This window comes from Podarcis liolepis, assembly GCF_965112155.1.
Source record: "Podarcis liolepis genome assembly, chromosome: 2".
Lineage (NCBI taxonomy): Eukaryota > Metazoa > Chordata > Lepidosauria > Squamata > Lacertidae > Podarcis > Podarcis liolepis.
The window spans coordinates 20,171,453-20,243,541 of NC_139555.1; the positions used below are offsets into that span (position 1 = coordinate 20,171,453).

Below are 72,089 nucleotides of genomic sequence, written 5' to 3' on the forward strand. Positions count from 1 at the left end.
ACTGGGATGGGGAAGAGTCATGAGGACATCAACAGAGAAGCCACACAAAACCACCCTTTGCTCTGTTGTGGATAAGCCCCCCAAATTCCTCTCATTTCTCAGCTGCAAACGCCTGGAGTAGCCAAGTCACAAGCTAGTCCTGCCTCAATATCTGCAAAATGGGGGTGGCTTTGATTCACAGAGGGACAGTGATGAACTGGGGAAGGGCTTTGCATTGCTTTGCATATGAGACAGAGCTTGATAAATCCTTCAAGGCACTAGTCCTTTCTCATAATATGTCAACAGATACCCAGATCTGTTATACAAATCTTTTGGCAAATGCGTGCAGACTTTCACCTCCTAAATCTGGGTACATTTCTCATTAAAGTCTTATTGACTTAAACCCCCTTTCATTGCCCAAGCACTTAACAATGTCACGCTTGCAAATTACCAAATATATAAAATGCGCAGGGCTTATTTTGGAGACTGAAGCTAATAACGACAGGGAAAAGATGTCACAGGCTCCAAATCCCCAACGGAGAAAATTTGAGTGTGAATAACATGAGCATGTTGAGTTAATCTCCAGGATGTGGGATTACCATGGGATAAAGGGCATTTCCCCACCAACAGCTGTTCACGTCTGTGCAACGTTATTTGTATATGTAAATTGTTGTTCAAGCCATAATAATTTCAACAGCACACAGAACCGCGCCAACCATGGCCAATGTGTCAATTGTAAGAGCATCTGGCTGAGCGTGTCTGTTCTTCGAAGCAATTGCTGTGAATAGTCACAGCTCAGGATGAGAGACCTATATCTTCACAGTGGGGCAGAATGAAATACACCAAGGACTCCCCTCCCACACACACACACTTGTGTTAGTTAGTTTGTTCGTTCCAGAATCCTAACAATAATCTGCTCAGAAAAAAGTCCTGCTGGGCATTACTCCCAGGTAAATGGAGTTAGGTTGCAATCCTAAACCCACATATCCTGGAAGCTTACCCACATAATTCAATAAGACTCACCTCTGAGTAGACATGTTTGTTATACCTGGAGGAGCGTCTCCACTCCCATCGTCCATCCCCGACACTGAGGTCCGCCTCCGAGGGCCTTCTGACGGTTCCCTCACTGTGAGAAGCAAGGTTACAGGGAACCAGGCAGAGGGCCTTCTTGGTGGTGGTGCCCGCCCTGTGGAACGCCCTCCCATCGGATGTCAAGGAAATGAGCAACTATCTGACTTTTAGAAGACATCTGAAAGCAGCCCTGTTTAGGGAAAATTTTAATGTTTGACTTTTTATCGTGTTTTTAATATTCTGTCGGGAGCCGCCCAGAGTAGCTGGGGACACCCAGCCAGATGGGCAGGGTATACCGTATTTTTCGCTCTATAAGATGCACCTTTTCCCTCCTAAAAAGTAATGGGAAATGTGTGTGCGTCTTATGGAGCGAATGCAGGCTGCGCAGCTATCGCTGAAGCCAGAACAGCAAGAGGGATCGTTGCGCAGTGATCCCTCTTGCTGTTCTGGCTTCTGGGATAGCCACACGAAGCCTCTTTAGGGCAGGTGCAGCATTCCTCCCGCTGCCCTGAAGAGGCTTTGTGTTGCTTTCACTGAAGCCAGAACAGCGCAGCGATCCCTCTTGCTGTTCTGGCTTCTGGGATTCTGAATATTTTTATTCTTAGGATGAGGATTTGCTGAGCTAAACAATTGAAATTGGAAAGCAGAAAGGGAAGGTATGAGGAGGTCAGTGAAGTAAGTTTTATGAAAATAAGGATTTGAAATTATACTTGTTTTTTTCTTGTTTGTTTGTATTGTTGTGTTTGTTTATATAATTTGTGAAACTTTAATAAATATTTTATATAAAAAAAACCAGAATATTTTTATTCTTGTTTTCCTCCTCCCCAAACTAGGTGCATTTTATGTTCTGGTGCATCTTATAGAGCAAAAAATATGGTTAATAATAATAATAATAACAATAATAATTGTTGTTGTTTGTTGATTTGTTTGTTGCCTATCCTTTGTTCTAAGGTCTCAGGTCTGTCCCAACTAAAAATCAGGAAGAACTTTCTGACAGTAAGAGCTGTTTGACAGTGATACGGTCTCCCTCGGGAGGTTGTGGACTCTCCTTCTCCGGATTGGGACAGTTTGGTGTGGCCCAAACTCTACATCCTGACCCGGGTTCAAGATGGGTGGTACTTGGGCAGCAGACCTCCCCGTGGTGCTCCAGATTCCACACACTCAGGTGGCCATGCTCCAGACGGAAGTTCGAGTCCTGCGGACGTCTGCCACAGCAGCTGCTGCTGGCGAGTTCTGGCTGAAAAAAAAGCCCTAAATATACTATTTAGCTCAGAGAGGCTTCCAGCTTGACTTGCACACCTCTCTTTGCCCCATGATGTGGATATCAGGGATGGGCTTGCCCTATCTTGCAAACTCGAAGGATGCAGATAAGAGACAGGGCTCCTTTCCCTTGCTGCAAACTCATTTCAGCCGCAGACTCGTGCAAGCCAACCCACTTTTGACACTGAATTGACATCTGGATGGGAAAGGAGTTCCTGTTGAAGATCTAACCAGAGCCTCCCGTCGTCAGATTCCTGGGCTTAGGTGTGTTCCCCGTCCACACCTGTCAAGCTGCTATTTTCAGTAGCTGGCTAATCCATTGTTCCCTGCCCCTGGGTGTCAAGCAAGTTGCTCATGCATTAGCCTTTGGACTGTCAATTTGGCACGAATGACATCTTTTTGGTTTTATTTTTAGAGACGTGACAGTGAGGATGTGTCACAACTTGCTGTGGTTGTGATCGCATCTGAAGTGAATGTGCAATTAATCCTGTCTATCATCACCTCCTCCATGCTCCCCTTTCTCCAGCGATTGTGCATATGCACATGTACCATACCAACAAGCAGAATAAGGTAAAGGTAAAGGGACCCCTGACAATTAAGTCCAGTTGTGAATGACTCTGGGGTTGAGGCGCTCATCTCACTTTACTGGCCAAGGGAGCCAGTGTACAGCTTCCGGGTCATGTGGCCAGCATGACTAAGCCGCTTCTGGTGAAACCAGAGCAGCGCATGGAAACACCGTTTACCTTCCTGCCAGAGCAGTACCTATTTATCTACTTGCACTTTGACGTGCTTTCGAAGGTTGGCTAGGTTGGCAGGAGCAGGGACCGAGCAACGGGAGCTCATCCCGGGGATTTGAACCACCCACCTTCTGATCGGCAAGTCCTAGGCTCTGTGGTTTAACCCACAGCGCCACCCGCGTCCCTCTATCACATCCTTATAAGCAGCTTAATCCTGAGGCTACGCCACCACTTGCAAACAATTGTAGCTCTACAGAAGAGCAGTAGGACTCCTGGGCACCCCACTGTCAAGTCCATAGGGATGCAGAGAAAAACATCCTAATGAGTTTTGCCTTCTGTTGTGTGTGTTTAAAAGATCTTCTCTTTTTCATCCTCATGCCAATGCCTATCAAGTCTTAACCTTGGCTGGGCTAAGGGCAATAAGATGAAAGTATTTGCACAATGTGGGCATTATCCAGCCTACAAGGTGCAAACATTTCTCTGCTGAAAATAGGGGTGTCCTATTCTATTATTATTATTTATTATTATTCCCTGCCCATCTGACTGGGTTGCCCCAGCCACTCTGGGTAGCTTCCAACATATATAAAAACATAATAAAACATTGAACAATTTCCCTATACAGCAGGCATAGGCAAACTCCAGGTGTTTTGAGACTACAATTCCCATCATCTCTGACCACTGGTCCTGTCACTTAGGGATGATGGGAGTTGTAGTCCCAAAACATCTGGAGAGCTGAGTTTGCCTATGCCTGCTATACAGAGCTGCCTTCAGATGTCTTCTAAAGGTTGTATAGTTACTTTTCTCCTTGGCTTGGGGGTCGTACAACTCCATGCCCTCCAACATTTATCTGATGGAAATAGGGACGTCCTAAGAAAAAGTGGGACATTCTGGGATCAAATCAGAACCAGGACAGCATCATTAAATCCAGGACTGTCCCTGGAAAATAGGGACACTTGGAGGGTCTGTCCCATTCATTTCCACGGAGGAGTAAATTACATGTTTTGATCTCTCCCACTGGAATAAATGGCAGTTTAAAGTACATTGGCTGCAGAGTAGGTTCTCCAGATTCCACTGAACTCTGACCTGGGCTTGGAGCTTCCAATCTCTCAAAACAAACTTTTATTGTAAGCACAACCCAATAATGTGGATTGAGCAAGACGCATTTCCTCGCCACTGTTTTCCTCCAGCAGATACCACTTAAGTCTGCCCTGCTGACACCGACACCACTGCCCTGTATTAAAATAGATGTTAGCTAACTCAGATCTAAAGACTCCGGGCAGTTAAATATGTTTGAAAGAAATCACCCTGTACAACTATGAAATATGAATTGATCAAAGGAGTTTGAAGAATTGTTGCATCACCTTAGGCACAAAGATTTTCAATTAAATGCCAGCTCACATGCTAAGATGGCAGCACAGTAGTCAAGTTTAGAAAAGAAAAGAAAAACAAATTAAGTTCATACAAATGTGAAGAAGTAGCTTCTAAACACTCCAAAAACTAACACCAATGGGACTTCAGCAGACATATATTAAGTACAAAGTCACCTTATTATGCTCACTAAAAGATATATAATCCAGAAAATACTTTTGAGCACGTAGCCCATAATGTTTTATTTAAAGGAAGGGTTTATACATGGTAAAGACGTAGCTATGAAAACTTTCAAAGAGGCAGCCATGTTTCTCTGACCATTGTACCCTAAACAGCAATAGGTCATGTGCCACCTTAAATAATTATCAAATTTATTGTGGCACAAAGTGTCAGGGCTTATTGGCCACTGGGGAAGAAATGGAGGCAGTGAGAGATTTTACTTTCTTGGGCTCCATGACCACTGCAGATGGCGACAGCAGCCACGAAATTAAAAGACGCCTGCTTCTTGGGAGAAAAGCAATGACAAACCTAGACAGCATCTTAAAAAGCAGAGACATCACCTTGCCAACAAAGGTCCGTATAGTTAAAGCTATGGTTTTCCTAGGAGTGATGTATGGAAGTGAGAGCTGGACCATAAAGAAGGCTGATCGCCGAAGAATTGATGCTTTTGAATTATGGTGCTGGAGGAGACTCTTGAGAGTCCCATGGACTGCAAGAAGATCAAACCTATCCATTCTGAAGGAAATCAGCCCTGAGTGCTCACTGGAAGGGCAGATCCTGAAGCTGAGACTCCAATACTTTGGCCACCTCATGAGAATAGAAGACTCCCTGGAAAAGACCCTGATGTTGGGAAAGATGGAGGGCACAAGGGGAAGGGGACGACAGAGGATGAGATGGTTAGATGGTGTTCTCGAAGCTACCAGCATGAGTTTGACCAAACTGCGGGAGGCAGTGGAAGACAGAAGTGCCTGGCGTGCTGTTGTCCATGGGGTCACGAAGAGTCAGACACGACTAAACGACTAAACAACAACAACAACATATCATGAAGTGTTGTCCCTTCAATCATCAGATCTCTCTCTCTCTCTCTCTCTCTCTCTCTCTCTCTCTCTCTCTCACACACACACACACACACACACACACACACACAATGAGGAAGAGCAAACCATTGTCTCAATTCAGGTCCATCTGAATAGAATCAAACCATGTTAATTTGTACCTGCTGGACAGCTCAGTTGGTTAGAGCATGGTGCTGATAATACCAAGGCCGCAAGTTTGAGCCAGTTGCATATTCTTACATTGCAGGGGGTTGGACTAGATGATCGTCAGGGTCCCTTCCAACTCTGTGATTCTATCATTCTAATATTCTTATGTAAATTGGTGGCTCATCTATGTATAGCTGCTGAAATCTATCTGAAACACTTTGAGTTGGAGAGGAGGGGCCATGACAAATAAAAGTGGATAGATGTGTCCACTGGTCATTTTAAACCCTATTTCCATTTCAAGGCTAGGCAATCACATCTGCTTGTATTAGCATTTTAATAGATGAAAGCATTCCCAGACTGGTTCCACTGAGCACTGACTTCAACTCAGTTTCTAGTTTCTAATCAGATTGGAGCTGTTCCCGGTTTAAGGTGGCCAACAGTGAAAATGGAAGGAATCAATGGAAAGCAACTGCAAGAATTAAAGCAACTGGCACCAAGGTAAAAAAGTGTGTGTGTGTGTGTGTGTGTGTGTGTAAAGGACCCCTGGATGGTTTAGTCCAGTCAAAGGCGACTATGGGGTTGCGGCGCTCATCTCACTTTTCAGGCCGAGGAAGCCTGTGCTTGTCCACAGACAACTTTCCCAGTCATGTGGCCAGCATGACTAAACTGCTTCTGGCACAACAGAACACCGTGACAAGTGCCAGAGCACACGAAAATGCCATTTACCTTCCCGCCGCAGTGGTACCTAATTATCTACTTGCACTGGTGTGCTTTTGAACTGCTAGGTTGGCAGGAGCTGGGACAGAGCAATGGGAACTCAACCCATCATGGGGATTCGAACCGCCGACCTGCAGATCAGCAAGCCCAAGAGGCTCAGTGGTTTAGACCACAGCGTCACTGGTTCCTACAAACTGGAACACACCTCTTGACCCTGGTCGTTAACACCTGAGATGTGCATTTTCAGGGGCCACCCTATTCTACGATTGCAATCTGCTTTATTAATTTTTTTAATATTGAATTATGAATCGTAACACTCTGTGGGACCTTGCTGCTGAAAGGCAAGTAATAAATGCAAGAAATGGGGAGCCACTACAGAGAAGGCCCATTCCCGTGTTGCCACCCTCCGGACCACACGCCGAGGAGACACACAAGGAAGGACTTCAGATGATGAAGGCAGAGTCAGGGGTGGTTTATATGGAGAGAGGGGGTCATTGAAAATAAATGAATTCTGGGTTGGCTTGATTGACGATCAAAATCCCAGATGAATAAGACTCTGCCACGTGAGTCCGCCTTCTTTTTGAAGATACGATGATATCTTTATAGTCATTCTCCCATACAGAACAATGACATTGAAAAATCTACATAAGACATTCAACCCCCCCTAAAAACTCTGAAACCCCATTTTAAAATACAATATACTCCTATGGAGACTCCTTATACAGTGGTACCTTGGGTTAAGTACTTAATTCGTTCCAGAGGTCCGTTCTTAACCTGAAACCGTTCTTAACCTGAAGCACCACTTTAGCTAATGGGGCCTCCTGCTGCTGCCGCGCTGCCGGAGCCTCATTTCTGTTCTTATCCTGAAGCAAAGTTCTTAACCTGAAGCACTATTTCTGGGTTAGCGGAGTCTGTAACCTGAAGCGTATGTAACCTGAAGCGTATGTAACCCAGGGTACCACTGTACTGCGTTTAAAACCAAAATTGCATTTGGGTAGAAACTGTTTCTCAGGCGGCTAGTCCTAGTGTTTATAACCCTGTATCTTCTTCCAGAAGGCAGAAGCTGAAAGAGATCATTTCCGGGGTGCGCACTATCCTGCACTATCTCTGCAGCTTTCTTATGGCACCTGGAAGCATAGATTTGATCCAAGGTGGGAAGAGTGCACCCAATTATTCTCTCCGCAGTCTTTACAACCCTGGACAGCATTGTTGTTTTTTCCCTGGCCATGCAGCACCCAAACCACACACAGAGACCATAAGTTAATACACTCTCCACAGTACAATGGTAAAATGCCATCAACAGGTCCTTTGAGAGATTGTTTTTCCGGAGGATTCTCAGAAAATATAATCTCTGCTGTGCTCTCTTCATCAGGTCTTTGCTGTTTTCTCCCCAGGTTAGAATGCAGTAATATATGCAGGCTCTGGGCAGGCATTCACACAACCTTTGTGCACGCCACAAACAAAAGGGGGGAGGAAGTGTCATATTGCACTCCGGTTCCCGTGGTTGTCTGTGCTTTAAAAACATGGTGCATGAATCAGTCAATCGCACGATATAGATCGACTTTGCTGCTGCTCAGAGGGCGGGGCACGCGATTCCGAGGAGAACCCTAGATCTCCGCAGATATAACCACTAGGAGGCAACCTCTCCCCTTTCTTGCGACCGAAGCGCGGGTGGGGAGGGTGTGTGGAGAGAGAATCACCCTGCTCTTGAATGCTCAGATGGCAGCATTCAAAGGGGGGCGGGCGAGAGGCGAGAGCGAGCGAACGAGCGGGGAATACTGGAAACACGAAGGTGGTGTCAAGATTCCGCCCGAGGGAGCGCGGCATTCCGACGCGACGGTCCTGCCGGATTCCTGGCGAGGACCCAGCCGTGCGTCTGGCGGAGCGCAGGGCGTGAGCGCAAAGAGGCGCTCCCTTCTTTTGGATGGCGGGCGGGCGGGCGGCTCCCCTTTGCAAATGTGCCCGGCGGAATTGCACCATCGGAGCGGGCTCCCTGCAGGGGGTGGGGACCCGAGGGCGCTTCCTTAAACAGGCACCAGAAGGAGCGGGCGGAGGCAGGCCAGGCACGCCGCGATCCTCCTTCCTCCTGGGCGGCTGCCGTCGCTGCTGCTGCTGCTGGATTTGCTGCTGTCGCTGCTGCCGTCGCCCAGCCCTGCCCAGCCCAGCTGCAGCTCGGGCTTCTCTGCATGTGTCATCGAACACGTGGGGCTCTTTTTGCGCCGCGGAAACTTTCGAGGGATACTTGCTTCCAACTTGGACTCGCGCACGGCGACATCGGAATGGGGAGGCGCGGGAGAGAGAGAGAGAGAGCTCTTAGATCTACTGCACCGATCCAGACGCCTCTTTCCTGGACGTGATCGCCTCGCTGCCTTCCCTTTCTGCTGGCGCTTGGAATTGCGCTCCTGCGTCGTGAAACCACGTCTGGACGCGCCAACCCGCTTCTTCCTCCCTTGCCCTCTTCTTCACGTGTGGGAAATGTGGCATGCGTGTCTTTGGAAGGAATGGGCTCTGGGTGTTGGGGTTTTGCTGCTGTTGTGTGTTTTTTTTAGCCCAAGTGGCGAACCTCGCCCTCCCTGCACCTCCCTCCCTTAGTTCCTTCCTGGGTCCGCTTCATAGTTTCGAGAAGATCTGGAAGGCCAGGAGATCCACTTGGTTTGCTTCCACCACCCCCGGACCTAAGGTAAGCGGCGAGGGCTGGGGTGGAGGGACAAGAGAGCAACTCCGCCAGCGTGTTTTGCGTGCGCGTGTCAACTTTTCAGCTGCGTGCGCTTCGAGACTAGGCGGTCGCTGTCACCGCCCCGTCGGTCCGTTTCTTCGCAGCAGACGGCGATTAGGGAGACCGGGTCCCTTGCGAAGGGTTGGGCGATCAAGCGCGCGCACGTTCCGACGACCGGGGCGTGAGGAGCCGCGATCGAGGACCGGTGTCTCGTCGGAATGCTCAGGGCGTGCTCGGCGAACCCGCCGCGGACGCGCGTCCTCCTTTCAGAATTAAAAGGACACCAACACACGCCCCTCTCGGACTCTGTCGCAAGAGTGCTCTGCTTTGGAGAGCTGCCCGTGCCAATTCAATTTCGCCCCGAACGCGTTTCCTAAACAGGGAGCTAGCTAGTTAAAAATTAACACGCGTTTGAAACAAACCGAAACGAAAACAGAGTTGACCCCCATAACATCAGTGAGTGGCGCGCGGCTGGAGTTTGACTCTAGTTCTCCAGAAATATCTGGAGTTGGGTCTATTTGTTTTTCTGGCTTGACTATCTTTCAATCATTAAAAAAAAAAAAAAAGAACAAAAATGTCCCAAGCCCTCCTGAAGGTGCGTCACGTGTGAACGATCGACGGCGGGTGAAATGGGGAGTTTGGGGCTGGGTCTTTGCGGGCGAGATGAGAAGTTTCTGCCTTCAACTGGCCTACAAAGTCCCATTCCTCGGCTCCCAAGTCTGCGCCCTCTTGTGCTGCCAACCTGAGGTCCTCTACCCTCAGCGGCTGTTTTAAACGTGGGGAGGTTCCCAATATTACAGGCCGGGGTGAGAATCTAATGCCTCTTTGCAAACGCAGATCCCCAAACAAGATCTCCCCTTGCTTCCCCTCCAAAGCTGGCAATGGCTTGGCGGGTGTTTCTTCTCCAACCACGCTAACACAGTTTGGGGCAGGGCATATTGATCAAGGACACGATCCAGTCACCGTGGAGCACTTTTAAGAGCACTTTGGTTTGAGTGAGAAAACTAAGCTGTCTGATGCCCAGTGGGTTTCCACTGTGCTTCGTTTTGACTCTAGTTTTAGCAAATGGCCGCAGTTGTAGTGACCGGTTCCAAACCGACACTGAAATCAGAGAAAGTATAAGAACAGATGCCAACATTTCAGAGGTTACACTTAAAACGTTTTTAAAAATATATTAAATTAAAGTTGGTCAGAGACCAGATTTGTTTTTTGCCCTGTAATTTGCTATTTAAAATATTAAGTACAGTACCAACAGAGTGTCGCTGTCAATTGAAAGTTCGACGTTGTTTTCCGCTGAAACTGATTTCGCAGGCCCACGAGGAAAGATATTTATGTCTCCTCAATCTGCAAGTCATGCTAATCAAATCTGGTTGAAGGCCTTCATCTCTTTACCTATGCTTTTCTACTCTCTCTTTTAAAGAAACTCTTCTCCATATATATATATATATATATATATATATATATATATATATGAAAATAGAGATTAATTACTGCACATGTTGCCTCCATATAGTTCTTTTGGCTAAAAGCACAGATCAGCTGATGATCTGCACTTTTACGCCCAGAAAAATTAGGCCATCGTAACTTTATATACTGCCTGCGACAATGAATATCTTTTTGCTTACATACATATAACGTAAGTATTTTTAAAACGAAAAACCTAAAAAAGTTAAATTGCTTACTTTAAAGATTGTCTTCTCTTTTTTTAAGGTTGTCTTTTATCATTTCTATTAAGAACATAAAGACGACTTTTTAAAAATATGCAGCCTGTATTCATATTGATGGTGGCTGTTTCATTTAGGTATGTTTGTGTATCTGGTGCAATTTGGAAAATCTTTTCGCTGAAATGAAGTTACAGGCAACACTTCATTTCTAGGGAGGAAAGGGAAAAGCTGAGTCCATGTGTGTTACGCAGAAGTAAGCCTCTCTGAGTTCAGTAGGGAATAAGTAATTGTGCGTACGACAGTAGCATTTAAAAGTCTCTCCGAATTTTAACCCTGAAGCAAAAGCTCTAAATCATCACAATTAATTATTCTTACCATAACTAATGTGGTCATTATGGTATACTTCTCCAAAGTCCCATGACATGTAACTTATGTTACAGCTTGCTCTTTTGTACATAAACAGGTAGACAGATTGATAAATAAATAAATTTCCTCAGCCTGGGAGTATTCCTTCACCCCACCCCCCTCTTCAGTTAAATATTTCAATTTCCTGCAGATTTATTCTAAAACAATCTTGATGATTTTTCATTTTCTCCTATATCTTTATGAGCAATGGGAAAAAATCCTGGCCCAATTCCCCCAGATCTGAACTCGCATGTTCAGATTACGCAACCGATGAAATTTGTAGCCAGCCTTTGCTAATTAGATTTAATCTGGTGCGTTATGAATTCATCCACACCCCAATTCATGAATAAAACAAAATTAATGTTTCCCCAGATTTTTCAAAACTAGTCCTCCTGTTTGGCCTTTGCTTACCGGGTGTGTGCAGCTGTTAATCTATTGTAGTCCCACATATCTTTGGGTAAATATATATTTTTTCAAGTCCTACGCAGTTCAAGAGAGCCATTTATTGTTGTTGTTGTTATTATTTGCTAGGAAACGGTTTATAAATGTAAATAATAAATAATATGAACAAGTTAGTTTGCAAAGGCTTTTAAAAACCCATTGGGAGCTTGGGATATGATATTAAGAGTGTCCCATCTTCTGCTCCCCACCATAAGGCAGAGTTCGAGCCAAAGAGCCATAAACCTCAGAACGTCCTCTTTAATTAAGAGACCACCAATGTGACCTTAAGTGGACACGTTTGGAAGACTAGGCCATTGAAATCACAGCAATTTATTTCCAAGCGACACTTCGCCTTTAGGATCAAGGTGCCAGTTTTTGATCCACAGGCTGGAATTTAACGTTCTTGTAACAAAATCATGCCAAACGATTCAAAAGCTCTAGGTTCAGGTAGGCAGCCATTGTTGGTCTGACACAGTCGAAATATATAAAAAAATTGTTCAGTAGCACCTTAGAGACCAACTACGTTTGTTCTTGGTACAGTGGTACCTCAGGTTACATACGCTTCAGGTTACGTACGCTTCAGGTTACACACTCCGCTAACCCAGAAATAGTGCTTCAGGTTAAGAACTTTGCTTCAGGATGAGAACAGAAATCGGACTCCGGTGGCGCAGCAGCAGCAGGAGGCCCCATCAGCTAAAGTGGTGCTTCAGGTTAAGAACTTAATTCGTTCTGGAGGTCCGTTCTTAACCTGAAACTGTTCTTAACCTGAAGCACCACTTCAGAACAGTTTCAGGTTAAGAACGGACCTCCGGAACGAATTAAGTACTTAACCTGAGGTACCACTGTATAAGCTTTCTTGTGCAGACACACTTCTTCAGATAACAGATTCAAAAGCTGACTTGGATACAATTTCTACGCTGTTTCTTTGGGCTTCCAAAGAGCTCCATTTTTTTGCAACTGTTTGTTTCAAGTAACTTCTTCTAAGATACAAACCTTTTACAGTATAACTTGCCATTACAGTGGCACCTCTGGTTACATACGCTTCAGGTTACAGACTCCGCTAACCCAGAAATAGTACCTCGGGTTAAGAACTTTGCTTCAGGATGAGAACAGAAATCGTGCTCCGGCAGCACGGCAGCAGCAGGAGGCCCCACTAGCTAAAGTGGTGCTTCAGGTTAAGAACAGTTTCAGGTTAAGAATGGACCTCTGGAACGAATTAAGTACTTAACCCAAGGTACCACTGTATATCATTACCTTTTTCAGATAAAGAATGCCAAATTGCTTGTAAAAAATTCCCGTATACCTGGGAGCTGGATGTGGCAGATACATGCTTGGAAGAAAAACCCCACTTTAGTCAATGGGACTTGATTCTGAGTAAACTGCCACAGAACGGCAGGCGTGAAGCCCAATTCTATGCATTTTTATTCGGAAACTCCCACCGAGTTCTGTAGGGCAAGATGCTGTCAGCTGCATTTAGGCTGCAATTCTAACCCTCTTGCCTTGAAGTAAACGCCCTAAAAATTCAACAGGACTCGAGTAGACATGGTTAAGATTGTGCTATTCCTTTGGAATGAGCCCCACTGAATTTATTCAGAAGTTAATAGGCTGGAATGACATTGAAAACATTGCTAGCTAATATATGTTTTCGTCCAGACCCAGCGATATAGGTTTGTTCTTGTTCAGTTGCCTGTCTTGGACATCACTGGACTGAAAGGCAGCGGGGAAATTTACTTAAATAAAAAAAAAATATATAAGTTGGATTTTTTTAAAAAAATCAACTTATATACCAAAGCTAAAGCCACTCTGTTCCAGAGTGGTCTGGAAATCTGTATCTTATGATGTCCCAGACTTAAATTATTTCACGCAAGTCATCTTACAGACTCCAACCCAAACTTATTTTCAAAGCCGTTATCGGCATACTTTAGCGACATGATAAATCTGGTTGAAATAACGTGTGTTCGCTCAGAGGGTCAATGCGCAGAGTTGCATACCGCAAACTTATTGCAAAAGGGTCGCCTAATATGGCCTATGCAAGGATACATTCCAATGTGTATGAAATGTCGACTATTTCCATTCACAGGCCCCCAGCCTCTCCCCGTTGTAAGGACTAGGCATCCTGGAAAATGACAGGGACTTTTGCTGCTGTCCGAAATAGCCAGACAGCCTTGTAGCAAAATCGTAATAATAATTTCAACTTTTAAAAATCTGTTTCTCTTGCTTTCTTTCCCCTGGTTTAAGTTTTGTTGCTTAACGCATAAGTGTTGCAGATGTGCAGAAAGGCGGGGGGGGGGGGTGTCAGAGAGAAAACAATACGAACTTTGGACACTCTTGCCAAAACACTTCCAGAAGTGTGGTTTATAAATTCTCTTTAAATCTATAAGATTTAACATTTACTACATTAGGAATGCTGTTTGGTTCATGCTGTGGTCACAGAAAGGGGAAATGTGCCATGGATTGGGCTATTGATTATTATTGTTATTATTATTATTATTACTCAACAAAATAAGGACGTGATGCAGCACACAGTTACCTGTGTTTAAGTTTGTTAAAATCGCCTGCACCAAACAGTAGGATCACCAAGGCAAGGTACTGTAAACCACCCTGTGAGGTACATATATTTAATACACAACACAGTTGTACTTTGGTTGCCAAACGCCTTGGAACTTCTACGTTTCGGCTCCCAAATGATCGAAACCTGGAAGTGAGTGTTCCAGCTTTCGAACGATTTTTGGAAGCCAAACGTCCAGCACAGCTTCCGATTGGCTGCAGGACACTCTTGTGTCCAATCAGAAGCTGCGTCTTGGTTTTCAAACGGTTCCGGAAGTCGAACGGACTCCCGGAATGCATTCTGTTCAAGAACCAAGGTACAAATGTAGAATAACCAATAACTGGGTAGTGGTCCGGGGCTCCGCTCCACAGAATGAGCAGGAGACATCCTCCTCCCCTCCCACCACATATGAAACAAGTCATTTAGGAACATTACCATCTGAGGAGGGGGAATCCTGACACCCAGAGTCATGACGGACACCAGACCAGAATTCTGTTTTGTGCAGGTTAAGAATGGACCTCCGCAACAAATTAAGTACGTAACCAGAGGTACTACTGTATTATCTTCAGTGGCATGCATATATATATATATATATATATATATATATATATATATATATATGCTTTCGTAGATTTCGTAGATTTCGTAGATATATATATATATATATATATATATATATATATATATATAATATATGCATAGAACTTGCATTTCCAGAAGAGTCAGGAGAAGTTTTGCCCCACCTATTTATTCGATTTCTGAAAGAGAAATAATGGCATTTCATTCCAGTCCTATTTTTCTCGGAAGCCAGTCCCATTGGTTTTGATGGAATGAACGAAGCATGCTTAGGTTTGCAGCCTTATTTTCATTTCCAGTTTATGAGTCAGTTATAATTTGTATGTGAAAAGTGCCTTTCCTTGAAGTCACCGCAGGAGTCCAGCAATGGAGGGGAGGGGGAGTTGCTTGCTCACTCCGTATGTGGCCCATGCTAAACTTTAAAGTACAGTGGTACCTCAGGTTAAGAACTTAATTCGTTCCGGAGGGCCGTTCTTAACCTGAAACTGTTCTTAACCTGAAGCACCACTTTAGCTAATGGGGCCTCCTGCTGCTGGTGCACCGCCGGAACACGATTTCTGTTCTCATCCTGAAGCAAAGTTCTTAACCCAAGATACTATTTCTGGGTTAGCGGAGTCTGTAACCTGAAGCGTATGTAACCTGAAGCGTATGTAACTCGAGGTACCACTGTAGCCTCTGGTGTTTATACCTTTCCCACCTATGTTGTTTCCCCAGTAAAGATCACCCCCCCCAAAAAAAAAATATATGTATTAAATAGAAATACCGTATGTAGAATCCTCACTGTGAAAAAAATAACCATATTCATTTGGAGTGAGGTCCCTGAGAATGAGAGGACTTCGTGCACATACTATCACTGGATCAGGGCATTTAGGTAGATGGATGATCGATCGATCGATCGATAGATCTCACACGTACAGACAAACATCATTATAACCACCGCTCCAATCAATGGGAGACTCTCTGATGGTCAAAATTACAGAAGATTTATCTTTCCTCAGACCATGGTCTCCCATAGAATAGAAGAGGATTCTCTCCCCCCTCTCAATTATTTCTTTGAAACATTATTTCTTTTCTCCCCTCCAGCCAAAAAGTCTCTCCGGAGCAGCTTACATGAAATCAATAACACGGTCTTGCTCCAGGCTGCTCTTCAGTGTTGGAATCACTGCCCGGCAAATTTCTCACTCTATCAGTTTCACACAAGACTCTTAACTGGACTAGGGTGGGGGTTTTACTTTATTTTATTTTTTAACTTCAGGCAGACAGGACAAAGACTTTGGGAGAGCAGGATTTCTGTTTGAGAGAAAAAAAGTTGTCCCGTTCTTAAAATGGATGGCATTGTCTTTTGTCTGCTAACGCTGTTCGAATCCCCGCAACGGGGTGAGCTCCCGTTGCTCCTTCCCAGCTCTTGCCAACCTAGCAGTTCGAAAGCACGCCAGCGCAAGTAGATAAATAGGCACCACTGCGGCGGGAAGGTAAAAGGAGTTCCCATGCGCTCTGGTATCCATCACGGTGCTCTGTTGCGCCAGAAGAGGTTTAGTCCTGCTGGCCACATAACCCGGAACGCTGTCTGTGAACAAATGCCGGCTCCCTCAGCCTAAAAGTGAGATAAGCGCCGCAACCCCATAGTCGCCTTTGACTGGACTGAACCGCTATGGGGTCCTTTACCTTTTTTACCTTTAAGATGGCTCTAAAGTCTTATTTTTCAACTGACTGTGATTGATTCTCAGTTAAGCATCTGGCTAGTTCAGATGACAACCTTGAGCTAGGTTAAGAGCTTTGAGAACTTAAAGGAGAAAAGTTGTTCGACCCAGGGTCCACATATATATTGGCCTATTCCGACATCTTTTTCTTAATGGTGACATGGATCATTCATAACGTGAGAATATTCTTCACAACTGTGAGCAGGGCAGTGGGGTTGGGGACGTGAAGACAAGCGACAACAATTAACTAGAATATTGTTCACCGCTCCTGCTCAGGCTGCACAGAAAAAGTACTGTATTTTCTGGCATATAAGACTACTTTTTAACCCAGGAAAATCTTCTCAAAAGTCGGGGGTCGTCTTATATGCCGGCTACAGCAGCAGCTCCTGCAGCAACTCCCCACCAAAGGACAAAACGACAGCAAATTAAATCAGAGGACACCAAGCTCTCTAGATGAAGCAGAAATACGCTTGAAAATTGGCCCCAGAAGCCCCCCCAATCACTAGCAACAGAATGACCCTAACCGCTCCCAGTAGTAGACCACGTGGCCCAAAATGGCGGCCTCACGTTGCCCCAGCAACTAGACATGTGGCCACTGCCTCAGCCCATGCAGCCCCCGCAGTAAAAGAAAAGGAAAGGCTCACAACAAAGGCAGGGAACCAACAACAGAATTAAGCACACCCCCGGTCACTGGGAAGTGGAGCGGATTTCCGAGCCGGACCAGAGACTGGTTTTTATTATTATTATTATTTGGTGTGCGTTGGAAGAAGGGTAGTGTTATACGGCAAGTATATCCCAAACTCTATATTTTAACTGGAAAACGTGGGGGTCGTCTTATATGCCCCGTCGTCTTATACGCCGGAAAATACGGTATTTTGGTTCCTGAAATTCTTTCTGATTGTGCAGATAAAATAGAACTGATAGAATTCTACAGGATAGGTTATTAGTGTGTAAAAACAATTGTGATCTAAGGATGCCCAGATGGTGGAGATTTCAGGTGGCATCCTGGCACCTGGGCATCTTCACTTGGTTGCAAGTGGGTGATACCAAGGTGCAAAATGTGCTTGACACCTGGCTAATTTTGAACACTGGTCAGAGGATGATGTGAATGCAAGGTCCACCACTATCTTGTGGGCACCAGGTTGGAGAACATTAGGCTACATAGACAAAAGGTCTGGCAAATAGATTATTGTCTCTATATCATTGAAGCAATCCCCAAGTAAAGTTGGTGTGGCAGTTAATTTGTCTTTGGACTTTATGAGGCAAACACAGATCAGGCCAGGCTTCCTAGATCTGCGTGCAAGAGGGGTTTGCCTGGGCATGTCTCTCACGATTTCTATATTATCTCTGAGAAATATCAGTATAACACCAGCATGCATGCAGCAGTCATGTCTGCCTTGTAAACGGCGGAGCCATTCTGGAGAGATAGCTTCACTTTGGCTTTCCCTATATCCGGAATTAGTGTCGGGGTGTGTGTGTGTGTGTGTGTGAAAAATTGGCAAAATGTCTGGGGTTTTGCCCACAGAACCAGGTGTTTGAGCATCACTCTTTGCCTTTGGGGGGCAATTTCCCCAAAAATGCTGAAGAAGTTTTGGGGTGATTTTCCCCACCAAAAGCCCAATAACTTTTGTGTCTGGATTTTTACTTATTGAAATATGGCGACCCTATCTCGGCATGCTAGGTGCAGGCTTTAGAGTCACACAGGGCTCTTCCTCAGGTTTCATGCTTTTGAAAGGGGGAGCTCCGAAAGCAGAGGGGAATGGTGGCGACAGTCCTGCTCAGCTATGCAGCTGGCATAGATCAGCAAGGTCTCTTGTAGACTGTATAATGGAGAAGCAGCAGCCTTAAAAAAAAAAAAAAGCTATTCGTTGGAGTCAATCAAGCCCCATCACCGGGGTTTCATTTAGAATGAAGCACCTTCTGATATGAATGCCTTTCTGCCTAAGGCTTTAATTGAGATGATGTTTTGCAGGTAGGGGCTGGTTGCAATTTAGGATGGGCACTTTGATGCATGAGCAGAAAAAAGAGGACGCCGATTTGTCTGAAATTTGAGCATGCTCATTCATAAGTACAGAAGACACTTTATTAGTAATAACTACTATAATTGAATAGAAATAAGTCTTTTGCTGTGATGCGGTGACCCATGTGTCTGCTCAAGCCGCTCTTTATTCCGCTGCTAACCGTGGACGGGTAACATAAAGACGTCCTCTGCTTCCTCGCTTCTGATGGTTCTGTAAGAGTAGACAGGGAACAAACAGTCCTGCAGATAGAGGACGGTCTTTTGTAAAGTCACAAGCCCCTCAGCCCCAGTTGTGGTTATTTGGCAGGGCTACCGACTGACCAGAAAAGAAAGCCACGCGTGGCTTTGTTATTCTGCCTCTTGACAGCGTCTTGATGTGCAGAACTCAGCGGGGGAAGCTTTTCGCAGCGCGGAGACGCACATTATCAGCGACCGGTGTCTGCACATCAAGCTGCTGTTAAAAGCAGAAGCTGCGAGGGCCAGCTGAAAAATGGCCAGCCCTGTGACTCAGTCAGCACCAGTTCAGATATATTAGAAAACTCATTCAGAGATAGCCGTCTGAGCAGAGCCACAAAGCTCTGAGGCAATGCACGAATATTGAGAGGAGTGGAGATCGGTACACAAGACGTGGTCAATATATGGGCCATGGGTAGGTAAACCAAGGCCTGGGGGAATGTGTCCTTTTATTTAAAATGCATCTCTGGGTTATTTGTGGGGCATAGGAATTCGTTCATCCCCCCCCCCAAAATATAGTCCACCCCACCCCACCCCACACAAGGTCTGAGGGACAGTGGACCGGCCCCCTGCTGAAAAAGTTTGCTGATCCTTGGGGCTGTTTGAGCTCCTGCAAAAGCTGCCTTTGGGTGGCGGTGCCCTTTGAAATTTGGCTTCATCAGAACAGAATGATGACCCGCCTCTCCTCCTCTCAGCACTGTGCTTTCAACTACAAAATGTGTCATCCTCCAGGGAATGCAGTCTGCACATGCTCAGAGTGACTTCCTATCATCTGATGAGGCTGCCGTCTTCTGTTTCCAGAACACCAGCCGTTTAGCTTGAATGCCTCGGCAAATGTGGAACACGGGATAGTTCAGTTGGGTGGAGTATGGTGCTGATAACGCCAAGGTTGCGGGTTCGATCCCCGTATGGGACAGCTGCACATTCCAGCATTGCGGGGGGTTGGACTAGATGACCCTTAGAGTCCCTTCCAACTTGACAGTTGCATTTTTCTAAGTTGCCTTGCCCTCTTTGTGATTATAAACAAGCAAACCAACAATGTGCCTTCTGACAAGAAGTAGCTGCTTAGCGCATGATGCATATGAGCATGTGCAGAGTGCGTCCTCAAGGTACCACGATTCTCTTTACTTTAAATGCATCTTGTGGTGGGGAGGAAAAAAAGAAATAAAACCACTAACCAAATTTCCCCTGGTTCTTCATCCTCCTGGGCTGGCAATCGGACTAGGCAATGGGAAAATTTAATCAAGATGTTTTATAGATGGTACTTAACACCTGCCATAATAGCTAAAATGTATAAAACAAAAGCAAACCTGTGTTGGAGGGGCGGTAAAGCAGAAGGGACACTTATACATATCTGGTGGAGCTGTGAAAAAATCAAAAGCTTCTGGGATATAGTATATGATGAACTTTAAAAAATGTTTAAATATACCATATTTTTTGCACCACAACACTCACTTTTTTCCTCCTAGAAAGTAAGGGGTAATGTCTGTGCGTGTTATGGAGGAAATGCCTACGGGTGGCATGCCTACGGATTTTCCTCCTCTAAAAACTACATGCGTGTTATGGTCAGGTGCGTGTTATAGAGCGAAAAATACGGTAACTTTGTGGAAAATACAGAAGCTTTCCTATTAGGAATAACAGACACAGGTATAGCAAAAGAAGATCGGAAAATATTCCTTTGTGCCACAGACGCGGCGAGGACCTTAATTGCCAGTAATTGGAAAGAAGAATTTGTGCCAACAAAAAAGGAATGGCAGGATAAATTATTAGATTACAGTGGTACCTCAGGTTACAGACGCTTCAGGTTACAGACGCTTCAGGTTACAGACTCCGCTAACACAGAAATAGTAACTCGCGTTAAGAACTTTACCTCAGGATGAGAACAGAAATTGCATGGCGGCAGCGGGAGGCCCCATTAGCTAAAGTGGTACCTCAGGTTAAGAACAGTTTCAGGTTAAGAACGGACCTCCAGAACGAATTAAGTTCTTAACCCGAGGTACCACTGTATACTGAATTGGCCAGATTAACAGAGACAATTAGAGGACAACCCAGACAAGAATTTCAAAAAGGATGGGGAAAATGCAGAGAATACTTTACCAGACAGTGCCCCAAAATATACACCTGGACTTGTTTCGATTAATTTCTACAGGAGACTTTGCGGGTTTTTAAAGACATAATTAGGAAAAATTGTAATAATCACATATTAAAGAAACAGTATACAAGAACTAAATAAGGAGGCCATGTACAGGATAAAGGAAGTCTTTATGTTATTTTTTATGTTATGTTTTCTTTGTGTAAGGGGATAGGAGTTTAATTTCGATAATTCAATTGTCAATGGTGGTGGGTTTGTTTGTATGTATGACTTGTTGTGTACCATGTTGTAAATAAATTATTAATATTTTTGGAGTTGTTGCGGGGCAGAAAGCGAGGCCACAAACATCCCAAACAGCATCATTTCCCCCTTCCCATCGTGCAACACCACTTTGGCCTTCTTGGGCAAGCTGGCCGTTCCAGACCAACCCCATAGGAAATTTCCCTTGCAGGCCCCACTTGTTTGCAAACATGCCCTGCCTTTTCATTTCCCCACTTGTTAAACAGATTCCAGACCTCAGCCCCCTATCTCAGATTAAGCCCTGTCATCTAGCTCATACAACAAGGGATTCTTTCTCTTGAGATAAAGATGCAACCCTGAGTCCTTGGAATGGACCCGGAATGAAATCTAAATAAACAAATAACCTTGTGATTCTGCAGTTTCCCCCATTTTAGAGCCCTTACGCAACCCGGTCCTAGTAACAATGTGGCCCCAGTAGCAGAATGAATGCCGGCTGCTTGGCTCTCTGAACAGCAACCAGGAGAATCAGGCTATTGGCTATGTTAAGTGTTTCACAAAGGGAACAATCCTAAGCATATTTACTCAAAGAAGTAAAGGGGACGCCTGACCATTAGGTCCAGTCGTGGCCGACTCTGGGGTTGCGGCGCTGATCTCGTTTTATTGGCCGAGGAAGCCGGCGTTCAGCTTCCGGGTCATGTGGCCAGCATGACTAAGCCACTTCTGGCAAAGCAGAGCAGCGCATGGAAACACTGTTTACCTTCCCGCCAGAGTGATACCTATTTATCTACTTGCACTTTGATGTGCTTTCGAACTGCTAGGTTCGCAGGAGCAGGGACCGAGCAACGGGAGCTCACCCCATCGCGGGGATTCGAACCGCTGACCTTCTGCTCGGCAAGTCCTAGGCTCTGTGGTTTAACCCACAGCGCCACCCGCGTCCCTAACTCAAAGAAGTAAATCTCACTAATAAGCAGGGGAGTAGGAAGGGGGGTGCGGGGGGTGTGGGCCACCCCGGGTGTCACCCCTGAGGGGGTGAAAAAATGGTACACCGTGGGGGGGGCGGCATTTACCGCAGGGCCTGGCCTGTAGCGCACTTGAGCCATGCATCTCTCCTGGGCGTGACGCAGTGGCTTTGGGTCCCGCGCTGCCCGAAACGGCAGCGTGGGGCTTGCGTCCGCCAGGCGGACTTCGTGGGCAGCTCGTCGCGTGGCCCCCCTGGGCAGATCTCCACCCCGTGCGCAGATCGCCCCACCCCTGCCACTCTGGGTGCCAGAGCAGCTAGCTAGGCCCCTGCTGATAAGCCCTGCTGAAGAATGCAGGCATACTTTTCTGGAAGTAAATGTCATTGAACTCTACATATTTTGGATATTAGCATTTTTTTTAAAAAAAAAAAAGCAAAATGGATCGGCTTCTTGCACGGCAACTGTGGGAACGAATGGATTGAGCACACAAAAGTGTGAATGTTAAAAGATTTATAATCGATTGATTTAAATGCAAAAAGGGCATGTTCTCAATGCCTCGCCCTCCCTGCTTTTTTAGCCCAGCGTGAGTCACCTGTGTGAGTGAGGGATAAAATGTAGAACTGAGACTTGTATGGATCAACTATTCAAGGGGCTGCCAACAGGATGAGTTCCAAATGTTGCAACTCTCATCATCACTGGCCATTCAGGCTAGAAGGTAAAAGACCCCTGGATGGTTAAGTCCAGTCAAAGGCAACTCCGGGGTTGCGGCGCTCATCTCACTTTCAGGCCAAGGGAGCCAGTGTTTGTCCATAGACAGTTTTTCCGGGTCATGCAGCTAGCATGACTAAACTGCCTCTGGCACAACTGATCACTGTGACGGAAACCAGAGTGCACGGAAATGCCATTGACCTTCCTGCCGCAGTGGTACCTATTTAACTACTTGCACTTTGACGTGCTTTCGAACTGCTAGGTTGGCAGGAGCTGGGACAGAGCAACGGGAGCTCACCCGGTCGCGGGGATTCAAACTGCTGACCCAAATTCAAATTTGCAAGCCCAAGAGGCTCAGTGGTTTAGACCACAGCGCCACCCGCGTTCCATGATTCTGGCTAGAGTCTAGGGCTGGGTGATATATTGATACAGTGGTACCTCGGGTTAAGTACTTAATTCGTTCCAGAGGTCCGTTCATAACCTGAAACTGTTCTTCACCTGAAGCACCATTTTAGCTAATGGGGCCTCCTGCTGCCGCTGCGCCGCCGGAGCACAATTTCTGTTCTCATCCTGAAGCAAAGTTCTTAACCTGAGGTTAGCAGAGTCTGTAACCTGAAGCGTATGTAACCTGAAGCGTATGTAACCCGAGGTACCACTGTATATCGTCCAAAACTGGTTTGAAGTCCATATTGTGATATCACTTTCATAATTTTTGACCTGGCAATATATCATGATTATTATTTTGTGTGTGTGCTATACAGAAATCACAATGTGGGGAAAACCGTGAAGCCAGCCAATGCTTCTCTCCATTCCTCCTGTTTCTGAGGCACCTGCACCAATCAGAAGTCACACCTTGGTTTTCGAACATTTCGGAAGTCAAATGGGCTTCCAGAATGGATTGAGTTTGGTGCCTTTGTTTTTGCTATTTATTTTGCGTTTTTGAGGCTTTTTCGGTTAATTTGTTTTTGTGAATGTGTGGAACCCAGTTCAGCTACTGATTGATTGATTGATTGATTGTGTGACTGTGGAAATGGATAAAAGCCCTCCATCCAAACAATGACTATCATCATTGCAAGTTAGAAAATAATAATTTTATCATCTACAATACTGTCTTATTTATTTTATAGTACACAGTACACTGATTATTGCTTTCAATTTATGGATCAAAGGCCTCGTTAGATAGTAAAATTCATGTTAAATTGCTGTTTTAGGGGTGTTTTTAAAAGTCTGGAATGGATTAATTTGTTTTGCATTACTTTCTATGGGAAAGCGCGCCTTGGTTTTGGAACGCTTTGGTTTTGGAACGGACTTCCAGAATGGATTAAGTTTGAGAACCAAGGTACCACTGTACAGTGGAATTGCAGATGTGGGGAATGCAAAGCCTGTGCAGCTGAACGTTGCTTGTGAAATTGGCCTTCTGTGGTTCTACAGTTTCGGATGCCAGTGGCTCTGGTTGAATTGCGCTCATGTGCCGCAGGCAGGACAAAAGCGCCAATCACTTTTGATGGCGTATCTAAAACTAGCTCCCCAACCCAGTCCTGTTCTGAGCGTCTGATTGGTGGTGGTGCTGATTATTGGCCTGAGGCTATGCACATCCAGGTAGAAATGAAGAGAAGCAGTGTGAATGAATGCCATTTCCAAATAGATGCATAAGCATTGATTTATTCATGCTTATACGCGGGTGGCACTGTGGGTAAAACCTCAGTGCCTAGGACTTGCTGATCGTAAGGTCGGCGGTTCGAATCCCCGCGGCGGGGTGAGCTCCCGTTGCTCGGTCCCAGCTCCTGCCCACCTAGCAGTTCGAAAGCACCCCTAAGTGCAAGTAGATAAATAGGTACCGCTTTGTAGCGGGAAGGTAAACAGCGTTTCCATGTACGGCGCTGGTGCTGGCTCGCCAGCTGCAGCTTCATCACGCTGGCCACGTGGCCCGGAAGTATCTTCAGACGGCGCCGGCTCCCGGCCTCTTAAGCGAGATGAGCGTGCAACCCTAGAGTCGGACACGACTGGCCCATACGGGCAGGGGTACCTTTACCTTTTATACTTCCTGTCTGGCTCAGTGCAAATGAGTCTCAAAGGGTAACCTCCTCTCATGACCTTTTCCTAGACGTGGACAACCTTAGTGTTGGGAAAACGCATGCTTTACTGATGCTCAGTTTTTGCAGAACTGAGTACTCCATTTCGCCATTTCAGCCATGAACGGTACTATAAAATAAAGGCAAGCTGCCCATCCATTGACAGCAGCTTAATATCTAGTCCATAAAATGCATGATTACAAATCATCTTCCAGCTTCCCTGGAAAGGGAGATTCATGCAATTCATCTTTGGATCTTGCAAGCAGCCCTGGGCAAGCTGATTTTTCCCCACGGGGAATTGTAGTGTGAAGTAGCCACAACCTAGCTAAAGTAGTAGATAGGTAGCCGTGTTGGTCTGCCATAGTCAAAATAAAAAAATTCCTTCCAGTAGCACCTTAAAGACCAACGTAAGTTAGTTCTTGGTATGAGCTTTCGTGTGCATGCACACTTCTTCAGATACACTGAAACAGAAGTTGCCAGATCCTTCTATATAGTGAGAAGGTGGGGAGGGGTGTTACTCAGAAGGGTGGTGGGAATGGGAGATAGGCAGATAGCTGGGAGAGCCTGTTGACGACTCTTAACGACTGTAATAGGTCTTACAGGAAAAGGCAAGGGGTGAGAAGGTGAGAAATGGTATAGTCATGTATAGTGAGATAAGAATCCAATGTCTTTGTTCAGCCCAGGTTTTTCCATTGTTTTAAGTTTGGTAATGAGTTGTAATTCAGCAGCTTCTCTTTCCAGTCTGTTTCTGAAATTCCTTTGAGATCTTGTATAGAATGTCCTGGGAGATTGAAGTGTTCTCCTACTGGTTTCTCTGTTTTGTGATAAATCTGACATCAAGAATCACAAAACAGAGAAACCAGTAGGAGAACACTTCAATCTCCCAGGACATTCTATACAAGATCTCAAAGTAGCTGTTTTACTACAAAGGAATTTCAGAAACAGACTGGAAAGAGAAGCTGCTGAATTACAACTCATTACCAAACTTAAAACCATGGAGAGACCTGGAATGAACAAAGACATTGGATTCTTATCTCACTATACATGACTATACCATTTCTCACCTTCTCACCCCTTGCCTTTTCCTGTAAGACCTATTACAGTCGTTAAGAGTCGTCAACAGGCTCTCCCAGCTATCTGCCTATCTCCCATTCCCACCACCCTTCTGAGTAACACCCCTCCCCACCTTCTCACTATATAGAAGGATCTGGCAACTTCTGTTTCAGTGTATCTGAAGAAGTGTGCATGCACACGAAAGCTCATACCAAGAACTAACTTAGTTGGTCTTTAAGGTGCTACTGGAAGGAATTTTTTTATTTTAACCTAGCTAAAGTTAGCGATTCCTAAAATCCCGAGGTATCACTGTATAGGATTGGTAATATGACCTCCCTACCAATTCACAGCTATACAGTGGTACCTCGGGTTACAGACGCTTCAGATTACAGACGCTTCATGTTACAGACTCCGCTAACCCAGAAGTAGTACCTCGGGTTAAGAACTTTGCTTCAGGATGAGAACAGAAATCATGCAGTGTCGGCACGGCGGCAGCGGGGAGGCCCCATTAGCTAAAGTGGTGCTTCAGGTTAAGAACAGTTTCAGATTAAGAATGGACCTCCGGAACGAATTAAGTTCTTAACCCGAGGTGCCACTGTACTTGAATGTTTTTTGCCTCTTAAACAGATGGCACGCTGTTATTTGCACTTCAGGCGGCCTTTATTCAGCAAGCTTGCAATCTTCTTTGCCTTTTGCTGTCCTTAAAGGAGTTTCGCTTTGTTTTCTCCTCAAAACTTGACATAGCTTTTGCTAGTGAACAGGGAGGCAGGCTCCCTTTTAGCAACCGGGACAGACAGCTGCCACATCATAATGGTAGATTTGGGGGGGGGGGAGTGGGTCAGCTCGTCCTCTTCTCCCCACCTCCAAAACTTAAATGCTGTGAAGTTTTATTGTGCTGCAAAGGTGACATTTCCAACATTCTGAAAGGATCGGTAAATATTTGGCAGACCTGATTCACGGGATGCAGAAGGTGGGGTGGGGTGGGGAAAATGGTTGTATCTTATCTGCGATAAGAGCTGAAACAAAACTATCTGGAGCGATCCAGTGCTCAAATTGGCCACGAGGAACAGGACAGGGGGAGGAGGGGGGGGGAATCAGGAGACAAAATACTAAGGAACATGGAAGTTTTCCAAACGCAGGAGAGCAATTTGTTGACAGTTGTGTTTGCTGTTTTTAAATCTCTCTTTCTCTCTCTCTCTCTCTCTCTCTCTCTCTTTCTTTCTTTCTTTCTTTCTTTCTCTCTCTCCTTCCACCCCTCCTCTTTTTAAATGTTAAGTTACCCTTGAGCATTCCTCTGCTAAGTTGTGATTTTTAGAAAACTGAAACAGCAAAGGGTTTATTTATTTATTTATTTAGCCACAAGGTTTGAAACTGTTCCCCCGAGAAAGGGGGATTTTGGCCTCCTTTGGTATCTTTTGACGACACGGGTAAATCTTGGACAAGTCGCAGCTTCTGGCAGAGAAGCCCTATTTTTTTAAAAAAATGCTTTTGCATGAAAATAGCTTAAAAACGGATTACCTCTTCAACTTTCGAAACAGCTCAGTTTGACAAGACGTTTTAAAAAAGATGCTCTTTATTCCAGGATCTCAAATACGTGTACGGCGTAAGATAATTATGGATGCCTCTCATACCGGGAAACGAAAAAGCAAAACAAAATCCCCATTGACCCCTTAGGTTTTGAAACGTTGTTTTGGAAAACTTCATAGTAGGGATGCTTCCTTGATTGAGAATTCATCCTGATTTGTTTTGAAGGAGATTAGACAAGCACTGAGTATTTAACAAGCATTTGTTCCAATTTGTTTTGGGGAGGTTAGGCGATGATGCCTGCAAGCAACTTTTCCAGGGTACCGCTCCATCACTTTCACCACTGAGAAAAGTTCGGTATTCTAGGAAGCAGGCTTCTTGCACAAGACCCCCTGCTATAGACTCTAAACGTGCAACCTGAATTGACCAGTTTGCAAATCTGTTGCAAATCTGAATGTTTTATTGGCAGGGCATGGGTCTGAAGCAATGCAAGGCCAGCTGAACTTTGTGGGTTTCCACCTTTTTAAAGAATAATAATTTTATCTTAAAGTATGAGGCGACAAAAAGCTTTTCTTCTGTTCCCTCCCCGCCAAGCCTTGCTGCTGCTTCTAGTGTCTGTCTGCCTGTTCTTCACTGTTTCCTCTGGAAATGACGCTGTATCATAGCATTTAATTGTTGTTTTAATGTGCTTTTATTTTATTTCCATTGCATCATTTTACCAGCTGCTGTGGGACTTCTGTGTTTGGAAGGGTGGGGTATTTAATATGGGCAATGCCGGATTTACGTATAAGGTAAACAAGCTATAGCTTAGGGCTATCTTTGCGGTCCCCCAAAAGTATACTTCTTCTTAATTGTATTTCACTATTAATATACTTCTTCTTAATTGTATTTCAGTTCAAGAAATTACTTTGATAAAATACATATTTTGTTATGTGCAAATGGCTTTAGATACCTCTTAGGTACATAAATTACCATATAGCATATATTCAACACACACACAAAACGACAATTTGTCGCTGACAAAGGACAGCTGGACATATAAAGGGCCCCATTACCTTCAGAAGCTTAGGGCCTCATCAAACCTAAATCTGGCCCTGGTTATGGTTGGCATTTACTCTTGGGAGATGCCTTGAAATTAATGGACATGGTTAGGTTAGGTCCCTTAATTTCATTGGTGCTTCTCTGAGTACAACTTAATTGAAAACCACCCTATTTATTTATTAAATTTCTACCCCGCCCTTCCTCGCAAAGGAGCCCAGGGTGGCAAATGCACAAGCGATAAAATGATTACTGTTAACATCTAAAAGCAATAGACACTTTGTCCTGGATCTTAGGCAAGTCAATCAAATAATCGGTTATTTTCTGGCGCTCAGCAGCTCAACAATTTTGGGGTCTTCCTGTTAAAAGCTCAACAACTTTTTGGGGTGTGCTGGTTTTTATTTTTTGAAATATGGCAACCCTCGTTTGCCTTCCCACTGCGGTCACCCGTCATGTGGATTCAAACCTCCAACCTTCTGATTGGCAAGCCCAGGAGGCTCAGCGGTTTAGACCACAGCACCACCCGCTCTCTTATCAGCCAAGGGAATGCAGCCCTGTATAGGGATGTTTTTAATGTTTGATGTTTTATTGTGTTTGATGTATTAATTTGTTGGAAGCCATCCAGAGTGGTTGGGGCAATCCAGTCAGATGGGCAGAATAATAATAATAATAATAATAATAATAATAATAATAATAATAATAATAATAATAATAATAATAATAATATAAAGGCAATTCTGACCCAGAAACACATGCCATTGCCAGTAGCACCTATGGCACTATTTGAAACTGCATCAATGCTTGGATCTTTTTTTGGGGGGGGGTATGTGTTAAAAAATGAAGAGCAAATCTAATAAAAAGCATTGACCGGCTCACATTTAAAGGTATGGATTGTTTAAATTTGCAGCCAAAAAACACTGACTTAATTTTTAAAAGACATGCAGCAAAACCCTCAGCAGATTTACTTGGCCTCAGTAGGGTTTTCTCCCTACTTAAGTGATGCCAGGAATGTCTAGAAGACCAAAAGGCAGATGTAAATTTATATAATTGTAAAAGTAAATTATGATTAATAATAAAGAAACAGCAACAGTCAATTGATTAACACACACACACACACACACACACACACACACACTTTGGAAGCTGATGCAGCGCACATTTATGCAAAATGAATCCAGAAAATAGGAGGAGAGAGAATTATTATTATTATTATTATTATTATTATTATTGGAGAGTAAAGTCATTGGTCAATGATAATTTGTACAGTGGTGCCCCGCAAGACGAATGCCTCGCAAGACGCAAAACCTGCTAGACGAAAGGGTTTTTCGTTTTTTAATGCGCTTCGCAGGACGAATTTCCCTATGGGCTTGCTTCGCAAGACGAAAATGTCTTACGAGTCTTGAGATTTTTTTTCGCTCCCCCCCTTTTTCTAAGCCGCTAAGCCTTTTATAGCCTTTTAGCAGCTAAGCCGCTAAGCCTTTAATAGCCGCTAAACCGCTAATAGCGCTAATCCGCTAAGCCGCTAATAGGGTTGCTTCGCAAGACGAAAAAACCGCTAGACGAAGACACTCGCGAAACGGATTAATTTTGTCTTGCGAGGCACCACTGTATGTGAGTGGAAGTGTTGCAAGTACAAAATCTTATCCCAATTTCCACTGGTGAAATATTAGGAAGGACAATTAAGTTAACTTATTATAAAATAATATATGTAAACCAACCTAACATGTTTATGGAAAATGGGTTTTTATTGTAATGTTTCAGAATAACAAATTCAACGTTAATGTCTAACCTTATGCTGCTTTCAAACTGCTATAAAAGCATTTCTTTATCTTTGGTTTATTTTGTTCAATGATTAAAATAAAAGTGGGGGGAATGTAATGTAGAAGATGCCCCAAAGTTAAAACAGGCCCTGAGAATGCAACATCTCAGATTTTCACAACATTGAAAATGACTGTTCTTGAGCCCAGAGTTAAAAATCTCACTGCTGAAAAATTGTAAATTGGATTAATGAATCCATTAAAGACTTTCTGTAATGTTACTTAGCTTTAAAAAAGACAGCAAAAATGTAATTTATCCAAATGTTAGCAATACAGTTCATCTTCTGTCTTAAAACGAAATTGTAACAGAGTTCAAAAAGTTTTTGGAAGTTCAACAATGAGATTACACAGCTTTAAAATAGCACAATGTGGTTAGATTTCAATGTTAATTTTCTCTCCCCATAGAACAAGCTTCCTCTGAATACAGGATTTCAAATTCAGAGGATTTCTAAGATAGAAAAAAAGCTTTATTCAAAGTTAACTACAGGGTTAAATTCAAGTATGCAAGTGCAATAATGAAAGGAATAAATTCCAGAAACTGCTAAACCCTCGGCATTGTTACAGAACTATGATGGGTTTGCCTTGTGCAGGAACATCTGGAATAATATTGTATATCCACCAAGTGGAATTTTCTTCAAAAAGGGCAACGATAGGCTGAGATTTGAGGGATAAGATATCCTGATTTATTACCCTTTTAAACTGAAGTACTTCAATTTAATCAGATTAAGGGTATATTCTCTAGCCCACACTTGCATTCGTTAGTTTCATTTTTAGCACATTTTCATCACCCGTTTGTATTAACAACCCTGGTGATGCTTAAATAGTTGTGAAAGGGAACAGTAGTGATTCCAGTCTAATTAAACCTGGCTAAATTAACACAGATTTCAGGCCATTGTCTGTGTCGTGGCAGGGGGGAAAGAGTATTTATTCTTAATTAAGGCTGTGGGATGATCATTCTAGAAGTTAGGGAAAACTTCTTACATGCTATCAAGCATTGCACGATAGCGATGGTCTGATAAAATGCTCAGGAACGTTACTTTGTCTTATTAAATATGTGTTGCACATTGCCAAGACACCAATTTGGCAGAGAGCGTAACTGACAAGTCTCTGAATCAGAACAAAATTAATTTGCGCATTAAGTCTCTTCGGTAACATCAGTGGATTCCAGGACACGTTCAGACGTAGCAGCCAAAAGGAAGATAGTTCCATGACTCACAATTCAGCATGTCCTAAACCTAAAATTTCACTAATTTCAGCTGCATTGCCCTTTTCCAAATCGTCTACTGGCCTGATGAAAGCACTGATGGAAGAATAATGAAACTTCCCCTAATGGCTGGGGTGCCAACTTGAATAAAATATTGGGGAAGGTGGAAGGTAAGCCCCACCCAGTGCCGGATTTACATATAAGCTAAACAAGCTATAGGTTAGGACCCTACTCTCTTGGGGGGGGGGGCAAAAAAACTAAAGGAAAAATAACTGGATGTACATTTCTAAAATATAAGATAAAAAACAAACAAAATAAAACCTACATACAGCAACAGTGTTTTGTTTTGTTTTGTGTTGTGTTGTGTTGTGTTGTGTTGTGTTGTGTAGGCTCCTGTGATGTAAGTAATGGGCCCCGCCTGCTAGCCTGCTCCCTCAAATATCACTGGTTTGCTCATTTCTACATATAGGGTGCCTACATTCTTCATGTGCAAATGGCTTTAGATACCTATTAGGTCCATAAATTACCATATAGCATATATTCAACACAAAAAAGCAACAATTTGTTGTTGACAAAGGACAGCTGGACATATAAAGGGCCCCATTACCTTCAGTAGCTTAGGGCCTCGTCAAACCTAAATCCGACCCTGGCCCTGCCCCCCCAAATTGATCATGCACGCAATTTGAATTTTATTGGGGGGCACGACGAAGCCCTCTCAGCCTGTTTCAGAATTGACTCCTGTGGTCTGTAGCAGGGGGCAAGCCCATTTAATTCAATGTCAGGGTAAGTTCTATGCATGCATTCAGGTGGGAGCTAAGCCCTAAAATGTAAATGTAAAATCAGAGTCTACTAGAAGGGATATCGGCTTTTGAATTCGCTCTTTCTTAGCTGGAATCTAGACACATACCAAAAAAACAAACAAAAAAAAAACCCACTGTGAAAATGCTTTTTTTTTAAAGGGCTTTGAAAAAAATATTGAATTTGCCATAAGCTCACCACTGCCATCTAGTGTCATATTTCTTTAATGCACTCAAAACGGCCTTAAAACATTATATTTGCAGTTCTATAGCTGAGTCATTACCTTCTCTTCCTTAAGAAGAGTATTCACGAGATACAGATTCCAGACTTAGAAGATTTTCTTACAGACAGGTGACATGGTACATTACTGGAATATCTCATTGCCAACTGTAGGTGTGGGATTGAATGTGTGAAGGCCTCTCTCTCAGGGTAGTGTACACACACACACACACACACACACACACAGGGCATGTCAGAGGAAAATCTCTGCCCTTTGCTTGTCTGTGCTTTGCTTAATTTACACATTTTTGTAAGCAGTTTCTCCCAATGTGCTTTATTTTTGTTTGCTATTTGCACTGCTGTATGTGTAAGGTGGGACGCAGGTGGCGCTGTGGGTTAAACCACGGAGCCTAGGACTTGCCGATCAGAAGATCGGAGGTTCGAATCCCCATGACGGGGTGAGCTCCCGTTGCTCGGTCCCTGCTCCTGCCAACCTAGCAGTTCGAAAGCACGTCAAAGTGCAAGTAGATAAATAGGTACTGCTCTGGCGGGAAGGTAAACGGCGTTTCCATGCGCTGCTCTGGTTCGCCAGAAGCAGCTTAGTCATGCTGGCCACATGATCCGGAAGCTGAACGCCGGCTCCCTCGGCCAATAAAGCGAGATGAGCGCCGCAACCCCAGAGTCGGCCACGACTGGACCTAATGGTCAGGGGTCCCTTTACTACTACTACTACTACTACTACTACTACTAATACTAATACTATATTATTTATACCCCACTCATCTGGCTGGGTTTCCCCAAACACTGTGGGCGGCTCCCAACAGAATATTAAAAACACGATAAAACATCAAACAGGGCTGCCTTCAGATGTCTTCTAAAAGTCATATAGCTGTTTATTTCCTTGATATTTGATGGGAGGGCATTCCACAGGGCAGGCGCCACTACCGAGAAGGTCCTCTGCCTGGTTCCCGGTAACTTCAATTCTTGCAGTGAGGGAACCGGCAGAAGGCCCTCAGAGCTGGACCTCAGTGTCTGGGCTGAACAATGTGGGTGGAGACGCCGAGGCTGTTTAGGGCTTTAAACACTTTGAATTGTGCTCGGAAACGTACTGGGAGCCAATGTAGGTCTTTCAGGACCAGTGTTATGTAGTCTCAGTGCTATGTAGTCTATCTGCTGCATTCTGTATTAGTTGTAGTTTCTGGGTCACTTTCAAAGGTATCCCCATGTAGAGCGCATTGCAGTAGTCCAAGCGGGAGATAACTAGAGCATGCACCACTCAGGTGAGAAAGTCTGTGGGCAGGTAGGGTCTCAGCCTGCAAACCAGATGGAGCTGGTAGACAGTTCCCCTGGACACAGAATTTACCTGTGCCTCCATGGAGAGCTTGGGCAGGTTACCGTCTCTCATTTTCGTTGTCCCATTGTTAACTTCCATACAATAGGTATATAGCTGTGATGAATATTTGTTGGAAATTTTTGCTTTTTCTGGACTGTCGTAATTATACAATCTGACACTTTCTCCCCGAACCTAGTAAGTATAGAGCACTGTACAAACATATGTTCCAGGGAGGCGCGAGTTGTGATGTCAGACCGACACAACCACCTTTGCTCTCTGCTTCAGTTTTGCCAAAGCAGCAGCTCAAGTGATGAGGGCTGAAGTCCATTTTCATTTTTCAATGGTCCACCCACTGTGGTCTTTCTCTGGAGAAAAAAGCTTCTCTATCCATCTCTGGAACCATAGAAGCAGCTGTTTCACTTATTAAAGCCTTAGCAAGCCAAACATGGAAACAAATGACGGGTTTTGTCAGAGAACATATTGAGGAGTTTCCCTTTTTGGCTGTTTTCTTTTAGTAATGCAGCGTTGTCTATTTTATATTTTCTTAACGGATTGTTTCAGGAGGTCCGGTGGGAACTTCATCACCCCAGATTTATTAGAGTGGTGTGTTACATTGCTTCCATTTAATATAAAACTGAAGTAAATAGGAAAAAAAACCCTGCTGTATGGGTGTGTTTGTAGGTGGTCGACTGCAAAGAAGGAATAATCTGCTGAAACAAACAGATCGCTTCAGAATTTACTGGAGGGTATTAATATAACTTCTAAAAATGGGGTGTGATCTGCTTCCTTTAACTTTCGAGTTTTCTGTGAAGGGAACCTGAGCTTACAGGGTTAAACAGCTCAGAGTGTACGCCCTGCCTACTGTTCAGAGGGGGGAGACTCCACGTCATTTCCGAGTCTCTCAAGTCTTTGTTCTGACACTCTCTACTTTCGCTTTTGAGGAGAGTGGACGTGTTTTCACGATGCTGTTCGACAATGGATAGTTTGCTGTAAATAAAACTGCTTTTAGCTGCTAAGATCCTGAGTGGACTTTATTTGAGCACACTGAAGCAAGCACTGGAGTTTTTGAAGCTTTCTCTTGCCGCTGCTGATCTCTGCGTTTTTGCTCAGAACCTCGGAATGTGGCCTTTGAAGTCTGGGGCCTGGCCACGAGAGCAGCCGAAGCGGGCTGGACGCCAAGAATTTATCTGATTTATCTGAGCAATAAATCAATCACATGTTATCATTTTCCTTTCTCCTTCCATAGCTGTTGCCTTCCACCAACACCCTGACTCAGCCGGGCAGCACAGGCAACTAATAATAATAATAATAATAATAATAAATTTTATTTATACCCCGCCCTCCCCGGCCAGAGCCGGGCTCAGGGCAGCTAACACCAATAAAATCACAGTAAAAACATAATAGGGGAAAAGGAGGGGGGGTAAAAAACCAATTTAAAAAGAGTTAGTGGACCAAAGCTCATTTCCATATTATTTGCAAGAAATTGAGCTGCTTTGTATAATTTTTTGTGAGTTCGGCAGGTGACATCCTGCCATTGATAGACGTATTTGGCCTCTGTTTGTATAACCTGTACGAAAATGTTGCCCTGAAAATGTGACTCAGCCCTGGTAGAATCTCACCAGAATTTGTAAGAATAGAAAAACAACGGAAATATTTCCTCAAGGCCAGCTTTTAGGCAGTAAGTTGTCATTTCAGGGAGATAGTGCAAAACCCCATTCTAAATCCAGTGTATAAGGTTTTGGTTGGGGTTGCGGATACAGGCAATGTAAAACAACATTCTTTTTACTTTATTCTTCTTGGTTGCCTTTTAGTGCAGCGAATTTAGAGGAATCATGGAATTGTAGAGTTGGGTGGGACCCTGAGGATCATCTAGTCCAATGCCCTAGACCCCCATCGGACTATAACGTGGGCTGCAATTATGTTTGGAAACACCAAGTGGCAAAGTTATTTTAATGGACTTTGCCACTTTTAGGTCACATCATGGATGGAAGTATTGGTGCCTTCCGGCTGTTGGTTGCAACAGCGAGCAGCTTGTTGTTTCTGGGATTTGAAAGCCTACAAGCAGGGAGTTGAGGCAACAGCTATACCATCACAATTGCCCCGTGTATCTCTATGGTGTTTCTGGTCATGAGGGCTAGAAACTTGGAGAAAGTTCAAAAAGAGTTGCACTTTTTGTTTCCCTCAGTTAAGAGTGGGGTTATGGAAAAAGAGCTGGGGATTGCTACTTCAATGTCTTCTGGACAAAGGACATTGCGGTATTGCACAAGACTTGGACCACTGCAGTAATTTGAACTCTGCAGATAACCTAACAAAAGGCTAAAGGTAAAGGGACCCCTGACCATTAGGTCCAGTCGTGGACGACTCTGGGGTTGTGGCGCTCATCTCACTTTATTGGCTGAGGGAGCCGGCGTACAGCTTCCTGGTCATGTGTCCAGCATGACTAAGCTGCTTCTGGCGAACCAGAGCAGCGCACGGAAACGCCGTTTACCTTCCCGCTGCAGCGGTACCTATTTATCTACTTACACTTTGGTGTGCTTTCGAACTGCTAGGTTGGCAGGAGCTGGGACCGAACAACGGGAGCTCACCCCGTCGCGGGGATTTGAACCGCCAACCTTCTGATCGGAAAGTCCTAGGCTCTGTGGTTTAACCCGCTGCGCCACCCGCGTCCCTAACAAGAGGCTACTTTGGTAGAAATATTTATTGTATATCACAAGAGGTCTTGTGGAAGCAAACATAAGCATTTGGAGAGAGACTCTGGCTACAAGGTTATTCTGCTTTGAAGAGAGATTGTTGATCATATAATAAGCAATTTAGAAATTAGGAGAAACATTAGGCTACAGTGAGCAATCTCTCTGGCAATGTGATCCCCCCCCCCCCCGCTTTCTTGGCCTTTATTTTCTTCCATGACTAAAATGTGCCTTTTCATGAATTTATTGGCAACAAACAACATGTGATTGCTTGGGGGATGGTTGTTTAAGGAGCTGCCACAATTTATCAATTATTTTCATTCACAACAGCCAATTGTATTAAAGGATGCGCCTTATCAGCCTGGGCAGCGTGTTTGGAGGTCATAAGCTGCCCAGACGACAAGACTCTCAGCCTCATTGATGTGGTCTGAAGGAAAGCAGAGTAATACATTTGGCATGAGCTGGGCTGCAGGAATTCCTGTAAGGAGGTATACAAGGTGCAATCCAAGTTTTAGGAACTCCACTCTGGATGTGTGTAGAGTTTACTCCTTAGGGATGCGGGTAGCGCTGTGGTCTAAACCACTGAGCCTCTTGGGGTTGCCGATCAGAAGGTCGGCGGTTCGAATCCGTGTGACGGAGTGAGCTCCTGTTGCTCCGTCCCAGCTCCTGCCAACCTAGCAGTTCAAAAGCACACCAGTGCAAGTAGATAAATAGGTACCACTGTGACAGGAAGGTAAACGGCGTTTCCATGCACTCTGGCTTCCATCACGGTGTCCTGTTGTGCCAGAAGCAGTCTAGTCACACTGGCCACATGACCTGAAAAGCTGCTTGCGGACAAATGCTGGCTTCCACGGCCTGAAGCAAGATGAGTGCCACAACCTCATAGTTGCCTTTGACTGGATTTAACCGTCCAGGGGTCCTTTACGGTTTTTACTCCTTAGCGTTTTCTTCTCCCAAAGATGTCCCACAAGGCAGGAGGTACAGATTTTTCCTTGGGGTTTACTCCTGAAACCTTTCTTGAGTACAGTGGTACCTCAGGTTACATACACTTCAGGTTACATACGCTTCAGGTTACAGACTCTGCTAACCCAGAAATAGTACCTCAGGTTAAGAACTTTGCTTCAGGATGAGAACAGAAATCGTGCTCCGGCGGCGCGGCGGTGGCAGGAGGCCCCATTAGCTAAAGTGGTGCTTCAGGTTAAGAACAGTTTCAGGTTAAGAATGGACCTCCGGAACGAATTAAGTACTTAACCCGAGGTACCACTGTATAGGCACGAGGCAGCAGAGGTTTACTATCAGCATTTTCCTTCTCCTAGATAGCCTCACTTCTCAGGTGGATGAGTCCCATCTGCCCCTCACTTCCCTCTACAGCACGTGCAGTAACCACTTTGTTGACCATGGGTAGGCAAACTATGGCCCAGGGGCCGGATCCGGCCCAATCGCCTTCTAAATCTGGCCTGCAGACGGTCCGGGAATCAGCTTGTTTTTGCATGAGTAGAATGTGCCCTTTTATTTAAACTGCATCTCTGGGGTATTTGTGGCCTCTGCCTGGTGTTTCTACATGAGTAGAATGTGTGCTTTTATTTAAAATGCATCTCTGGGTTATTTGTGGGGCATAGCAATTTGTTCATATTTTTTCTTCTTCAAAATATAGTCCATCCGCCCCTGCCCCCCCCCCAAGGTCTGAGGAACAGTGGAGGGAAGTTTGCTGACCCCTGTTCTTGACGTTTGGATTCAGTCTTGGTCTCGTCTGCTCAATCCACTAGAGCCTGTCTTTGCATGCAGATCAAGCTGTTTTTTGTTGCTAAGGTGCAGAAGCGAGAGCCAGTAAAAATGTGGTCTAGTCTTCTGTCTTCCAGAGAACTGAGAGCAGCAAAAGAGGGCCTTCTCCGTGTATCCCTTCGGAGGAGAGGCATTCTCCCCAGTGAATCTAAATTTTAGGTTCAGATGTTACTTTAGGACTTCTTCTTTTTAATTTACCCAAGGATTTCACTTGGCTTTGTTGCATGGTGGCAAGCTGGTGTTTATTTTGAATGACATTATCCCGCTTCTTTATAGTCTTGCTCTTACCCTTCTTCTGTTTGCTGTTTTTGCTTTTTCATATTTTGCTACGGTTTTAATCCCGCTGCTGATCTCATTTTATGAGTTATGTTCAAACGCTTTTTTAATACAATTTTTATTGCTTGATTTGTGCACGCACGTGGGGATGCACACAGGTGTTCTCTGCCTCGTACAACAACTTGGGAGTTTTAGAAAAGTGGAAAAGGTGATTTCTACATTTTAATAACATAAAAATTCAAGGCAGCCCATTTAGGCCAGCGCATGTTGGAGGAGAAAGATCCCTGGAGACTTATGGAGCCTTCAGTAATGATCTGTTTCAAATTTCAAATTGAGCTTCTGCAAAGGGATTCCACTTGTAAATTTCCCTGAAAATACACTTCTAAAATTAATAGTTAATGTGCGGGCGGTCAGAATTAGTGGACACAAACTAGGATCAGAATCAAGTTGCACTATTTTTACACGCGTTTTTTTTTTTTTTAGATTCAGTTACGATTTACAAATACAAATATAATTTGAATCCTAATTTGAATACATAATATCATGATATATGATTTCATAATGTGCTTTATTATATTATATAATTATATCTTTTTTGTACAGTGGTACCTCGGGTTAAGTACTTAATTCGTTCCAGAGGTCCGTTCTTAACCTGAAACTGTTCTTAACCTGAAGCACCACTTTAGCTAATGGGGCCTCCTGCTGCCACTGCGCCGCCGGAGCACGATTTCTTTTCTTATCCTGAAGCAAAGTTATTAACCCGAGGTAATATTTCTGGGTTAGCGGAGTCTGTAACCTGAAGCGTATGTAACCTGAAGCATATGTAACCCGAGGTACCACTGTATTTGCTTTGCTTGGTGCAACACACACACACACACACACACACACAGCCCCTTAAGGGGCAAAGCAGTTCTTTTAGTTTGGTTTCACTTTTCTTTTTGCTGGTAGCAGTGAAGTTAACACCCAGGCAGGAATCAAAAGAAGCTTTGCCTCCCACTGACTGGCTGTTCTGCTGGCTGTTTGTGTGGAAAGACTACAAAGAGCCAGTGAAGATTTGCAAATGCTTTTTGCCTTGCGTTTAAAACTAGGCCGTCTAGTTATGTGGTATCCCCATAAACTTCCCTGCCACCCTTTTACAGGAATCCCAACCCCTTCGCGCAACTGCGAGGTGGCGTTTAAAAAGTGTGGGACCACCACCCGTTAAAGCGTTAACTTCACTTAAGCCCATTTATGTGAGCCGGCCTTAAGCATGTTTCACGACTCTGCGGCTGGGGAATTTGGAAACGCAGCCAGCCATCTGCGGAATAGAAATCTATTAGTGGTTTAAAAGCAATTTTTGCAAAGAGCTCAAATAGAGGGGATGGTGGGAGTTTTGTCTGTTTGAATGTACAGCTGCCACTATCGTGGAGAAAGGGGGGGGGGGTTGACTTGTTTTAAGTAAAATGGGGTTAACTGTCCCTGCCCCCAGTTCCGTGGGACATTCACCCTCCCTTAGGAAGGTGAAACAGGAAGATACTCAGTGTTTTTCGGGGGGGGGGGCGGGCAGTTGAATAATAATACAGTGGTACCTTGGGTTAAGAACTTAATTCATTCTGGAGGTCTGTTCTTAACCTGAAACTGTTCTTAACCTGAGGTACCACTTTAGCTAATGGGGTCTCCTGCTGCTGCTGCGCCGCCGGAGTCCGATTTCTGTTCTCATCCTGAAGCAAAGTTCTTAACCTGAAGCACTATTTCTGGGTTAGCGGAGTGTGTAACCTGAAGCGTACGTAACCCGAGGTACCACTGTATTGGGGGGGGGGCAATCTGTTAAATACAGCGGTATCTCAGTTTAAGAACAGTCCTGTTTACGAACTATTCGGTTTACAAACTCCGCAAAACTGGAAATCGTGTCCTGGTTTGAGAATTTTACCTTGGTCTAAGAACGGAATCCAAACGGTGGGAGGCCTCATTAGGGAAAGCGTGCCTTGGTTTAAGAATGGTTTCGGTTTAAGAACAGACTTCCGGAATGGATTAAGTTTGTACCACTGTAAAAGCTATTGAGCTGGGATAGTTCAGTTGGTAACGCATGAGACTCTGAAGCTCAGGCTTGAGGGTTCAAGCCCCATGTTGGGGAAAAGATACCTGCATTGCAGGGAGTTGATGGCCTTCATGGTTCCTTCCAATTCTGCAAATCTATGATTCAATGACTACTTCAGCCGCCTATTGGCATTCCATGGGATCAATGTAATGTCATCAGACCACATAACACTGGTCCTGAAAGGACTCTACACTGGCTCCCAGTACATTTCCGAGCACAGTTCAAAGTGTTGGTGCTGACCTTTAAAGCCCTAAACGGCCTCAGCCCTGTATACCTGAATGAGCATCTCCATCCCCATCGTTCAGCCTGGACACTGAGGTCCAGCTCTGAGGACCTTTTGGCGGTTCCCTCCCTGCGAGATGTGAGGTTACAGGGAACCAGGCAGAGGGCCTTCACAGTAGTGGCACCCGCCCTGTCGAACGCCCTCCCGTCAGATGTCAAGGAAATAAACAACTATCTGACTTTTAGAAGACGTCTGAAGGCAGCCCTGTTTAGGGAAGTTTTTAATGTTTGATGTTTTATCACTTTTTCACTATTATTATTATTATTATTATTATTATTATTATTATTCTGTTGGGAGCCACCCAGAGAGGCTGGGGAAACCCAGCCAGATGGGTGGGGTATTTTTATTATTATTATTATTATTATTATTATTATTATTATTATTACTACTACTACTACTACTACTACTACTACTACTACTAGGGTAACACTGTTCCCAGAGGCATGAGGGAGAGATGGAAGCCCTCTGTTTTTAATTGCAAAAGTGAAGCACCCATGCATACCACAGCCAGTGTTATTTTTCTAGAAAAAGGAAGTTTCAGAACTCACCACAAACATTTCTCATTGCCTGAACTCTGGCAGTGTGAATGACCTCACTTGGGTGAAATGCCCCTTGCCAGACGGGGATAAATGGATAAATGTGTGCCAGCCCCTCATTTTGTGTTAAAGACTGGGAGACACACGCGCAGAGAGCCTCTTTCTGTAGGATTGGGCAGTTCTGTGTTTAAACAGAAGGAATGTCTCTCCCATGCTTAATTTGGTCCTTCAATAGCTTTGCTTTTCACTCTGAAGGGCAGGAGGACACAGTGACTTCTCCTGGACAATTAATGGGGCCTGTTTTGTTTAATGTAATCTGAGTCACACAGGTACAGTCTCTCCTTCATTTGTCTCCCCTCTCTCAGTCTGCGAATCCCCCTCGCACATAAATAACGGTGAGATAATCACAAAGGGGCTGAAAGAATTCAACAAGTTGCTATTTGAATGACTGGCTCCAGCATTGTTTTTACAGCTACATGGAAAATCTGTGTGGTGTGTTTGATTAGCCATTCCTTCCAAGTTCAGAGATACACTCTGAAGGATAAAATCAGCTCCAAAGATAGAAATTGCTCCCCCCCCCCCCAAAATAATAATAATCAATAATTAGGGCTTGAAAGCTTTGCCAATGCTGGGCAAATGTGAATCTATTGAATCTGAAATTTTAAATTCGTTTCAAAGGCTTTGTTGTTGTTGTTTAATTTGTTTAATTTTCTTAGTTTACAAAATACTGCATTATCTCTTTTCTTGGGTTGTAAAGTCTTTTCTATGTTGTTGAAACTACTGTGTTTTGTTCTAAAATACTTCTGAAAGAAAACATTTTTCCCCTTAAAAGGTCCAGTTTGGCTTACCAAAAACAAATTTTAGTAACAATTCTCAGTTACCTATGGATGTTGAAAGTATACCGGTAGTTGAAAATGTTGACTTGTTCTACCATCAAAATGCAACCTTTTTTGTTTGTTTTATTTTTACTGTTTAAGTATTTTGTCACAGAAGCTCCAAATCCAGCAAAACAGCAACAAAATAACAGCAAATGGTAGGGTTTTATTTCAGAAATCTAAACGGCTTCCACTGTGTGTGTGTGTGTGAATGCAAGTTTCATGGTTGAAAACGTTCAACAACATCTACAGTGTCCAAGTGGTTTGCTGAGAATACCATGAAACTGAAAGATTACTTCCAAATCACGAGCTGTTTCCCGTTCCCTTTTTTAAAAAAAATTCTGTTTGTTTTTAAGCATAGTTCATGGTTTTTTTCATGCACCCAAGTGGCCTAAAAATATGATTTCAAATCTAACATGTTTTATGGAGACAGAGATGAATTCGTCACCTATGATGAAATGTGAAGCATTGGCCAATTTGCAAGGAGCACTTAGGTTGGATGTGATTATTAATTTGGCCTTCAGAACTTGGTTTCGGCCCTCCTTAATGGGAGCCAGAGTTATAGCCTTTCTAGTAGTGATGGTGTCTTGCATCATCCCAAGCAACTTTAAGTTGGAAGGATGCTATGGCTCTCCAGACGTCGCTATTTTCATTGGAGAAATGTTCAACGAATGAGTATGCTCACTTGACTTTCCTTCCAACCAGGAGTTGCAAAGCTGCAACGGCTACCTCCTGTTTGTTTGGAAGAAGATGTTGAATGAGGAAGGCCGAGATGACAAGTTGAAGGTTCGAGGAGAGGGTCAGATGAGCATGTGAGGGACATGGGGATGGGGGTAAGCAGCTGCGGAGCATCTCTCACATGCAGCAGCTTTCGGAATACTCTCGTGCCTCGGAAGTCGGACGGAATCCGTTCTGGAAGTCTGTTTGGCTTCCAAAACGTTTAGGAACCAAGGTGCGGCTTCTGATTGGCTGCAGGAAGCTGATTGGCTGCAGGAAGCAGCTTCTGATTGGTTGCAGGAAGCGGCTTCTGATTGGCTGCAGGAAGCGGCTTCTGATGGGCTGAAGGAAGCTCCTGTTCAATCGGAAGCCACGGCGAATGTTCAGCTTCCAAAGAACATTCGCAAACCAGAACAATCGCTTCCTTGTTTGCGGCGTTTGGGAGCCAAAATGTTCATCTCACAAGGCTGATCGACTTCCGAGGTACGACTGTAGTACTGGGGCTAAGCCTGACAAGCTGGGCTGGGGGCTCTGGTGTAAATGTGTGGACTACCACCCAGCCGAACATGCACGCCGAGTGAAAAACACACCGCTTGCTTCGAATCAAAACAATTCTGGAATCCAAAGCAAACCTCTGGCTTTTGCACAATAAATTCTGGCAACTGGTCTGGAGAGCGGGGGGGGGGGGAATCCACTGGCTGCTTCTCTGTTATCCCCCCCACCCCGGGCAGGGCTTGTTGGCAGATCAGCTTGTTCATTCTGCCACTAGAAGCTACTCTTTTGCTTAGTGTGAAAATGTTGCTTGCTTACTTGCTTCACTTTGACAAACCGTGAAGGGATTGTTTGCAGATGTTGCTCCTTTCCCCAAACCCACCCCTCAGGAACTGGGCACCGACTCCGACTCCTCCTCTATGTATTTGGTGCAACAGCCTCTAGTACAGTGGTAGCCAACAAGGTGCACGCCAGATGTTGGAGCCATCCCTGACTGCTGGCCATGCAACAACATCTGGGGGGCACCATGTTGGCTGTTCCTGCTCTACTCGCTCCATAAGCTGTGGCTGTCGCAGACCAGAGCTAGCCGGGCAATGCTCGTCTTTAGACCGAATGCCGGTTTTAATGTTTCCTTGGAGATGTGCAGTATAATTTTTAAGATGATGAGCCTGATTGAGTTTTTAAAGAACAAATCTGAGACAAGGCTCTATTCATAAAAGATAGTATGTTCTTCCAGAGGATAAATACCATAACTAACTGATTTTGGAATGCTTGCTTCACCACTGCTTCTCAAAATAGACGCAAGAACTCTGAGCAGAATTCTTTCTTTACGTGTGTGCATGCATGTGCACAACCACACTGTTTTGATTATACAGTGGTACCTTGGTTCTCAAACTTAATCCATTCCGGGAGTCCGTTCGACTCCCAAAACCATTCGAAAACCAAGGCATGGCTTCTGATTGGCTGCAGGAGCTTCCTGCACTCAAGCGGAAGTTATGTCGGATGTTCAGCTTCCGAAAAACGTTCACAAACCGGAACACTTACTTCTGGGTTTGTGGCATTCAGGAGCTGATTTGTTCGACAACTAAGCCATTCAAGAACTAAGGTACCACTGTATTCTGTCTTACTAGGGTTGCCATATTTCCAGAGGTAAATATCTGGACAAAAAGAGTTGTTGATCTTTTCTGGGGCGATCGCAAGAAAATATGCTGAGCTTCTTTGAGGCCATTGCCCCTCCCCCAAACTGGGCATTTGCTTAAAATTGTAAATATCCCTCCAGATGGGTGGATAGACCCCTCAAAAGAGGACATGTCCAGGATTTCCCGGACGTATGGCAACCATGGTCTTCCAGTCAGGTAACTCTTATTCATTCTGTAGTTCTTCCTCCTGTGTATTTTGTAGAGAACAACCTGGATATAGTGTAGTCAGATATCGGTTCTGTGCCAAAAGTGTAAAAAATCAAGCGAGATGCAGCCCTCCAATACACCGCCTGGGATTGCTCTTATTTCTGGAGACCTTGCTGGAGTCAATTACAAAGTCTCAAAAGAAGTCAGTGTGAATGAGCAGAGCTGTGCTTCGGTCAGAGAGGCCTGGCCTCAGCTGGATGGCCTAAGGCATGGGTAGGCAAACTAAGGCCCGGGGGCCGGATCCGGCCCAATCACCTTCTAAATCTGATGCACAGATGGCCCAGGAATCAGCGTATTTTTACATGAGTAGAATGTGCCCTTTTATTTAAACTGCATCTCTGGGTTATTTGTGGGGCATTGGAATTTGTTTATTTTTTCCCTTCAAAATATAGTCTGGCCCCCCACAAGGACTGAGGGACCAGCCCTCTGCTGAAAAAGCATTGACACCCCATCATTAAAATAGATTCCCAAGGCACTGTGCCATTATCAATGAGCTGGACTGCCTCTCCTATAGGAAAAGGCAAAAGAGCCTGGGAATCTTTAGTATACAAATAGACATGGGATATAATCAGAATGTGCCATTTTCATTTTCATTTTGCAAATGTAAGGAATCAGACAGGAGAAGAAATCTTGCCTCCAGCTGCAGTGAACCTCGCTGCTAATGGCCAATCCCATATTTTTTTCATGGCTGCTGGGTGCCTGGATTTCACATCCTCAGCTGTAATAGAAATGCATATTATTATGAAAGATGTGCATAGACTAAAGGTAAAGGTAAAGGGACCCCTGACCATTAGGTCCAGTCATGACCTACTCTGGGGTTGTGACGCTCATCTCGCTTTATTGGCCGAGGGAGCCGGCGTACAGCTTCCGGGTCATGTGGCCAGCATGACTAAGCCGCTTCTGGCGAACCAGAGCAGCGCACGGAAACCCCATTTACCTTCCCGCTGGAGCGGTACCTATTTATCTACTTGCACTTTGACGTGCTTTTGAACTGCTAGGTTAGTAGGAGCAGGGACCGAGCAACGGGAGCTCACCCCGTCACGGGGATTCGAACCACCGACCTTCTGATCGGCAAGTCCTAGGCTCTGTGGTTTAACCCACAGCGCCACCCGCATCTGTGCATAGACTAGATGGAGACAAATATCCTTTTGCTATAGTTTACTTGCATGAGACAAGTAGGTTAATGAACAGTAGGTTCAGATCAGACAAAAGGAAGCCCTTTTGCATACTGTATACAATGGGATGGGAGGAACTTTGGCCTTCTAGATGTTGCTACAACTCCCATCCATCCTAACTGTGAGTCATGCTGGTTGGGAGTGGACCAGAGTTGGGGTTCAACATTATCTGGTTTCCTGTCCCTGGAAACAACAGAGAGACCAGGTCCAGGACCCAAAGAACCTCATACCTTGGTGGCAGCTTCTTATGGGTGGAAGGATTCCCAATTTTACATTCCAAGTACAGCCTTTCATGCCGCTTTGAATCCTGCTCTAAAGGACTTCTCAACCCTCAGCAGCTACATTTTGGTAGTTGCGAGGAGCTTCAGTGGGGAGGGAAGGCAAGAACGTCCCATCATGTGCCTAGAATTCTTTGGATCCGAGCCATAATGCATCTTTGTTTTGAAAATGTGGTAAAGCTGCAGATTGGGTTGGCTTTTAAAAAAGGGATTGGCTACATCTACAGAGGGCAGGTCTAACAGTGGCTTGGTAGTGAAATAGGACCTCTGTGTTCAGAAGAAGTGGAACAGTGGCTGAAAATCATATGATTTTCTGCTTCTAAGCTTCCCAGAAACATCTGGCAAGGGACGGTTGGAAACAATGTGGATTGGATGGTTTCAGACTGATCCAGGAAGCAGTTATGGCCTAATACCCTTTGTGCATTCAGAATGCTACAAAATTGTTTGATAGCAGCTCTTTCTGCAGTTAATGTTTTTTGCAAGCTAGGGAGACTTGCTTGCCCTCGGTTTTGGGGCCACCACCTATTTTAGGGAATTCCTCATGTGCTCAGAACATCCTACCCACTCCCGTAAATCTGAACCAGGAAACGGTGTTAAGTTTAACCAGGCACAGGTAAACTCAGCCCTTCAGATGTTTTGGGACTACAACTCCCATCATCCCTAGCTAACAGGACCAGTGGTCCCAAAACATCTGAAGGGCTGAGTTTGCCTAGGCCTGAGTTTAACCAATCCCTAATCCAGGATAAAAAGGTAAAGGTAAAGGTACCCCTGCCCATACGGGCCAGTCTTGACAGACTCTAGGGTTGTGCGCCCATCTCACTCTAGAGGCCGGGAGCCAGCGCTGTCCGCAGACACTTCCGGGTCACGTGGCCAGTGTGACGAAGCTGCTCTGGCGAACCGGCACCAGAGCAGCACATGGAAACGCCGTTTACCTTCCCGCTAGAAAGTGGTACCTATTTATCTACTTGCACTTAGGGGTGGTTTCGAACTGCTAGGTGGGCAGGAGCTGGGACCGAACGACGGGAGCTCACCCCGCCGTGGGATTCGAACCGCCGACCATGCGATCGGCAAGTCCTAGGCGCTGAGGTTTTACCCACAACGCCACCCGCGTCCCTTGATCCAGGATAGCAAACAATAATTTGATTGCTGGGTTTGTAAGTATTAGTTGAATCTAACAGTTTCCTGGTTGTCACAGGAGAAAGGGGTTTAACAAACCTTAGAAGTAAAGTGGAACCTCGTGTTACATACTGTCCTCCTTGCAAACGCTGCGGGTTATGAGCTCCTCTAACCCGGAAGTAGATGCGCCTTGTTGCGAACTTTGCTCCGGGATGCGAGCGGACATCGCGCACTGGCAGCACAGCAGCAGCGGGAGGTGCCATTAGCAAAAGCGGTTTTGGGTTACAAACAGACCTCCACAATGGATTAAGTAACCAGAGATACCACTGTACAGTGGTACCTCGGGTTAAATATGCTTCAGGTTACATACGCTTCCGGTTACAGACTCCGCCAACCCAGAAATATTACCTCGGGTTAAGACCTTTGCTTCAGGATAAGAACAGAAATCGTGCAGCGGTGGCACAGCGGCAGCAGCAGGCCCCATTAGCTAAAGTGGTGCTTCAGATTAAGAACAGTTTCAGGTTAAGAACAGACCCCCAGAACGAATTAAGTTCTTAACCCGAGGTACCACTGTACTGTGTTAGGGTGCAGAAGAGAAATTAGGCAGGGAAGGGAGGGACGAGTCGGAAGCCTACACATGTCACATGGTTCATTCCTGGTCCACTAAACTGTACAGTGGTGCCTCGCAAGACGAAATTAATCCGTTCCGCGAGTCTCTTCATCTTGCGGTTTTTTCATCTTGCGAAGCACGGCTATTAGCGGCTTAGCGGCTTTAAGAAAAAGGAAACAAACTCGCAAGAACTCGCAAGACGTTTCGTCTTCCGAAGCAAGCCCATAGGGAAATTCGTCTTGTGGAACGACTCAAAAAACGGAAAACTCTTTCGTCTTGCACGTTTTTCGTCTTGCGAGGTACCACTGTAGTTTGTTGGACTGGGATTCATAGAATCATAGAATTGGAGGGGACCCTTAGGATCATCTAGTCCAACCCCCGCAATGCAGGAATATGCAGCTGCCCCAAACGAGGATCGAACCTGCAACCTTGGCATTATCAGCATCACGGTCTAACCAACTGAGCTACCCAGGCTGACAATTTGTTTTACAGTATGTCTGATCTGAACCAAAGTTTCATTCTTTATGAATCCGGTTATTCTGGTAGATGACAGCATATTGTATTGCTTCTCTTCATATGGCCTTTTTAAAACAATAAGATAATATTCCACAGTGCATGGCTCAGACTGAAGTTCATCAAAAGAACTTTGTAGAAAATTTACACCCTTATAAATTAATACTGATTTATACAACTATATAACTCTTATTTGCATCTTTCTAGTGGGTCTGCAGGGACACAGGTGACACTGTGGGTTAAACCACAGAGCCTAGGACTTGCCGATCAGAAGGTCGGCGGTTCGAATCCCTGCGACGGGGTGAGCTCCCATTGCTCGGTCTCTGCTCCTGCCAACCTAGCAATTTGAAAGCACACCAGTGCAAGTAGATAAATAGGTACTGCTCCGGCGGGAAGGTAAACGGCGTTTCCGTGCGCTGCTCTGGTTGGCCAGAAGCAGCTTCGTCATGCTGGCCACATGACCCTGAAGCTGTACGCCGTCTCCCTCGTCCAATAAAGCGAGATGAGCGCTGCAACCCCAGAGTCGGTCACGACTGGACCTAATGGTCAGGGGTCCCTTTACCTTTACCTACTGGGTCTGCACAGCAGTAAAGTATATCTAAACAATTCCATGATTCCTTTGATTACTAAATACTGCTACTACAATCATTTTTTTTTTTTTACAAGCATTATACTGCCCTGTCGTGGCACTTTTAAGGACTGTTTTCTCTCTTAAAGTGTGGTGTAGTGGTTAAGAGCAGTAGACTTGTAATCTGGGGAACCGGGTTCACTTCCCCGCTCCTCCACATGCAGCTGAAGTCTCTCAGCCTCACTCACCTCACAGAGTGTTTGTTGTGGGGGAGGAAGGGAAAGGAGAATGTTAGCCGCTTTGAGGCTCCTTCAGGTAGTGATAAAGCGGGATATCAAATCCAAACTACTACTACTACTACTACTACTACTCTTCTTCTTCTTCTTCTTCTTCTTCTTCTTCTTCTTCTTCTTCTTCTTCTTCTTCTTCCCAGAAGCAATATAAGTGAGGAATAGTGGTGATAATCATGTTAGCAGGGGATGTGATGGGTGTTTTAAAAGAATGTGGCCAGGAAAAGAACAATGGAAGCCAAAAGATGCAATTGCAGCTGTGGCATCCCATTTACTTGAGTATTTGAGTCTAGCCACGTCCTGCCGCTACGCATGCTGTTAAAAGTGTGTGGTGTTTAATGAAGCGAATTAAACTTGATAAAAGCACAGGTGAGCTTGATTAATTTATTTAGATGGTTGTATTGCAGCGGTGGGCTTTCCCCGTGCCTCTGACACTAGCTTATATAGTACATATGTAATTGCAATATGTGTGCTTGCAGGAAGGGGGAGGGAAAAATCAATCTGCTCAGAGTGATTAGCAAATACCCTTGACTGATTAGTATGCTCTTGAGCAAGAAACAAACAAACAAACAAACAAAAATCTTTAAATTTAACTACAGTTTCACAGCTGATCAGCTGAATCTTTCGGAACTCGCAACTTGGCAAGCTGAGTGCTGCTTTCACCAGGAAAGAGATCCACTTCTGCACTAAAAGGTCCACGACGTTATAGCTAGAGCAACAGTATTTCTGGAAGCTGCAGTTTAAAGCAATCTTTGCTTATAGAAGACAATAGACAGTGGTGGGTGCTTTGACAAATTTCCATCATCATCGTCATTATCATCATCATTATGATTAAAATTTGTATACCACCCTATACCTGCAGGTCTCAGGGAGGTTTGCAAGATAAAATCACAATATAAAACACAAATAATCAACATAAAAATAAAAACAACAAAATAACACCCCACCCCTTCTTCAAGCCTTTGGGCAAGCCGTGCTTAAAAATGTCTAGTTTTAGGGCAGACTGGAGTCAGGAAATCATATAGCTTATATCAAATATGAGATAAACATATGACAAAGAACCCAGATTTGAGGGCTGAGCCAAAATTGCTGCAAACACCACCCCCCCAAATGCCGCTACTATTTGCAGGTAGCAAAATTGAGGGGATGTCAGAGAATTCCAGCGGAAGCAGGGAAAGAAATCGCCAATGCTTGCTTATTCATTCCATGTCCAGAAGAGAAATCAATCCAGCAATTATTATTGATATTCACTTGTCAGGGACAGGCAGGGCTCGGTTTAAGAACGGCTTTGTTGCCTCCCTCCCTAAGCCAGGAAGGTGCCGAATTCTGCGGGGCGCCAGAAGGCTAAAAGGGAAAAAACTGAGCTGACACTCAGTGGGAGCAGGTCACGCACCCTCGCTCACTCAGCACGCTTGTTCATCGTTCCCTGGACTCTCGCCTGGCGCCCTTCAGAACTTGGCGCCCCGGCGCCCCACACCACTAGCCTCAATGGATAAGATGGGCCTGCTGGTACCTCTCTTTCCCAAAGCCTGGGAAGCTTCTGCCTGGCTTAGGGAGGGAGGCACGATACTGACACACACGACGTCCCCCACCCAATCGCCTTCATAAGCTGGCCCTAACACTCTCCTACGAAAAAAATTGACTGCACATCACTGAAGGACCCGATGTGTCAGGAGCAAGGGGGGGGGGGGAGAGACAGTGGCTAAAGAAGTGTTTCCCAGCCTTGGGTCTCCTGCTGTTTTTGGACTACAACTCCCATCATCCCTGACCACCGTTCCTGCTAGCTAGGGATGATGGGAGTTGTAGTCCAAAAAACAGCTGGAGACCCAGGTTTGGGAAACCCTGGCCTAAAGGGAGGAGGCAGCAGTGGCATCACACCCATCCCTGCCCCCATCGTCAGGAGGGGCTCGAAGAGACAAGCACGGCGACTACTTACCTGTAGGACAAGTCGCAGGTTATTTGCCATCAGATGAGGTTTGCGTGTGGCAGTGGCCACACTTGTGGCTCCAACGGTGCAGCTCAGGGTGCAAGTCTGGGGGAAACATATGTGTGCATATTTACATTCAGGGGCTCCTGTAAGTTCAGGCTTTGTCAATAAAGAATTGAACTATTGGCCGTTTCTCCTCCTTGGGCTGGACACCGCTGTTCCTTTGTTTTCCTGTCTGCAAACAACGCCATGCATTTTCTCTCTTTGCATTTGCTTTTCCTTTGCTGAAACAAATGGCGCAAAACAATATAACAGCAATGTAACCAATTCAGTAAATAATTATATGAAATGATGCCACAGTGAGGCAAAAAATATAGCTCTTGTCAGAAGTGAAACTGCAGTGGAAAGGAAACAGTGCTGCGTGCGATGAGCAAAGGCTGGAACACAAACCAATGCCTTCTTACATCCCTAGGACTGCTGGAAGTTACGTGCAATGTGGACACTTTCAGCAGTGTTTTGAATGTGTAGACTCACATATAGTTTGAGCCTCTGGGAGGCTCACAGCAACGGCAACCAAGAGATTCCACGTGCAGGAGAAAAGAGTGTAGTGTTTCCTAGGATAGTTCAGTCAGTAGAGCATGTGACTCTTAATCTCAAGGTCTGGGGTTCGAGTCCCACCATGGGCAAAAGATTCCTTCATTACTGGGGGTTGGACTAGATAACTTGTGTGGTCCTTTCCAACTCTATAATTCTATGATTTTATGATTCTAGTAGTCTACCTGTTTGTTTGCTTACTCCAATATCTGCCAATGGCCCTTGAAATTAACTGGGTCAGGTGGGAATGTGCAATAATTCTTAAAATAAAATAAAAAAGATCTTGAACTTTGCCAAGTTTCCCATGTTGCAGCTCATTGCTAAATTCTGATGCAGGCTGGCAGTTTGCAAAATGGCTGGGTAAATACCAAGCTCGCGGTCTCGTCATTGGCATGCCAAAAGAAAGCAACATCTTTCAACTCTCCTAGCTCCTAGGGACAGGACGGATGGATGAGAGGCAGCAAGAAAAATGAGGGACTTTCAGGGGCAGCTGTGTTTTACTAACCCAGTCATAATGCCCCTAAAAATCCTTATTGTTCTTGCAATGTTCAGCTGTGATCGTCAGTGGAAAGAGGCTTTCAAAGGTGAATATCCAATCTTGGTAAGAAAATCAAAGCCCGGCACTGGATGGCCCCAGGACGTCAAAGAAGAGCAACAATCCTACCTTTAACAGCAAATAAAAGGCAAAAATGTTTCCCTTTAACCATGCCTTTGGCTGATTGAGATCCAATGTGGGGGGTTTTTTTGGGGGGGGATTATTGAGTTGTTTCCGTTTTTATTTTGAATATGCATATTGTGTTTTTATATTGCGATTTCATTGTGTGAGCCACCCTGAGATCTCTGGGTATAGATATTTAATAAATAAAAAATAAATAAAAATAATAAAAAAGCCTCACGTTTTGTCTTTATGCTTTGCTGTTCATGGTGCAAGCTTCCCACCCGCTCCCCAGATTGTTTCTCAAAACCTTTCAATTGTAGGCAGATATAATATTGAAAGAGCGTTCTTCTTCTTCTTTGGCAATCACTCGTAGCCGAGTCAGATTGTCTTCCATAAACACGGTTTTAACAATGAGTCCGTAAGCGACTGTGGAGGCCAATTCTGGACCCACACGTCCTTCCACAGTGGGGACATTGGTTCCCAAGCAGGAGTTGATCACGGTGAGGGTTTGCCAAGCGTGCCTTCCTCTTAGCACGTTTCTCCCTTGCGTCCTGAGTTCGAGCATCTTCAAAGCCCATGACACCTTTGGTAAGGCTGTTCTCCAATTGGAGCTCTCGCAGGCCAGTGTTTCCCAGTTCTCAGTGTTTATACTACATTTTTTTAGATTTGCCTTGAGACAGTCTTTAAACCTCTTTTGTTGACCACCAGCATTACACTTTCCATTTTTAAGTTCGGAATAGTGTAGTTTCTTTGGAAGACAATCATCAGGCATCCGCACAACATGACCAGTCCAACGAAGTTGATGTTGAAGAATCATTGCTTCAACACTGGTGATCTTTGCTTCATCCAGTACACTGATGTTAGTTCACCTGTCCCACCCACTCCCCAAATTGTTTCTCAAAACCTTTCAATTGTAGACAGATATACTATTGAAAGGAGTGTGGTCTCACTCGGTAGCATTCTTGTTGCATTTCATGCAAATTAGTCCTTTCCCTCTTTCAGGGTCCAGATTTCTTTTCTTTTCTTCCTAAAACCAGTTTTTAAAGTTTCAATACTCATCTTTGAATATTGATGGTTGGCACGCACTTTGGTACCCAAATCCCCAGAGCAATGTTGCATTTTTAAAAAATGTTTCTGCGTTCTTTATTTAATAAGGCACAGAAGGACCAGAAAAATGTGTACATGTTGCGTTGTGTTTTGTTTTTAAGGCTTGAAGACTGCCAAAAATGTGGGGAGGAGCTGGATCAATGGCTAATCAAGGGTTCAGCTTCGTTGATGTATAGCTGTCACGCAAATTGGAAAGCTGGGGGAAAGTTCATGTCATAGATGAGGAAGAACCTGCTGTGATTTCTAAATATTACCCCTGCCTTCGCCCTTACCTTCTTTTCTTTTCAGCCAAGCAACACTAATTTCGTATTAATTTGGGCTGGTAGAATGAAATGTGACTCTTGGAGATGATAGATAGATAGATGATAGATAGATTGATAGATGAGAGAGAGAGAGAGAGAGAGAGAGAGAGAGAGAGAGAGAGAGAGAGAGGATAGATAGAGATAGATAGTAGATAGATAGATAGATAGATAGATAGATAGATAGATAGATAGATATAGATGATAGAGATAGATAGATGATAGATATAGATAGATGATAGATATAGATGATAGATAGAGATAGATAGAAAGATAGATAGATAGATAGATAGATAGATAGATAGATAGAGATAGATAGATGATAGATAGATAGATAGATGATAGATAGATAGATAGATAGATAGATAGATAGATAGAGGATAGATAGACACACCCCTTTTCATACACATAATGCAGGAGACCACATCTCCCAATTGATTGATTATCATCCTGGATTTCCCCAAAGCTTTTCACAGATTTCAAAAGATTATGATGTGAGACCCCCCTTGCTCACCAAGCCTTAGGTTTGCCAAGTGTGCTGCTACTCAAATAGTTACCCTGCTCTTAAGGGGTTCTGAGGCATACTTGGGCTGAATCTACACACACATATATATAAATGCTGTGAAAATTGTTTTTTTGAAAAAAAAAGTTTTGAAATATATATGGAATAGACAGTAGCTCACCAGTGCCACCTAGTGTCACATTTGTATAATGCGCTTAAAACACACTTCAAACATATTTGCAGCTGTATAGTTGAGTTGCAGGAGGTCCATAGGAGAACGGGGGGGCGGTGCCCCTTCTCCCCCCCCCCTTCACATCCATCTTGGAGAATGCAGCATGGACCTCATTTCCTCATCAGAAGTCCTTGTGTGCCTCATAGATACTGGGGATCAGGATTTATCACTTGCTCATCATGGAAACACTTTAATAAGTCTGCATATATTCGATTTGCATGCTTTCCCCCTGCTTCTACTAGTCATGAGGAGAGACAATGTAAGACATTGATGCTCTGCCCACTGACTGCTTAGAAATCACATGTCATTTCTTCCCTTGTGGCTTCTGCTTTTTGCCATACTGTCATGCAATTTTGCAATCTTTGCCTTAGCATTTAAATGGCCAGATTCGTTATCCAGTACCATTTCTGGATTTGCACGGTGGCGATGCCTATAGCCTTGTTTATGATGTCATGTTAGCAGGGAAGTCCCGGAAAACGCACATGATTTGGGGACTCTTCCTAGGCTTTTTCCAGAATCTAATCTGTTTTTTTCCTTTTGTTGGTCCACAGGGCCCGTGAAACATGTCTCGGCTGTCAATCTGGGAGACTGTGCGGAGCGTCGTTTCTCGCCTCCATGCCAGAGAAGTTGCACTGCATGCGAGATGGTCTTTTTTGTATGCCATTGAATGTATATTGGGCTTTAATGTCTGAACACTGTGTTTGGGTCCTGCGGTTAGTTGCAATGAGGGAGTAACAGAACAAATCCCGTGCTTCGCGGCTCATTCATCATTTAGCTGTCTATTAGCTGTAGATGGGGCATTCCTATTCCTGTTGCCAGCTTACAGATCAAAGTAGCTCTATCCCAGAGGCATAACGACAGAACACTTCAGAACAGGTACTTCAGATTAGCCTAGAAAGCACTGCTGTCATTGGCCACCATCACGAACTGTTTGGGTATCATCTGATCAGAGAAGCTGCAAGGCTGTTCAGGTTTTTATTTGGGAGAGGGGTATGGGAGGGAGTACCCCACCATTCCTACACAACTGATCTGGGGACGCGGGTGGCGCTGTGGTCTAAACCACTGAGCCTCTTCGGCTTGCCGATCCGAAGGTTGGCGGTTCGAATCCCCGCGACGGAGTGAGTTCCTGTTGCTCTGGTCCGGCTCCTGCCAACCTAGCAGTTTGAAAGCACACCAGTGCAAGTAGATAAATAGGTACCGCTGTGGCAGGAAGGTAAATGGCATTTCCGTGTGTTCTGGCTTCTGTTATGGTGTCCTGTTGCACCAGAAGCGGTTTAGTCATGCTGGCCACATGACCCGGAATGCTGTCTGTGGACAAACGCCGGCTCCCTTGGCCTGAAAGTGAGATGAGCATCACAACCCCTTTGACTGGACCCCTAACCATCCAGGGTTCCTTTACCTTTACTATATCTGATTGTCTGATAGGGCCAGACATGTGCTGCTGGAAAGGGACTTGAGAACCACGTAGGCAACATGACTCCCTATCGACTCAGGACACATGTGCAGAAACCTACTTCCTTGCATGTCTGACCACTAGCCATAACAGGGAAAGTGTTGGCAATTGCCATGTGCCAAATGGCTTGAAAGCACAGCTGTCAAAATAACTCTTTACTTTTTATTTAAAATAAAATTTATTTATGTACGCCTTTGTCCCGTGCATTTGTACCTTGATGCTCCTCCTAGAAGGTTGGGATCGCATATTTGGAGTCATTCGGTGTGTTTTTTTCCCATTGCAACAACTACCCTGTGAGGTAGATTGGGGTTGCCAAGCTTTTGGGGCCGGTGGAGTTTTGAGAGAGCGCACCTCTTCTAGTTTCTTCTCTCGCTGCCCCTCGGTCACTTTCAAACCCCCCATCTCACCCTTCTGACACAGAGAGAAAGAACATGGACACAAACACTGGTCCCATTTGCATGATGCATTTAAAACAGGATCATACCACTTTAAGCAGTCATGGCTTCCCCCAAAGCATTCTGGGAGCTGTAGTTGGTTAAGGGTTAAGGGTGCTAAGAGCTCTTAGGGGACCCCTATTCCCATCACAGTGCTACACTTCCCAGAGTGGTTAATAATAATAATAATAATAATAATAATAATAATAATAATTTATTATTTATTATTTATACCCCGCCCATCTGGCTGGGCTTCCCCAGCCACTTTGGGCGGCTTCCAAAAAGATATTAAAATACTGTAATACATTGAACATTAAAAGCTTCCCTAAACAAGGCTGCCTTCAGGTGTCTTCTGAATGTCACGTAGTTGTTTTTCTCTTTGACATCTGGTGGGAGGGTGTTCCACAGAGAGGGCGCCACTACCAAGAAGGCCCTCTGCCTGGTTCCCTGTAACTTGGCTTCTCGCAGTGAGGGAACCGCCAGAAGGCCCTCGGTGCTGGACCTCAGTGTCCGGGTAGAACGATGGGGGTGGAGACGCTCCTTCAGATATACTGGACCAAGGCCGTTTAGGGCTTTAAAGGTCAGCACCAACACTTTGAATTGTGCTCGGTAACGTACTGGGAGCCAATATAAGTCTTTCAAGACCGGTGTTATATGGTCTCGGCAGCTGCTCCCAGTCACCAGTCTAGCTGCCGCATTCTGGATTAGTTGTAGTTTCTGGGTCACCTTCAAAGGTAGCCCCACGTAGAGCACATTGCAGTAGTCCAAGCGGGAGATAACCAGAGCATGCAGCACTCTGGAAAGACAGTCTGCGGGCAGGTAGGGTCTCAGCCTACGTACCAGATGGAGCTGGTAAACAGCTGCCCTGGACACAGAATTGACCTGCGCCTCCATGGACAGCTGTGAGTCCAAAATGACTCCCAGGCTGCGCACCTGGTCCTTCAGGGGCACAGTTACCCCATTCAGGACCAGGGAGTCCTCCACACCTGCCCGCCTCCTGTCCCCCCAAAACAGTACTTCTGTCTTGTCAGGATTCAACCTCAATCTGTTTAACATTCAATCCCTCTTCGCAGCACTCCTAACAACTGTGACACAGCATATGATCCAATGGTGGTTTTGAGGGGTTCCCCTGTGAAAATTTTGAGGCTCCATAAGGATCTGTGACCTGGAACTGTGTTTTTGTGCCAATTCAGCATCAACGATTTTGACAGTGCAGTCAACGGAGACAGATGTGATCTGTCATTTGATGGTGGAAAGGGGAATCAATGAATCCGGCCCCTTATACTCTGTTCTCTCTTCCCATACAACTCCACACTCCCTGTTCCTCTCTCCCAACCAGTCCATTTCCCTTCCTCCAGCCTCCCAGACCACTCCATTTTCCACAACCTCTTAGTCATTCCACTTTCTGTTCAGCTGATCTGAGCCTTGAAGAAACCCATTGAGCTGAAAGAGAAAATGGGACAGAGCATCATTCTTCCAGCTTCCTTCTTCAGTAGTTTCAAAGGTGGGGAAAGGTAACCACTTTTGCCAACTCATGATGAAGATCCTCAGGCTTTGCAGAAGAAGATCTCCAGAACAGTTCAGAAACTTCAGCAAGGAGGTTTGAGCACATTACACTAATCCTGGTCCGACTGAACTGGCTACCCATTAGTTTCCAGGCCCAATTAAAGTGCTGGTTTTGACCTATAAAGCCTTAAACAGCTCAGGACCGCAATACCTCAAGGACCGCCTCTTTCCATATGAACCTACCCAGACCCTGAGATCATCTTCTGAGGCCTTTCTTCGTGTGCCTCACCCATGTGAGGTCCAGAGGGTGGCAACACGAGAACCGCCTTCTCTGCAGTGGCCCCCCATCTGTGGAATGCTCTCCCCAGGGAAGTTCATCTGGTGCCTTCATTATACACCTTTATGTGCCTGGCAAAAACATGCCTCTTAACAAGGCCTTTGGTTGATCCGATTTACATCCTATGCCCTTTTAAAATGTGGAGGTTTTTTTGAGGGAGGGCTATTGGGTTGTTGTTTTCATTTTTGTTAGGTATTTTGTGGTCTTATATCTTGATTTTATTCTGTGAACCGCCCTGAGACCCTCGGGTATAGGCAGTGGCGTAGCGTGGGTTGTCAGCACCCGGGGCAAGGCAAGTAATTTGCACCCCCTAACCCGTGGATTTGCGCCCCCTAACCCTAACCCCCAGATGTTGCGCCCGGTGCGACCGGCCCCCCCTGCACCCCCCACGCTACGCCACTGGGTATAGGGCAGTATATACATTCAATAAATAAATAAATTAGACATTGCTGCACTCCCATGTGCCCCAGTGGTAAACCTAGAATTGACTGGCTCAGCATGGTGAGATCTGATAACAAATTCCCAAGACCAAGCCAGAGAGAGAGAGAGAGAGAGAAATGAAATAATATACAAATCTTCTTGGGAGCCTTCCTCGCTTGGGAACTGGGGCGTTGGGGGGGGCAGGGAATGTCCCGCACCTGACTCTCTGCTGCACGAACCCTATTGTACCTTGAGGGCACCTCCATATTTCACCCTCAGCCTTCTGACAACACACCATGGGAACTCGGCCTATTGACCAAATGTTCTCACTCTGGAAAGCTTCTCCACCTACTACTGAATGGAAATGTCTTCTCTTGGTACAGAGGTGAGAGCCTGCTTTTCTTGGCAAGGCCAGTGGATATGATTAGCTTTATCTCTGTTTGGATTGTTGTCCTTAACACAGAGAAGAGGGCATTACCTCACCCTGGAGCAGGCTGCAGACCCAAAAGCGATTACGCCGGAATATTTTTAGTGCTCAAAACAGGAAAGGCCTGTTGTGGCTAAAAACATTTTGCGATTCCACCCCCCCTCCCCTCCCCACCGCCCCTTTTCTTTCTCTCTGCATGATCCCATTTTTATCCTCTTGTTCTAAGGCATCATAATGCCACGATGACTAGTTGTTTGGGGCGAGGGGGTTGAAAGAGGAAATGCTTGTGTGCTGGTTTTTATGTGGGAATAATTTTCCTCGGCTTCCTCTTGACAATAAATCATGCACGGCTGTTAAGACGAGGAGGAATTCCTGTCATATCTCCTCTCAATCTAGAGCCTCCAGTTTCTCTCATGGCCTGTGTACTCAAGTTGCTGGTTTTATCTCTGAAGTGTGGATCAGACACAGAAAAAAAAAACAGCAGACCTGGTGCATTCTTCCCTCCTGCAATGACTCAGTAGCAAGTCCTCTTTTTCAAAAGTGTGTTTTCTTGTATATGGGCCCGCTATAGGGTTGCCATATTTCAAAAAGTGAAAATCCAGGCACAAAGGTTCTTGAGCTTTTTTTTTGTTTTCTGCCAAAGTTGTTGAGATTTTCTGTCAAAATCTCAAAAAGAGGGAGGTTTTGAGCTATTTTTAAAGAACTTCGCCAAAATCTGGACTTCCAACATCGGTTGCCATACGTCCAGATTTCTTCTGACGTTTCAGCGACAGCTTCCAGCTGCTGTATTCTGGCTGTGTCCAGGTTATTCCAGACATATGGCAGCCCTAACATACAGTGGTACCTTGGGTTAAGAACTTAATTCGTTCTGGAGGTCCGTTCTTAACCTGAAACTATTCTTAACCCGAAGCTAATGGGGCCTCCCACTGCCGCCATGCCGCTGCTGCACGATTTCTGTTCTCATCCTGAAGCAAAGTTCTTAACCCAAGGTACTATTTCTGGGTTAGCGGAGTCTGTAACCTGAAGCGCCTGTAACCCGAGGTACCACTGTACTATGCAACTTTTGCATATCTCATTCCTCCAGGTTGACTGCAGCTCATATAAGCACAATGTCCTCTTTTGCTTTGTGGGCGTCTAAATTCGTTTCAACATGTCAAACCCATAGCCCCCTCCAGGCATTATTAACCCTCTGCTGCATCTTGGCTCCAGCTCTGCAGTTCCTCCTTTGCCTGCTTCAACCTCCCATCTCCGCGCAGAGATCTAAATGGGAAGTCAGCTGCGCTCACATGGTCTTTCCCAGCCAATCAGGAAGCCTGTGTAAGCAAAGGGAGCCTACATCATGTGGCGCCTACATCCATGTTCACGCCATACCTTTAAAACACTACAATACCACTTTAAACAATAACGTCTTCCCCCATGAAGAAGGCAGCCTCTCAAATTTGCAAAAATACTAACTTCCTTTCAGAGGCTGTGGGACAATTAAAAGAGGCAAATGCACAAACCACCAAGGTGGAAATGTCAGAGGGGCGGGGGTCTGAGGAAAATACAAGGGAAATAAGAGTGGTTCAAAGCAAAAGTGGTACTTCTTATGAAATGATTTGGGAGGCTTTGACAGATTAAAATGGAACCTCATGTGAAATGATCTGAGAGGCTTTGAAAGTGACAGAGCAGAAACAAGAAGAGAGAATGAAAAGTATAAGAGGTTACTATATATGGTGGCAATGTAAAATTATTTAAAAGGCCTGGGGGAAAACATATAAAGATTTAAAGAGAATGTGGGAAATGAGGGTTGTTAAAAAAAAATGAAGTTATTTTTTTGAGCTGTACAGGACTTGATGGACTTATTGAACGAATGATTTGGTCCCTGTATTTGAGAGTTGGATGCCAGGCGAAGACCTAGTAGCCTATATAGAAGGAAGAAACCACTGCCGAAGAAGATAAAGAAGATTGGCAAAATAAAATACTGAACTATGCAGGACAAATTAAATAATTTGAAACCCAACAAAGAAAGAGGACTTTGAGCTCAAAAAAGGGACAAATGTTTAATGCATATCTTTTAGATCTCAACATTAGTTTAACTTTTAAAAGTCACTTGTCATAAGATGAAGGTTTTAAAATTGGATTGTTAAGAATATAAGGTTTTGTGCATGAACAAGCACAAAGAATGGAACCAAAAGAAGGAATGGAGGGAAGTCAAGCACAAAATTATGGTTTAAAAATTTGTTAATGGTTTTTTCTTTTTTGTTATTTTGGAAAATTAATGAAATGTTATCAAAAACAACAACAATAACGGCTTCCCCCAAAGAATTATGGGAGCTGTAGTTTGTTTGGGGTGCTGAGAGTTGTTGTTGTTGTTTAGTCGTTTAGTCATGTCCGACTCTTCGTGACCCCATGGACCAGAGCACACCAGGCACTCCTGTCTTCCACTGCCTCCCGCAGTTTGGTCAAACTCATGCTGGTAGCTTCAAGAACACTATTCAACCATCTCGTCCTCTGTCGTCCCCTTCTCCTTGTGCCCTCCATCTTTCCCAACATCAGGGTCTTTTCCAGGGAGTCTTCTCTTCTCATGAGGTGGCCAAAGTACTGGAGCCTCAGCTTCAGGATCTGTCCTTCCAGTGAGCACTCAGGGCTGATTTCCTTCAGAATGGATAGGTTTGATTTTCTTGCAGTCCATGGGACTCTCAAGAGTCTCCTCCAGCACCATAATTCAAAAGCATCAATTCTTCGGCGATCAGCCTGCTTTATGGTCCAGCTCTCACTTCCATACATCACTACTGGGAAAACCATGGCTTTAACTATACGGGCCTTTGTTTGGCAAGGTGATGTCTCTGCTTTTTAAGATGCTGCTGAGAGCTGTTAGGAGCCTCCTATTCCCCTCACAGAGCTACAATTCCCAGAGTTCCTTGAGAAGAAGGATTGTCTTCTAAACTACGGCAGAATTTTAGTCAATATAGACAACTGCAACACCCACCCACACACCCACAACGAATCCCCAGCCCAAAGGTTTGTAGCTGGAGTCACTCAGGGCCCTGCCCTCCCAGGCCAGGTGGAAAAAGTCATACAGGACAGGGAGTGGGCCTTCCAGGATTCACAGCCAAGGTGGCATGTGCTTGCTAGTTCTTTCTAAGCCACTATCTTGCAGAGGACTCGTTGAAACACATTTCCTTAGCTGCATGAGGATTTCAGCAATAATTCATAAGGCAGGGCTTTGAGTATTAAGCAACACTTTGCACAAGCACGTCCGTAGGCTGCACACAGTGCTGATTAAATGATACGGAGGTGCCCTAATGTTCAGACCGTCATGTGAAATCATGGCATAGACGCCTTGCTCAAGCCTAGTGCCGATTTAATGATTTCTGTTTGAGGCCAATGGTGAAAGCTGAAGGCGTCGATCTGCATGTCAACTAGCTCGCCACCCGATACAACTCGACCCCAGTGATCAGGACTACAGACCCGCCAAGTGTCCCTATTTTGCAGGGACAGTCCTGGATCCTGGAGTGTCCCACTTTTTCTTAAGATGTCTTTATTTTCATCAGAGAAAGGGTGAAGGGTATGGGACCTCCGAGCCAACCTTTAGAAGACCTCTGACGGTAGGGCTGACATACCTCTGAGATTTCCTAGACATTTCCAGGATTTGTACAGTGGTACCTCGGGTTAAGTACTTAATTCGTTCCGGAGGTCCGTTCTTAACCTGAAACTGTTCCTAACCTGAAGCACCACTTTAGCTAATGGGGCCTCCCGCTGCTGCCGCACAATTTCTGTTCTCATCCCAAAGAAAAGTTCTTAACCCGAGGTACTATTTCTGGGTTAGTGGAGTCTGTAACCTGAAGCGTATGTAACCTGAAGCATATGTAACCCGAGGTACTCCTGTATGTCATAAATAGCGTCCGGGTGAAATTTCCAAAATTGGTAAAAATGGGAAAACCCAGGCGTGTGGTGGAAGTGTTGATTTTTTGGTGAATTTTCCTTAACAACAGCTCACCCCCCCCAGCCCCCCCAAGAAAGCTCAACAACATTTGTGTCCAGATTTTCACATTTTGAAATATGGCAACCCTATCTGAAGGCAGCCCTATATGCCACAGGAGCGGCAAGGATCCTAATTGCTAAAAACTGGAAAAAAGAAACTGTGCGAACAAAAAGGGAATGGCAAGACAAACTGTTAGAGTATACTGAACTGGCTAGATTAACAGAGGCAGTTAGAGAACACACTAGACAAGAGTTTCAAAAAGCATGGGGGAAATGCAGAGAATACTTCACAAAACAGTGCCCTAAAATACATACCTGGACTTGTTTCTACAGGAGACTCTGTGGATATTTAAGTTATAATTAGAAAAATCTTAATAATTATTCATAAAGGAAACAGTTTATAAGGAGTAAATAAGTTGGCATGCATACCAGTGGTATGATAAGGTTAAAGCACACAAAGCGTTTAAAAACCATATTGTCAGAAAAGCATTGTTTAATGTTTGGATAAGATATAAGGATCTGCTAGAAAATAAAACCCCAAGATGGTTGTCACCAATGGAAGCAAAGGCACAGAAAAAACTCAGTATGGAGGCCAAATGGCCGAAGTCTTGGGAAATCCTGGAACAAGAGGGAGACAGATTAAAATTGCAGAGTTTTGAAAAACTAAAAAATAGAGTACGAGATTGGCTCCACTATTATCAAATAATGGAGGCATATAATTTGGATAAAAAACTAGGCTTCCAGGTGGAAAAATCAAAACTGGAAACAGAATTGTTAGATCCTAAAGTTAAGAATTTGTCAAGAATGTATAACTTGCTGTTGAAATGGAATACACAAGATGAAACGGTGAAATCTGTTATGATTAAATGGGCACAAGACGTTGGGCATAATATCATGATGGCTGACTGGGAACAGTTATGGATCACTGGCATGAAGTTTACGGCATGTAATGCCTTAAAAGAGAATTTAATGAAAATGATTTACAGGTGGTACATAACACCAGTCAAGCTTGCAAAAATTTATCATCTGCCCGATAACAAACGTTGGAAATGTAATGAAACTGAAGGTACATTTTTTCACCTTTGGTGGATATGCCCAAAGATTAAGGCATTCTGGGAGATGATCTATAATGAAATGAAAAAGGTATTTAAATATACCTTCCTGAAGAAACCAGAGGCCTTCCTCCTGGGCATGGTCGGCCAATTGGTGCCAAAGAAGGATAGAACTTTCTTTATGTATGCTACAACAGCAGCAAGAATACTTATTGCAAAGCACTGGAAGACACAAGATCTACCCACCCGGGAAGAATGGCAGATGAAGCTGATGGACTACATGGAATTGGCAGAAATGACTGTCAGAATCCGAGACCAGGGAGAAGAGTCGGTGGAAGAAGATTGGAAAAAAATTAAAGTATATTTACAGAAATATTGTAAAATTAATGAATGTTAGAAGGATGTTTGAATGAAGTTATATGGTTTTAGCAGAAATGTAATAAAGAATTAAGTAAAAGTAGATTGATAATGGGCAAAAATGGAAAAACTGAAGGATAGACTGTTAAGATAAAGGATAGACTGTTAAGATTATAGAACAAAAATTGAGAAAGATGGAAAGAATTTGCTGAAATAGTTAACTGAACTAGAATACAAAAAGGGAGGTGTGAGGAGGTCGAGGAAACAAGTAAATGAAAAGTAAAGATATGGAATATTGGATGTGTTTTTAAATGTTTTTGTTTTTAAACGTTTTTGCTTTTTTGTTTCAATGTACTGATTTTTTTTTCTTTCTTATTCTGGTTTTTATTTTCTTTTGATGTATTGTATTGTAACTTTTTACTGTCTTCCTTTTTTTCTCTTTTTCTGTAATTGTTAAACTTTTAATAAATATCATTTAATATATATATATATATATATATAAGGAGTAAATAAGGAGGCCAGATACAGGATAAAGGAAGTCTTTTATTTGGTTGCTTGTTTGTTGTATGTTATGTTCATTGTATGTTATGTTCACATTTAATGAGGGTGGATTTGTGTATTGGGGGGTGGGGGTTTATGTTATGTTGTAAAAAAGATTCCAATAAAAATTTAAAAATAGGGGGGGATGAAGGCAGCCCTATATAGAGAAGTTTTTTATGTTTAAGGTTTTATTTTATTTCATTAATATGTTGGAAGCCTCCCAGAGTGGCTGAGGCAACCCAGTCAGTTGAGCGGGGTATTATTATTATTATTATTATTATTATTATTATTATTATTATTGAATAGGACGTCCCTATTTTCACCGGAGAAATGTTGGATGGTATGGGACTACATAATAAGAAACGCAACAGGTGTGTTCTGCTGCCAATGTATACATGCCAGAAAGTCTTTGCCAAACCCACATTTGCAAATATTTCTTTACTGCATTAACTCACTACATGATTCCCAACTCATTACATCTTCCCCTTTGAAATGTAATATGTGAAGCTTTTTCATTAGAACATTAAAACAAAACAAAAACACCTCACCCTTTCGTTGATTTAAGGGAGAGTAAGGAATGGTGAAGTGGACGCGGGTGGCGCTGTGGGCTAAACCACAGAACCTAGGACTTGCTGATCAGAAGGTCGGCGGTTCGAATCCCTGTGACGGGGTGAGCTCCCATTGCTCGGTCCCAGCTCCTGCCAACCTAGCAGTTCGAAAGCACATCAAAGTGCAAGTAGATAAATAGGTATCGCTCCGGTGGGAAGGTAAACGGCGTTTCCGTGCGCTGCTCTGGTTCGCCAGAAGCGGCTTAGTCATGCTGGCCACATGACCCGGAAGCTGTACGCCGGCTCCCTCGGCCAATAAAGTGAGATGAGCGCCGCAACCCCAGAGTCGGTCACGACTGGGCCTAATGGTCAGGGGCCCCTTTACCTTTACTAAGGAATGGTGAATGGAGTGAAATTTGTCCAGTCGAATCATTGAAGAAAGCAAAATCTGTGGCCTGCGGCCGTTAACAACAGTGAAGAGGCAATTTGAATACTGCCTCCCCTGTTGTATATTTGAGCACAATGGTTTCTGAGGACAGTGAAACCCAAATAAAGGCATGAAAACCATTAATCTTCGATTTGATCAGAAGCCCAGCACTATCGTTCCCTTTAATGACATTTCAGGTTATTCATCCAGTCGAATGGAAAACGCTCACGATGCCACATGATTTTAATTAAGCCAGTGAGTGGAACTATCCAAAATTCACAGCAGAGACGGCTGGTTATTTCAAAGGACCTCTTTATGATGAGGGCTACAGCATATGGTTACACAACAGAGGAAATGGGCTTATTTAGGAAGATTTAATGTCATTAGCAGCTTAGGCACTTCTTTCCTTGAGAGAGGAATGAAATCCCAGATTCTTAATCCTTTGTCACTTAACTGCTGATGAGCTTCATCTCTTCATTTTTAAATCTGAAGCAGGCGTGGATCCTCCTCAAAACAAAACGGTTGGATTCGGTTCACAAGGTGAGCATGGGAGAAGTGGGCCGGCCCTACCGTTAGACTGGGTAGGCTAGCTGCCTCAAGGAGCTGGTTTTGGGTCCTTTGCCACTGGCCAATAGTCCTTCCCCACATGAAGGAAGAATAGCAATGGCAATCAATCGCGGGAGCTGCATGCTCTCTAAGGTAATTCCACCTCTACACCGGATAATTTGTAAATATGCAAAGCACATTTATTGGAGAGTAGATAATACTGCTCGATTAGGGACCAGGTGTTTCCAAAATGTGCTCAGTGACATTAAGAGGCTGCGGCCAACAATCCACTTATTTTGAAGCACAGATAATACTACTCTGGAGCAAACAGGTTGAACATTGCAGCTACAGACGATTATGGACAGGGCCGTCTTTACCCAGGGGTGCAAGGGATGCGGTGCACCCGGGCGTCGAATTCTGGAGGACGCCAGATGTATTGGCGGCAGTGAAATGCATTGGAGGGAAAGTCCCTGCCTCCCTCCTCTGTCGCTCTGTTACTCTGTAGCATCAAATACTCCCGACGAGTCAGGAAACAAAGCAGCTATTTCCGTTGTGTCGTTGTTACAGGTGAACTAAATTTGCGGGCGCTGGGCGGATCTTTATGGACTTCAGCCCTGATTATGGACTTCAGCAATAGCACCTTCATCCATCTCTATCTGTATGAATATGGTCTCTGGAGGGGGAGGGGGAGGAGGGAGGAGGAATTCCTGAGCAAGGACAATTTTGTGCACTTTGGGTTGGTTTACAAATGCATGTGTGCTATGATCGGCGTAGCCAAGTCGGGTAGGGGGCAGCTGCCCCCCCAATCAAGTAAAACAATAGGACTGAATGCACATAGAGTACAGTTAAATGATTGGGATCAGAGCAATTAAGTCTTTAATTCCCTTCACTTTTTCTAAATTAGCTTTTGCACATTACATATCAATAACTTGGTACCACTGCTATAAAAGAACTTCAAAATTCTTGTCTCTCCAGAGCCTCCCTTTTTCCGTGGAAAACAAATGGCGATTATTGGCAATGATGGCAGCCTTCTTTGGAAGTGGATTTGCTGCTCCTTTTATTGTAGTAAGACACCAGCTGCTCAAGAAGTGAACATACAATAATGGAATGAAGATGGAAGTTTATCTCGAGTACGACTTTCTTTTCTGAAAGAAAGCATACAACTAAGACTAATCACACTGGATGTGTTTGTAGATAAAAATTAAATCTGAAAATAAAAAAGTAAAACAATAGGAATGCTAACTGACCAATAACGTCAGTTCTGCCTCCCCCCCAAAAAAAAAACCTCCTGGCTACGCCCATGGGTGCTATGATAGAATTTCAAAGCTTATAATATATCCAAATACCGTATTTTGCGCCCCATAGGATGCACCGGCCCATAGGACGCACCTAGTTTTTTGGGGGGGTAAATAAAGGGGAAAAAATTATTTCCCCCCCAGGTGCGGGGCTGGAAGAACCAGGTCGGGGAACAGCGGGAAGGTGCGCTCCGCCTTCCCGCTGTCCCCCGAGCTTGTGGGGCTGGCGATGGGGAGAAGTGCACTGAGCCCAGGACTGCAGGCAGCTCTGCGCAGCCACTGGGGGCCGGGCGGGACTTCGCCCCCGGCTCCCGATGGCCGTGTAGAGCTGCGCTGAGCCCGGGACTGCAGGCAGCTCTGCGCAACCCTCAGAGCCGGTCTCCCGAGGGTTGCGCAGAGCTTCCTGAAGCCTGGAGAGCGAGAGGGGTCGGTGTGCACCGACCCCTCTCGCTCTCCAGGCTTCAGCGAAAGCCTGCATTCGCCCCATAGGACGCACACACATTTCCCCTTCATTTTTGGAGGGGAAAATGTGCGTCCTATAGGGCGAAAAATACGGTACTTTGGAAGTCATGGAGATTTCACTGTGGGATGTAATCCTTGTAGCAGTCAAATACAACATTCCTTGTTTGCCTAGAGTGGACACAGACAGGGGGATGTTGATCCAGCCAGTTGAACTTCCTGTTCCACCTGGTCTGGAGCATCCTCCCACTGCATGTGACCAGGTAGGTGGGTGTGAGCCTTGCAGACCTAACGAAAGGTCCAGTCATGCAGCCATCTCTCTTATTAATGCCATTTCTTCTCTTGGGCTGCACTGCGGGCTCTCTGCCAGCAGCACGTGGGCCCATCCGGACAAGGATGTAAGCTACACTGTATGTGTAACCACAAGCTAAAGCCTGCCTTCAGGGATCCAACTGTGAACTGAATGTGAGTAAACTTTTCATTAATTATAAGGAAGACTCTTGCGTCTTTATTCTTTTAGGAGGGAATCAAAGGGGTCTTACCAGGAATATACTGCAATCTGGGCATGCCAGATTGAGCTGCTTAACTAAAGAGATTCAAACGAATCCGCAACTAGCTTCTTGCTGTGTAAAAGGGGAATAAGCTCTGCTAGGTGGAACTCACTAGCGTGAGTTAGGAAGGATGATATTTAATCAATATATCCTCGCCTACCATCCACAACATTCCCACATTCAGGAGATTGCACAGAAACTCGAGTGATGGGATAACTGGGTGCTGATGCTGCATACAGGTCCAGCGATGAGTTAAGGTGATCCCTGGCTCAAAGAAAGCCTTGCCTTCCCAAGAGCTCTGTCCTTCAGAGATGTGCAACATGTCATTGCAATGTGATGATACTGTTTCCTGCTTGCTAACAACCCCTAAATATACTCGGAGGTGCTGACAATTGATCAGTGCGTGGTGTGTGCTCATCTGTCACCAAGCTTAAGTCTTTGTTCTGCAAATATGACACTCCCAGTGGTGCCAAGCGCACATTGCTACTGAAAAGAGAGATTAATATTTAAGTATGTATCCATGTCCACACAGGGCCGATGGCCAAAATCTTTCCTTTAAACTCTAATCCGGAGGATCTGTCGTGATGGCCCTGATATATGAGCAGACCATTTTGTCTTCCCTTTTTTCTTGTGCGAATTCCCAAACCTCACTCAAAAAGTTAAGTATCATTAGATGGGTTGGAAGTGTGAGAATGGGGTCACCCCAGGCCACTTTTGATTAGGTATCTGATACATGCATACCTAACAAATATCAAATCAAATGTGGGGGTTTTTTAACACCTGAGTCTTAAAGCATCTCTACATTTGCCACAAGGCGTCTTCACCTTAAAAATGCCCCTTTCCCATTGATTTCTTTGCATTGACAATGCTACGGCGTTTGTATACAGTTGTACCTCAGCTCCCCAATGCTTGGGAGTCAAACGTTCCGGCTCCCGAATGATCGAAAACCGGAAGTGAGCGTTCTGATTTTTGAACTTTTTGTGGAAGGTGAACGTCCAGCACGCCTGCGCAATCAGAGGCCGCACCTTGGTTTCTGAACATTTCAGAAGTCGAACAGAGTTCCAGAATGGATTGTGTTCGACTTCTAAGATATGACTGTACTGTTCTAGATTTGGGAGGGCGAACCCCCACAAAAAATCCCCATTAGAAATTAATTAAATGGTAGGATTTTGGTTATTTGGGGTGTGAAGGGAGAAATACAAGCTGCAGAGAAATTCCTGGGCTAAGCCTAGGCAAAACGACCTGGCCAAGTTAGTGATTTGTTATTTTATTTTATTTTGCACCATGAAGGATGGAACACATGCATGGACTACTAAAGGAATTTCTGAGCTAGCCTATGCAAAAATGACCTACCCAAGCTAGAGCCATTAAGAAACAACACAGGGCCATTGAGGGCCATTGGCAATGTAAGAGAATTGTCCTCCCCTCCTTGCCCTGAGGTGTGAACAGAGACTGGGGGGTTTGGAAGGTTGTCAGGGTAATTGGGTGTGACATGATAGGAAAAGAGAGCCTTGAGCAAGGGTTGCTGGGAAGAAAAAGAAGGAAGGATGATTGAAATCCATCTTGGACAGGCTGGCTGTAGGCTAACCTAAGACTCCAAGGCTGCACTAGTGTGCTGGGGGATAAGCCCCTCTTGAAATGACTGTGCTGTAAGATCTGGACTCCCTCCATTTAGGCTGAAGATGTAAATATTTGAATGAACCATAATCTCTGCCAATCGCCAGAACAATTTTCCTGAAAAGGGGACAGCGTGCTTGAAGATTGGAGCAGCAAGACAAGACAGCGGAGATCAGTGTTCAAACCACATCACTGATAATGACATCGAAGTGCATTGTGAAGCTGAGGTTAGCTGGGCTCACGTGTCACAATGGGAAAACCACAGAGAGTTCTGTTAAAGGAAAAGAGAATCTGCTATCCGTTAAAGGATAGCAGTGGGTGCATAAGGAACCGAAACTTTGCAGATTCCTGCTGGAAATCATCTGACCTACACCTCTTGGACGAACGTGCAGAACAGAGCCTTCATACCCTCCAACATTTCTCCTATGAAAACAGGGACATCCTATTTTAATTATTATTACCGTATTTTCACGAGTCTAAGGCGGCATCAAATCTAATGCGCACCTCAATTTTCAGAAGCTTGAAGCAAAAAAAAAAAAAAGGATTTGCTGGCAATTGTAAATGTGCCATCGAATCTAATGTGCACCTTAATTTTCACATAATTTGGCCGAAAAAGGTGAGCATTAGATTTGAGTAAATATGGTATAATATTATTATTATTATTATTATTATTATTATTATTATTATTATTATTATTATTATCATCATCATCATCATCATCATCATCATCATCATCATCATCATATACTCTGGGCAGCTTCCAACATATGAACATAATAAAACATTAAACATTAAAAAAAACCCTTCCCCTATACAGGGCTGCCTTCTTCTAAAGGTTGTATGATTACTTATCTCCTTGGCATAACTCCAGCCTCTCCAACATTTCTCTAATGAAAATAAGGACATCCTAAGTGAAAGAAGAAGAGGAGGAGAAGGAGGAGGAGTTTAGATTTGATATCCCGCTTTATCACTACCCTAAGGAGTCTCAAAGCGGCTAACATTCTCCTTTCCCTTCCTCCCCCACAACAAACACTCTGTGAGGTGAGTGAGGCTGAGAGACTTCAAAGAAGTGTGACTGGCCCAAGGTTACCCAGCAGCTGCATGTGGAGGAGCGGAGACGCCAACCCGGTTCCCCAGATTACAAATCTACCACTCTTAATCACTACACCACCACATTCCAGGATCAAACCAGAAACAGGGACGGCTTCTGTGAATCCAAGTCTGTCCCTGGAAAATAGGGACACTCGGAGGGTTTGAGCTTTGCCGTCCATCCCATTTTGCACTTCTCTGTAGGACATTGCTCAGCTGTATGAAGGCATCACAACACACATTTCAGCGAGGTATTTTGAGAGAGCGCCTATTTAAACTCACATCCCAAACTCTTTGTTTAAATTATATTCATTTGCAGAATTAAGTAGAAACAGAACAGAATGCTGGGTAAAAGACAAGCACCAGTGAT

The 72,089-nt window shown here is 44.6% G+C and overlaps 2 long non-coding RNA genes across 2 annotated transcripts; one reads left to right on the plus strand and one right to left on the minus strand.

Annotated features, from left to right (window-relative positions):
- The first annotated feature begins 6,933 nt into the window (after positions 1-6,933).
- Positions 6,934-56,337, plus strand: LOC310700649. The gene is made up of 2 exons (XR_014522660.1): positions 6,934-9,014; positions 55,247-56,337. It is a non-coding gene; the product is annotated as an uncharacterized lncRNA (long non-coding RNA).
- LOC310700716 lies at positions 24,544-29,581 on the minus strand. Its single transcript, XR_014522752.1, has 3 exons — positions 27,016-29,581; positions 26,033-26,967; positions 24,544-25,030 (listed from the first exon to the last, which is right to left on the minus strand). It is a non-coding gene; the product is annotated as an uncharacterized lncRNA (long non-coding RNA).
- Positions 56,338-72,089: the final 15,752 nt, after the last annotated feature.